Source organism: Lithobates pipiens, unplaced genomic scaffold (genome assembly GCF_037356315.1).
Source record: "Lithobates pipiens isolate NorthernLeopardFrog02 unplaced genomic scaffold, aLitPip1_a1.2 Scaffold_27, whole genome shotgun sequence".
Lineage (NCBI taxonomy): Eukaryota > Metazoa > Chordata > Amphibia > Anura > Ranidae > Lithobates > Lithobates pipiens.
Window position 1 is genome coordinate 178,243,888 of NW_027507788.1, and position 72,089 is coordinate 178,315,976.

The 72,089-nt window shown below is 46.5% G+C and overlaps 1 protein-coding gene across 1 annotated transcript; it reads right to left on the minus strand.

Annotated features, from left to right (window-relative positions):
• Positions 1-14,231: 14,231 nt before the first annotated feature.
• Positions 14,232-37,926, minus strand: LOC143933276 (nicotinamide N-methyltransferase-like). The gene is made up of 3 exons (XM_077456161.1): positions 37,776-37,926; positions 32,590-32,797; positions 14,232-14,724 (listed from the first exon to the last, which is right to left on the minus strand). Exons 1-3 carry the CDS (start codon positions 37,924-37,926, stop codon positions 14,301-14,303), a joined length of 783 nt encoding a protein of 260 aa, XP_077312287.1. The 3' UTR covers positions 14,232-14,300.
• Positions 37,927-72,089: the final 34,163 nt, after the last annotated feature.

Below are 72,089 nucleotides of genomic sequence, written 5' to 3' on the forward strand. Positions count from 1 at the left end.
TGAAAGCACAATTACAGAAGAGCCATATAGCTATATATGTGGATAATGGTGTATACTGCGCTCAGGTCACACAGACAACACCCACAAACTCCTGCAGCTGACTGAAAGCTCAATTACAGAAGAGCAATATAGCTATATATGTGGATAATGGTGTATACTGTGCTCAGGTCACACAGACAACACCCACAAACTCCTGCAGCTGACTGAAAGCTCAATTACAGAAGAGCAATATAGCTATATAGGTGGATAATGGTGTATACTGCGCTCAGGGCACACATACAACACCCACTAGATCCTGCAGCTGGCTGAAAGCTCAATTACAGAAGAGCAATATAGCTATATAGTGACAAAATTTAGGGTTTTAGGGACTTTAACGAAGCCATGTCCTGGTAAGGTCATGTAATTCCATCCCTAGGGACTTTAAGTGAAACCATGACCTGGTAAGGTCATGCGTTTCCATCCCAATTCATTAAAAAAGAGGAGAACGGGGGGGGGGGGGGGGGACTTTATATGAAGTAAAAGGTAGCTGTAAAGTTAATTGGTGAATATATAGGAATTTAATTGATTGTGACAGTAATACATACATAAAATGCAGGTACAAAGATATAACATTGATATCAAAAGATCAATATTTAAGCTTCTTAATAACATCAATTACTCATAGTAGATTAACAATCACATTCCAAAGTTCACCAGAAGAAGATTGAATAAAATGTTTAACACGATAAAACCTGCAGGACCTATTGCCTCCCTGGGTCAAAAAATGGAGATAATACAGTAGTAATTTGAGACATACAATAAATGATGGTAGAAACACGGCCGTTTGTATCTCTACGCGTTTCATGGTTTTTGAACCACTCATCAGGAGCAAGGCACGTGATGAATCTATTATAAAATAATTATGAATAAATAATCAGATAAAAATAATAGACGACATGAACAAGGAAAGGGTGAGTAAGCCTTATCCCAGGTACATGTCTACTTACTCAAATACACAGATTGGTAATAGGATAGCCGGGGGCGACGCAAACCGTCCAGGGGCACCCCCAACCGGGAGCTGTGGCAGGCAGCCCCGGAAAGACAACCCACACAAGCATCACCCAGGGCGGGCATGGAACTACTGAGGCACTCCTGTGAGGGGAAGGATAGGAGGTATGAAGTAAATGAAGATGTAAAGTGAGCAATGAGAGTCCAAGGGAAAAGGTGAAAAGAAGGAACAATGGGCAGTAAGCCCGTGCTAGTAAGGGGTGAGCGAAGTGAAACAGTAAGAGTACCCCAAAGCATAAATGAAAAGTGACAATGTAATCAAAAAACCATGCATAAAAAGGATGGATAAAGAAATTATTACCCATGGAAGACCGTACAGTAATGGATAAGTGAAACATGTAAAAAGAGTGAAGGGTGCACCATTACCTGTATTCAGAAGGGTATTTGAGAGAAGAGACAGGAGGAAACCCTGACTGTGTGTAAACCCTGACTGTGTGTAAACCCGTGTGCAGAGAACCTCGAATGCCAGACACCGCCCGGAAAGCACCTGCATGCGCGTCACCAGGGACAAGCCACCAACGTCACGACGCATGGCAAAAAACAGGGAGAAGGGTCAGCAGCCGGGCTAGCTATGTCACCAGCTGAATGGCTCCACATCCCTCAGTCCGCCCGTGAGTGTGGACTCCACGTGCAAGGACTGACGTTGCATGTTCAGCGTGGGACCGTGACATCGACACGCAATGCGGAACCTCCACCCCCCAGGTATAAGATGACACGGGGGGTGGGGGGAGGTCCGCAGAGCGCGTCGCAACTCCCGGAAATAAGAACAGAACCGGGCGGCGCGGCAGCCCGATCATACCATACACAAACGGTGTCAACGGACCAAGATTACATGTCCACAAAGGACTTGATTGTGTACAAATGATTATGTAAATTATAATATAGGTTATGAAAATTTAAGAGGTTACTTTAAATAAAATAATATAATATAAATAATATAATTAGATAGAGACAGGGGAGGCTAAACCGAAGGTCAATAGATTGCAAGAATGTATTAGAAATAAGCAAATAAAGCGTAACCAAGTACTTCCATCCCTAATTCGTTTAGTGACAAAATTGAGAGTTTTTAGGGACTTTAATGAAGCCATGTCCTGGTAAGGTGGATAATATAGTATATAGCTATATAGGTGGATAATGGTGTATACTGCGCTCAGGGCACACAGACAACACCCACAAACTCCTGCAGCTGGCTGAAAGCTCAATTACAGAAGAGCAATATAGCTATATAGGTGGATAATGTTGTATACTGCGCTCAGGGCACACAGACAACAACCACAAACTCCTGCAGATAGCTGAAAGCTCAATTACAGAAGAGCAAGAATGCTAAATCGGTGGACTGCGTTGAAGGTACACAGAAAACACCCACTAACTCCTACAGACGCCAACACACTACACAAGGCCGCCGCCCTGGTTGGCCTTATATAGTGTGGGGCATGTACTACACAGCCTGAGCTGTGATTGGCCACAGGCATCCTGTGATTGGCCAAGCATGCGGGGTCACAGTGCATGCGTGGCCAATCATGAGCCAGCAATGCACTGCGATGGCGCAGTGCATTGTGGGCCGTGAGCGCCACACGAATTTGGCGCGAACGGCCCACAGAGTTCTGGCTTCGCCGAACGGGCGAACAGCCGGTCTTCGAGTCGAACATGCGTTCGACTCGAACACCAAGCTCATCCCTATTCCTCAGAGCGTCCACATCGGCCGTTAACCCAATGTAGTCAGACACCTGACGGTCTAGGCGTTCCCTGATGCTGGATCCGGATTAGACCTGTCGATGGGTCGGCTGAAAGAATGACCTCATATCAGAAGTCACCAACACATCTTCAAACCGGCCTCTTCTTGCAGGCGCTGTTGGATTGGTACCCGCAACTCCTTCTCTGGGAGTGGGAATTGCTCCTCTGCCAGTGCACGCAAAAGCAAAATGCAGCATTTCCCGAAGCAAGGCCTGGAAGTGCTCCATTCTGCCAGCCCTCTGTGACGGTGGTAACATTTCCGCCATTTTGTGTGTGTACCGGGGGTCTAAGTACATTGCCACCCAGTACTGGTCCTTGACCCTTATGCTTTTTATACGGGGGTCCCTGTTAAAACACTGGAGCATGAAGGACCCCATTTGCACTAAACTGGAAGCGGTGTGGGGGCCTGGCTCCTGCTCATCATCCAGGATAATGTCGTCCTCCTTGTTCTCCTCTCCCCATCCACGCACAACAACAGGGATCCCAGAAAGGTTTAAAGCATGCTCTTCTTGCTCCTCCTCATTCGCCCATCCTCCATGCTCTTCAGACTCCTGTTGTTGACTTGTCTCAGATAGAGTAGCCCCCCTGGGAATTCATCCAGCATTGCGACTTCCTCATCTTCCCACTCCTGCTCCTCCACGGCTTGATCAATGACACGACGCAATGCGCACTCCATAAAGAAGGCATAAGGCACCATGTCACTGATGGCGCCATGGCTGCGACTGACCAGTTTGGTGATCTCATCAAATGGCCGCAGAAGTCTGCATGCGTCGCGCATGAGCAGCCACTGGCGCGGTGAAAAAAACCTAGCTCCCCAGAACCTGTTCTGCAGCAGAGTTCATACAGGTAGATGTTAACTGCACGTTTCTGCTGGAGCAGCCTATCAAGCATATAGAAGGTTGAGTTCCATCGCGTCAGGCAATCGCAAATAAGACGTCTGACCGGCAGATTGTGTCGCCGCTGAATGTCAGCAAGGCAAGCCATGGCCATGTAAGATCTTCTGAAATGGGCCGAGATTTTCCTTGCCTGCCGCAAGATGTCCTGGACCCCAGGGTATTTGACAATGAATCGCTGCACGACCAAGTTTAAGACATGTGCCATGCATGGCACGTGCGTAATTTTGCCCTGTTTCAATGCGCTAAGCAGATTGGTACCGTTGTCACACACCACTTTACCGACTGTCAAATTGTGTTAGCCACTGATCTGCCTGTGAAAGCAAAGCTGAAAGGAGTGCAGGGCCAGTGTGGCTCTTGGCTTCCAGGCAAAACAGACACAGCACAGCATGGCAACGTCTCACCTGGCATGTCGAATAGGTTCTGGTGAGCTTGGGCGGCGCAGCGGAAGAGACGCTAGCAGTGGAAAAGGAGGAGACAGCCGAGGAGGAGAGGGAGGAGGATGAAGTAGGAGGAGGAGAAGAAGAGCCAGGCCTGCATGCAATCCGTGGCGGTAAAACCAAATCTACACGGGTGCCATGGGTTACATGCTTGACGGCCGTCAGAAGGTTCACCCAGTGGGCCGTAAAAGGGATATACCTTCCCTGCTCGTGTTTGCTAGACCACGTGTCTGTGGTCAGATGTATCTTGGCACCGACACTCTTTGCCAGAGATACATTCACTTGCCACTGAACATGGCCATATAGCTCTGGGATGCCCTTCTGTGAGAAATACTTCCTTCCTGGGACCTTCCATTGATGTGTTCCAATGGCCACAAATTTTCGAAAGGCCTCCGAGTCCACCCGTTTATATGGCAGTAGTTGGCGGGCTATCAGTTCTGACAAACCAGCCGTCAACCGTTGGGCAAGAGGGCTATCCGGCGTCATCATTTTTTTACGCTCAAACATTTGGCCTAGGGAAGCCTGCCTTTTTGCAGAAAAAGGTGAGCTTGGAGTGATGGAAGGTGGAGTGGAGGGCAATTGTGAGGAGAGAGGAGAAGGAGAAGTAGAAGACGAGGCTGGACGGTGAGAGCCTGGAGTGTGGCTTTGTGTGTTCCGTTGCTCCCACTGGGCTTGGTGATGGCAGCTCATGTGCCTTCTTAAGGTGGTCGTCCCTAGGTGAGTTTTGGGCTTACTGTGACTTATGAGTTGACTGCAAAGATTGCACATGGCAACACTATTGTCAGCAGCGGACACGTTAAAAAAGCCCACACTGCGGAGCCATGTGACCGTCGTCCTGGGAGCCCCAGATGTGACCGTACATGGTTGATTCCTCGCTCCTGATACATTAGCAGTCTGCTTTGTCCCTCCTGTGCAATCTAAGTTCTTCCTGCTTCTCCTCCCTATCTGCTCGTCCATATCTCCCTCTGAACTCCCCTCCTCTTCCTCTCTTGTGGGCAACCAGGTGACATCACTAGACACATTATCATCTACGTCACCTTCCCCACCACTATAATTAGAGATCTCGGAGTAGGCAGCAACAGCGGGGACCAACCTCCTCCTTGGGCTGATCTGGGTACTGTCCTCAGACTGCTGAGTGGCGGTTATTGCTACCTCCTTTTCATGATCCAATGCCAAGAGTGGCTGCACATCGGAAATGTCTTGATATGGATCGGAAAATAATTCCTGTGATTCAAGCGGAAGGTATATGGTGGTGGTGTTGGTGGTAGTGTCTTTGGGGGTGCACACAGCTAAAAGTGAAAAAGAGGGTGCAGATCGAGAGGATGAGTAAGGTGCAGAAGAGTAAGGCTGAGTGAGCCACTCAACCAAGTCTGGTGCGTCCTTTGACGTAATCGCACGCACCTTCTGCAATTTGCCACTTTGGATCAAGCCTGTTGCTCCTGCCCTACCCCTACCACCCCTGCGGAAGGGCCTGCCTCTTCCTCTGCCTGTCATTTTTTAAATGACCCTGTGACAAAAGTCTCTAGAGAAGTGCAGTATGTATGTGGAAGAAGGTATATAACACCCCGCTTCAATCTGTCATTTTTGGGGGCCACTGGTCTATCACACCAGTTATAATACTTTTTTTTTATTGCGTTTGTCAGTCTTTGTAGTATAGCTGCAGAACCGCTCAGCAGTCACAATGCTGCACAGTGGAAATGCACTATACTATGCTTTCTACATGTGCAAGTATTTTATACGTGTATTACACACCTATATACTGCACACCAAATAGTACACCTATACCAGTCCTTAAAAGGACCTTTGTGGACCTAGTAGCTAGTGATTTGCAGACTGTCCCTCAGTCCCTACACTGATAAAAGACTGCTGCAGAATAGGGCAGCAGTCAGCAGCAGTGCACTAGCACCCTCTATATTGTACACCTATACCAGTCCTTAAAAGGACCTTTGTGGACCTAGTAGCTAGTGATTTGCAGACTGTCCCTCAGTCCCTCCACTGATAAAAGACATCTGCAGAAACGAGCAATAATCTGCAGCACAGCAATGCACCAGCACCCTATATACTGTACACCTATACCAGTCCTTAAAAGGACCTTTGTGGACCTAATAGTAATAGCTAGCTAGTGATTAAACTGACTGTCCCTGCTCCACACAGCGTCCTGTCCCTACACTGACAAAAGACAGCTGCAATCACCAGCACAGCAGTGCACTGAACCCCATATACTGTACTACACCTATACCAATCCTTAAAAGGACTTTTGTGGACCTAATAGATAGCGATTTGTATCACTACAGTCTGTCCCTGCTCCACACAGCAACCTCTCCCTACACTGACATAAGACAAAATGTAAAATGGCCGCTAGATCAGGTCTATTTATAAGGTAGGGGGAATGTCCAATTGTCCATGTGCTGAAATGTCTCAATTGGCTGTCCTGTTCCCCCATGATGGAACACGCAAAATTCGTTGCGAACTGAACGCCGGGCGAACCGCGAGGCCATCCCTAATTATTATTGTTATTATTCACAATTTATAAATCGCCAACAGTTTACGCAGCATTTTACAATGTAGCGGGGGACAACACAATTACAGTACAGTTCAATAAAGAATGGACAGGAGGGCCCTGCTCTTAGCCCTTGTACACACGGTCGGACATTCCGACAACAAAATCTGTTGGATTTTGTCCAACGTATTTTGTCCGAAACTTGTGTTGCATACACACGGTCGGACAAAGTTTTCGGAAAATCCGATCGTACGTAACGTGATGATGTTATTTTGTTACGACAGGACTACGTTCAGGCTAGTAGCCAATAGCTTTGGTCTAGGAATTTGATCTGAGCATGCGTGGCACTTTGTCCAATCGGAAATCTCTACACACAATCGGACAAAGTCTGATCGGATCATGTTGTCCGAAAATTTTATAGCCCAGCTCTAAAACTTTGTCGGTCGGATATTCAGACGGAAACAGTCAGATGGAGCCCACACACAGTCGGATTATCCGATAACAAGGTCCGATCTGACATTTTCAGTCGGAATGTCCGACCGTGTGTACAAGGGCTTAGAGTTTACATTCTAAAGGGAGAAGGTGGTGGTATGAAAGGTAATAAATGCAGGGAATGATTTAATGGGGGGCTCAGGGACAGTTGTTAGATGAGTGGGGTAGGCGTCCCTGAATAAATGAGTTTTCAGGGATCTCCTTAAGGTGGAGGTTAGGGGCTGATTTGATATACCGGGGCAGGGAATTCCAGAGGATGGGTGAGGCTTGGAGAAGTCTTGAAGGTGAGCATGAGAGGCAGTAACAAGGGAGATAGAGAGGTCCTGGGAGGAGTGGAGGGGATGATTTGGGCGATATCTGCAGATGAGGTTGGTGATGTAGCTGGGGGCGATGTTGTGGATGGCCTTGTATGTTATAGTTAGCAATTGGAATTTTATACTGTGGGGTTAGGGAAAGCCAGTGAAGGGATTGGCAGAGAGTGGTGTGCCATCCATACCGATATGTCATTCAGTAAGTTTGAGATCCGTGAGGAGATCGAGGGGGTAAGTTGAGGAGTGGAGAGATAGATCTGGGTGTCATCGGCATAGAGGTGGTATTGGAAGCCATGAGAGGTTATCAACTGGCCCAGGGAAGAGGTATAGAGCAAGAATAGGAGGGGCCCAAGGACAGAGCCTTGGGGTACCCCAACAGAGTGAGTAAGAGAAGCAGAGGAGATGGAGTTGTAAGTGACACTGAAAGTGTGCTGAGATAGGTAGGAGAACCAGGATAAAGCAGAATCACAGAGCCCAAGGGAGTGGAGTTTGCTGAAGAGGAGCAGATGGTCAACTGTGTCGAAGGTAGCAGAGAGGTCTAAGAGTATGAGTATGGAGTAATGTCCATTGGTTTTATCAGTTAGTAGGTAATTCGTGAGTTTTAGTAGGGCAGCTTCAGTGGAATGTTGTGGACAGAAGCTGCACTATAGGGGGTCAAGAAGTTCTTTGATCATTTGTTTTTCCAATTCTATTGGTCTAAGACCCAGTATTGGCACACAGGTATAGATACGACTAGTAGGGATGAGCCAAACACGGTTTTCCCCAGAACATACAGAATAGGCAAAACATTCGACAGAACACACCTCTAAAGTCTATAGGACACGAACATGAATAATCAAAAGTGCTAATTTTATTGTCATAAAAAGTGTTTGGGGACCCGGGTCCTGCACCAAGGGATGTGTATCAATGCAAATTTTTTTTTTAAAACTGTCTTTTTTTCAGAAGCAGTGATTTTTTTAATGCTTAAAATTGAAACAATAAAAATGAAATATTCCTTTAAATATTGTGCTTGTAGTATGCCTGTAAAGTGGCACATTTTTGCCATGTTTAAAACAGTACAACAGCAAAATGACATTTCTAAAGGAAAAATTGTAATTTAAAACTGATCGCGGCTGTAATGAATTGTCGGGTCTCAGCAATATGGATAAAACTCATTGAAAAAAAGAGCATGGGATCCCCCCTTTGGGTCTGGTATGAATATTAAGGGGAACCCTGAACCACAATTTAAAAAAAATTGCTTGGGGGTCCCCCTAAAATCCATACCAGGCCCCCTCAGGTCCGATATAGAAATTAAGTGGAACCCTGCCCTCAACATGAGCCCCCCAAAACACCTTGTCCCCATGTTGATGGGAACAAGGGCCTCATCCCCACAACCCTTGCCCGATGGTTGTGGAGGTCCGCGGGGGCTTATCAGAATCAGGAAGCCACCTTTAACAAAGGAACCCCCAGATCCTGGCCTCCCCCCATGTGAAATGGTAATGGGGTACAAATGTACCCCTACCATTTCACCAAAAAAGTGACAAAATGTTAAAAACTACAAGACACAGCATGGGGACAAGACACAGCTTGGGGACCAAAAACGAAAAAAAAAAAAATCCGTAACCGACCCTCCTCCATGGGAGGCTCCCGCTGTCTGACGCTTCTTCGCTTGTGACAGTTCTTAAAAAAATGAGGGCAGGGCCACCCGGTGATGTAAAGGGGTGACCCCGCCCTCTCTGATGCCACTGGGAAGCCATAAGGAAGTGCCCCACCCTCAGTTAGATGTGTCAGACGGTGGGAGCCTCCAATGGAGGCAGGTTGGTTACGGATTTTTTTTCTTTTTCGGTTTGTTGTGGCGTGAAGAAGAAGATGAAAGGACATTTTTTTATTTTTTAATAAAGGACTTGTCCCCAAGCTGTGTCTTGTCATTTTTAACATTTTGACATGTTTTTGTGAAATGGTAGGGGTATATTTGTACCCCATTACCATTTCACACGGGGAGAGGCCAGGATCTGAGGGTTCCCTTGTTAAAAGGGGCTTCCAGATTCCGATAAGCCTGCAGACCCCCACAACCACTGGGAAAGGGTTGTGGGGATGAGGCCCTTGTGCCCATCAACATGGGGACAAGGTGCTTTGAGGGACTACCCCAAATCACCCTCCCCATGTTGAGGGCATGTGGCCTGATACGGGCAGGAGGGGGGGGCGCTCTCTTGTCCCCCCTCTTTTCCTGTGGCCTGCCAGGTTGCATGTTTGGATGAGGGTCTGGTATGGATTTTGGGAGGACCCCTACGCCTTTTTTTTAAAAAAATTGGCGCAGGGTTCCCCTTAAAATCAATACCAGACCTGAATGACCTGGTATGGATTTTAGGGGGACCCCACACAATTTTTTTTTACATTTTGGTTCGGGTTCCCCTTAATATTCAAACCAGACACAAAGGGCCTGGTAATGGACTGGGGGATCCCATCTTTTTTTCCAATGAGTTTTATCTATATTGCCGAGACCCGACAATTCATTACAGCTGCGATCAGTTTTAAATGACAATTTTTAATTTTGCTGTGCTACTGTTCTAAACATGTGAAAAATGTGCCACTTTACAGGCATACTATAGACACCCCCAGGAACGATACTTAAAGGAATATTTCATTTTTATTATTTCAATTTAAGCATTAAAAAAAATCCCTGCTCCCGAAAAAACAGCCATTTAAAAAAAATAATAATAATTGATACATGTCCCCTGGGGCAGGACCCCAAACACTTTTTATGACAATAACTTTCACATAAGCCTTTAAAATGAACACTTTTGATTTTTCATGTTAGTGTCCCATAGACTTTAAAGGTGTTCAGGCGGCTTTCAAATTGCGAACACCGCATATTGTTTGGTGTTTGCAGAACATCCGAACAACCAAAGTTCAGCCCAAACTTATGCTCAGGCCGAACTGTTCGACCCATTCCTAATGACTAGGCCTGGCCTATTGCATCTTGTAATCACCCTAATTTCTGTTCCTTTACATAGTTATGCAGTTTATAATGTTGATAAAATACATCCAGTTAAACCTATGTAGTGTGATCTATATTCTCTGACAATCCTAGTAGCCTTATATATTCTGTCTTGTGAAGACATCTAAATATTATTTGCAGTATAGTTCTTTACTACATGGCTCCATTTATGTGGCCTCAAATATCCTGGTCAGCACATCTTGTAATTGGCTGCTATGCAGCTTCTGCCTGAAGACCTGCAGATGTCCTTTTGCAGGTACTTTGCAAAAGTAATATATGTTAGTACTGTCCCTGTTACTGGTTTAAAAAAAACAAAAACACTAACCTAAAGCTTTAGCCAACTATAATAATAACAAATGATTAGTTATTACTATGTATATAAACACATTATAGAATCGAAAAAGTATAACTAAAGAAAATCACCTTTTGTGATAATGTAAACATTTACCTTTAAGTTTCTATGTTGTGTATATCTAATTAATATTTAAAGTAATTTATTTGGCATGCTATTTACAAAATGTAGTTTATTTATTATATATACAATGTGATATTGGAGTTGGAGATATTCAGCCAAGTGCCTTAGTAAAAGCAAACAGTCCTTTTTACGGTCACAAACAGGCCAACAGAAAAAAACAGCTAGTCCTCCGGAACCAAAAAATGTCGATCAGTTGTTGTTACAAAACATAAACGCTCGGCTCACTGCCAGTCACACTTTTACTTTAACAGGGTGATTGAAATCTCCTGGATGTCTAATGCCGCGTACACACGATCGAATTGTATGATGACTTAGTCCGTCATACAATCCAGCGGACAATCCGGCGGACTTTCTACTGAACGGACTTGGCCACACACGGATACACAAACAGTCCGATGAAAGCTTGCGCGATGACGTACAGCACGTACAAAGGGACTAGAAATAGGAAGTCCAAGACACAGCAAAGCACCCTTTGGGCTCCTTCTGCTGACTTTGCATTAGTGGAAGTTTGGTTAGAGACGATTCGCGCTTTTCAGACTTCAGCTTAATTCGTCCGTTTTTTTTTTTAAATTTATTCTCGAATTGGAATATTAATCATAAGATGAGGATGAATAAAGACATTTGTGATAACTCTGTGTGAATATAAGCAGCAAAGCAACTTCACTTTTCTCGCATTATGAAGAAGAAAAGAATGTGCTATATTAAAAGATCACAAAATTAGCAGCATGATGAATATGCTAGCTTCAATACGAACACTAGTTTTACAAGACAGAACGCTTCCGCCCTGTAAATCCTTTCTGGGCATGCGCCATTCTTAGTCCGTCGGACTAGCATACTGACGAACGTATTGTCCGCTGAAACCAAAGTATGACGGGAAGATTGGTGTGCAAACTGGCCTTCTTAGTACTCCGGACTTCATGCTGAAAAAGTCCGCTGAAGCCCACACACGAGCGGATTGTCCGGTGAAATGCGCTTCAACGGACTAAGTACGTCATACAATTCGATCGTGTGTACTCGGCATAAGGGGTCCCAAAGAGAAGGTCATCAGAGTTCAGCAACCTTGTCTCAGCCACGCACTAGCCCACATTATTCATTTCGTTGTGTTCTTCTCTCCTTCACCTCACAGACTGGCACTGAATGTTTCCTCCTCCTTTCCTCCTTTTCTAGGTAAAAGTCCCTGTAATGAGAGATGGAAGTTCTTTGTCACCCAAATATCTCTATGAAACTCCAAATTTCGGGTCCCAAGTGAGGACTTATCCATCCAGATGGGACCATAAGTCAGTCCTCTTCTCTCTCTTGGGTTCAGATTCACTGATCACAGTTTGGGGTAAAAGGCCAATCACAGTGGTCCTTTACCACATGATCAGCTGTGTCCAATGACAGCTGATCACAGATGTAAACACAAGCTGGTTATCTGTGTTTCTTTCCTCACACTGACAACGCTAGGAGAGAAGAAGGAAGCCAAAAAAATAGCTTGTGTTAAAGGGGCAACACTGTTAATAAGGGCACTGATTATCAATGCAGTCCCAGCAGTGCCCACGAGTGCTGCCAATCAGTGCCCATCAGTGCCACCTATCAGTATTGCCTACCAGTGCCCATCAGATATTTTTGGGCCCCTTACACAGCTTTAGGACTGGGCCCCCAGCTCCACCTCGAGCCTAAACACCAATATTCCCCAGGGCTTGCCTATGGGCCACCCTATCAAATCCACACACCAGCCACCTCACCTGTATGCACTCAGCCCCCCCTCAATCCTGTATATATGTCAGCCCCCCCACACACCGGTATGTTTGTCAGTCCCTCTTACACCTGTATATATGTCAGCCCCACACACACACCTGTATCTATGTCAGCCCCCCCACACACACACCTGTATATATGTCAGCCCCACACACACACCTGTATCTTTGTCAGCCCCCCCCACACACACCTGTATATATGTCAGCCCCCCACACACACCTGTATATATGCCAGCCCCCCACACACACACCTGTATATATGTCAGCCCCACATACACAAATGTATACGCACGCAAGCCTCTGAACCCTCCCTGTACATAAACAGCCCCTCCCTTTCCTTCACAGCCTCTACTTTTATCTTTCTAACTGGTCCCAGCTCATTTTCACAATGCTGGCATGTTGCTGAGAAGCATATTACAGGCAAATCATTGTCACACAAGGGGTGCACATGCACATAGTAGCCAGAGGTGGCAGTAAAGAGAGAACAGCAGAAACTGTGAGATTGTTTCTGTACTGCACAGCATGGCTCCCCTTCACCCATCCTGCCTTTTTCTAGCCCGGGCGGGCCCCTCCGGCCTTGGGCCTCGGGGGCCCCTTACAGTTGTAATGGCTGTACCCTCATGATGGCAGCTCTGTCCATCAGTGTCACCTATCAGTGCCACCTATCAGTGCTGCCTATCACTGAAATCTATCTGTGCCCCCGTCAGAGCCCACCAGTGCCACCTATTAGTGCCCATCAGTGTCACCTATCAGGGTAGCCTCATCAGTGCCCACCAGTGCTACCTATTAGTGCCCATCAGTGCCACATATCAGTGCAAATCAATGCCATCTATCAGTTCCCATCAGTGCCACCTCAACAGTCCCCATGAGTGCAGCCTAATAATGCCCATCAGTGAAGGAGAAAAATTATGTTTGCCAAATTATAAAACAAACTATGAAAAAAAATATTTTTGAAAATTGTTCTGTCTTTTTAGTTTGTTTAGAAAAAAATTAAAAACCCAGTGGTGATTAGATACCACCAAAAGACTATTTGTGTGAAAAAAAAATGATAAAAATGTCATATGGGTAAAGTGTAGCGTGACCGCACTGAATTGTCATTCAAATTGTCATTCATAGTGTGACAGCACTGAAAGCTGAAAATTGGCCTGGGCAGGAAGGAGGTTAAAGTGCCCAGTAAGCAAGTGGTTAAAGGGACCACAATCCAAATAGTGGGGAAATATAGCTGTCAGCCAGGACCCATCCCTGCCGTCCTGTACAACACTTATCAATTTGATCTGTTCTATATTTTTTCCCCTCAAACTTTTAATAATGTTTAGGTATTGAACCTGATAATGTTAATTTTTGGTTTTCTAATATATTGTCCACACACTGTATCTGATATTGTATTTTTATATAACCTTTATCCATATTCTGATGAAAGACATACAATAAATGTCTGGAAATGAGTTGGTTATCAATAAATAGATAAAAAGATATATTGTATACATAAAAGGTTTAAAATATTGCTCCAAGACAAGTCAACACACATTTATATTCTGAATGATCTTTATTAAGATAGTGATATTTGTTAACACAATGTAACACAGATTAATGCAAAATAACATTGCTTTCTTTAGCGCTGCTGCTGTGATTTTTGACTGCCATTAGTAGGTCATTACATAATTATATTTGACTCTATTTGGCTCCAATCATCTACTCCCCTTTGCGTCCTACAATGAATAGCATAGCTTTATAATCAATGAGATCACTGACATTGCGTCTCCTCTGCACTGCATAGTAATCAGTGGCTAAACCCACCTTAGCAAAGGCATTTTTCACAAACTCCTCATTAAATTTAAAACAATGGAACCGTTCTGCTCCAGCAAACCAGTAAGTTGTATCTATTACTGCAATAAGTATCAGTTGGCCTCCGGGTTTTAGCAGCTTTATGATCTTCTCCAGATTCTTCATGTATTCATCTTCATTTTTACTGATAACTTCCAGTATCCACGCACTGATAATACAATCAGCAAGTGGTAGTAGCACCGGGAAAGTTATGTTTTCCTGTTCAAAATCACATTTCAAAATCTGCATGATGGATGACCTTAGGCGCATTTCTTTCTCCTGAAGTTGATCTCTGAAACAAATAAAAAACATAATATGGACATTACAGGAAATATTTCAATATACAGTGATATGGTGTGATAAGCAACTCTGCCAAAATTCAGTTAGACTGTAATTTGACAAGTTAAAATAAAATTGTCATACTAGTGTAGACTACCCCTGTAGGAGTTGCTAATAGCCGGGTTCCCTACTACTGCACAGCCAGTCACACAGCATTTCCTTCTTGTATCCAGACACAGTGATCAGACCTTTGGCTTGCTTTTTTGTTGGTTTTATTAGGGAATGATAACTTGCATGGGGTAAGGACAGGGCCGTCTTAATAGCATCATGGGCCCCTGGGCAAAGTAATGCACTGGGGCCCCTACAAGCTTGTCTCAATTTACACACCTACTTATAAAAAATAAAGTATAAAGAGTTGATAGAATTAAACATATGTTCATTAGTACTTTAAATAAAATCGATTTTACAAAAAGGAAAACATTCCATAAACCACAGACTAATCAACACAAAGGGCACAGTACAATGGGGAATGCAGAAGGGCACAGTACAGGAGGGGACAGGAGGGCACAGTATAGGTTCTGAGATGCTTCCCGGGATATGGTTTTGTTGGGACAGTTTCGTAAAAAGCATGATTGTCCCAGCAAATCCGGGACAGTTGGCAAGTATGATGTAATGCAAGATTATTGTGGGGCTCCATGCACCTGGGGCCCCTGGGCAGTGCCCAGGAGTGCCCTTGTATTAAGATGGCCCTGGGTAAGGGATTATGGGATACCCAACTTGAAAATGTCCAACAATTAAAACCAGGGACATATACACAGTCTTGTGTATATATATATATATATATATATATATATTAGTTGAAGCCCTATAGCCGATACGGATATGGATAACATTTAGAGTTAACATAAGACTTACCACATGTAATTGTGCCCTGGTTTGATGCACGGTATACCAAAATAAGGGGGCATACCCTAGATTGGAAATGGATATTCTGTGAAGAGAAACTAATATTTTAGAAATCCACTGAAAAAGGAATGGGAGGGTGGGTATAGCGCACAGGAAACCACAGGTGACAACAGGTGAGTGGGCTGGTTAAATACCCCCTGGGTTCCTCCCATAAATTCAGGCCACCATACTGGCTTTCCTACTTATGGTTAAAGCCCTATGGCCGATACGGATATGGATAACATTTAGAGTTAACATAAGACTTACCACATGAAATGGACCTGAAAGGGTGCCCTGGTCTGATGGACGGTATACCAAAATAAGGGGGCAAAAACATTTAGGTAGGGGAATAGTATTTTATTAGCTTTTAGTTGTTTATTGAGCTAGTTTGGTAAATGCCTACGAGATCTCTACTTGAGGATTGGGGATGTAGCGGGTGAAGCAGGCAGACTTCCACCTACCCAGTCTCTTAATGACATGGTCTGGGATCCCATGGCGGGATGTCGCCGAGGCCCCTCCAATGCGGAAGGAATGGCCGGAGTACTGGCTGGGGTCAAGGTGAAGTTTACGGAGAAGAATCCTTATGTGTTTCACAAACTGACAGGCACTCAAAGTTTTGACTGGAAAAGGTAGAAGGGGACTGGAGTCCGGCTGTTCGGGCAGGAGTGACAGTAGATGATTGAGTATGGTAACTGGACACCAGCTATTATTAGTTATGTAAAGGTGGATATCTACCCCAGAGCCTGACTGCTGGATTTTAGAAACTGTAAGGTGGAGGATGAAATGGTCTTGGTATCGGAGCAAGTGACGTCTACATAGCACTTGGCCTGCGTGGTTGCTACAGGGGAACTCACCAGGTCGCAAGAACCCATAGTAGGCCAAGCATATGGCCCGGATTGTGTGGGATGCGAATAAGGAAGGTTTTGCGGGGTCGCGTAGCGCCAAGAAATGTTGGATGCCAGCTATGTATAGCTGAATAGTGTTATAGGATCAGGTCAACTCAGTATGGCAATACGAGATGAAGGCCAGTACGTGCTTGACATCTGTTGTTTTCTTGGAGCAGTGTACCAGGAACTTGTTGCATGCACTCCAAGCTGTCTGGTAGGCTTTGAGTGTGTTGTGGGACAGTGAGTAGTTGATGAGCTTGGTCGCTCCATGTAGATGTTGTACTAATCTAGGGTCAGCTGAGACCAAGCAGGGATAGGGGCTGAAACTGGATCGGCTCCGGGCACCTGTTTGAAGAAGGAGGTGTAGTTAAAGCGTGACAGAGCGTCTGCTGCGAGGTTGCACTAGTCTGGAACAAATGAACAGTGGTTATTAAACTGATTTTGTAAACACAGTTGTACCAGCCTGCGCAGGAAGGACATGAGCGAGAGGGATTTGGACCTGCCTTAGTTAATAATACCTGCCATGGCCTGATTGTCAGTGGTGAAGGCCACAGTTCGTCCTGTCCAACAATGACCGCAGAGCTGTGCGGCTGCCACTATCGGATAGAGCTTTAAAGAGAGAGCTATGGGACTGTGGTAATCCAGTGCTATGCATCCGTGTGGCTATTTTTCCAAGAAATTGTCACCTGCAGAGGGAAATTATGAGATTGGTGACAAAGAGCTGTTGGCGATCATTTTAGCCCTGAAAGAATGGAGACATCTCCTTGAAGGTACCACTGTGCCGTTTCTCATTCTTACTGACCATAAGAATCTTGTATTCTTGTCTGAGGCTAAGTGCCTCTTTCCCAGAAGGGCGCGATGGGCTCTTTTCTTGTTGAGTTTTAATTACATTGTCTCCTTCTTACCCAGTACTAAGAATGTAGGGGCCGATGCCTTGTCACTACAGTTCTCCTCCACTTCCAAGTTGGAGTTGGTTCTGGTTCCTGTGATTCCTCCTGATCGTATTCTGGCTACGGTTCGCACCACTTTTACTTCTCCTTTTGGTGATAAAATTCTTGCTGCTCAGGGCCATGCTCCTCCTGAGAAACCTTGTGACCGCTGCTTTGTCCCAGAGCATCTCCATACTGCCGTGCTCCAGAATTACCATTCTCCCAAGGCAGCTGGCAATCCTGGGAAGAATCAACTTGTTTGGGCTATTTCCCAACAATTCTGGTAGCCTAGTCTATGGGCTGTAATTGCCTTCATAGCTGCCTGTTCCATGTGTGCTCAGAGTAAGACTCATTGACACCTTCCAGTGGGCCTCCTACAACCCATAGCCAATGGAAAGAGGCCCTGGACCCACCTGTCTATGGATTTCATTATGGAGTTACCCAACTCCCAAGGCAACACTGTTATCCTGATGGTGGTTGACCGGTTCTCTAAGATGTGTCCACTTAAGATGATTCCACTTAAGAAGTGGCCCACTTCTAAGGAACTGGCTTCCATTTTTGCTCAGGAGATCTTTTGCTTACATGGGTTATCCAAGGTGATTGTCTCGGACAGGGGTAGTCAGTTTGTCTCCCGGCTCTGGCGAGCCTTTTGTGCACAGTTGGGAATTCAGCTTGCCTTCTCCTCTGCGTATCACTCGCAGTCTAATGGGGCCACAGAACGAGCCAATCAGTCCTTGGAGCAATTCCTACATTGCTATATTTATGACCATCATAACAACTGGTCAGACCTATTACCGTGGGCAAAGTTTGCTCACAACAGTGCCTTGAATTCTGCTTCCTGATTGTCCCCGCTTATGGCGAATTATGGTTTCCAACCTTCCATGTTGCCTGACTCATTTGTTCCACAGAGTATTCCTGCATTAGAGGAGCATCTTCGTGGTCTTCGTTCCACTTAGGAACAAGTTCAAGAGGCTTTGCAACATGCTAACGATAGGTACAGACTCCATGCTGACTGCAGACACCTGCCTACACCTTCCTACCAGGTTGGGGACAGAGTCTGGCTGTCATCTCGCAACCTGTTCCTTCTTTGAAGTTCACACCTTGGTTTATTACGCCATGGACCTTCCTCCTAGTATGTGCATCTCAAATGTGTTTCATGTCTCCTCATGTCTCCTTTGGTCTGCAACCGCTTTACCACCTTGATGACACATTCTCACCCTATACAGGTGGAGAATCATGAGGAGTATGAAGTACAATCCATTGTTGACTCCGTAGGTTCCGTGGGCGCATACAGTACCTGGTGCATTGGAAGGGGTAGGGCCGGAGGAATGCTCTTCGGTCTCATCCTTGGACGTGCATGCCCTTTTCCTCCTCCGTGATTTGCAAAGACATTTTGCCCTCAAACCCGGTGGTCCTCTGAGGGGACGGGGTCGTTAAGAAGGGGGTACTGTCAGGGCTGGGCTCAGCCCTTCCTTCTCTGAGCTGGCTGCTCAGCTGGCTAATTGCCAACTCCCATTTCTCTCCACAGTTACCCAGCTGTTGTTGATTCTGCCCGTCAGTCCTGCCTACTTAAAGCCATCCAGCTCACTTGATCTGTGCCTTCGCCTTGGTCACATCACTAGAAAACATCTCCTGCGTTCCTTTTTAAAGACTAGCTTTGCTGACATCCCCCCTGGCTCCTTATCCTGCTTGCTGTTCCTCTACTTGGATCCCTGACTTCTGCCCTGGCTGATTACCCAATCTGGTTACTGAACTCTGGCTTGGCTGATTACCCAATCTGGTTACTGAACTCTGGCTTGGCTGACTACCCGATCCGGTTACTGAACTCTGGCTATGCTTTGACTGCGCTTACTCTATTTACCTTTTTATTTTTATTAATAAACAAGTGTGATTTTACTGTACTTCTGTCTCGGTCTGGTTCATGGTTTCTGACACCTGTGCAGCTAGATCTCACTGCAGACCATTCCTGTTGTTCTGTTTCTAATATTCTACAGGCAGGCAGTTCATTCAGTTAGCTGCAGTATATTCGGGACTGTATCCTGTGCAGCTAGATCTTGCTGCAGACCATTCCTGTTGTTCTGTTCCTAATATACTACAGGCAGGCAGTTCCTTCAGTTAACTGCAGTATATTCAGTATACTGTATGCGGTTTAGCCAGATCTCACTGCAGATCGTTCCTGTTGTTCTGTTCCTAATATACTACAGGCAAGCAGTTCATTCAGTTAGCTTCAGTATATTCAGTACTGTATCCTGTACAGCTAGATCTTGCTGCAGACTGCTCCTGTTGTTCTGTTCCTAATATACTACAGGCAGGCAGTTCATTCAGTTAGCTACAGTATATATTTAGTACTGTATCCTGTGCAGCTAGATTTTGCTGTAGACCATTCCTGTTGTTCTGTTCCTAATATACTACAGGCAGGCAGTTGATTCGCTTAGCTGCAGTATATATTGAGTACTGTATCCAGTGAAGCTAGATCTCACTGCAGACTGTCCTGTTCTGTTCCTAATCTACTTAAGGCAGGCATTCGATTCATTTAGCTGCAGTATATTCAGTACTGTATCCTGTGCAGCTAGATCTCACTGAAGACTGTTCCCGTTGTTCTCTTCCTTATATACTACAGGCAGGCAGTTGATTCAGTTAGCTGCAGTATATTAAGTATATATATATATATATATATATATATATATATATATATACATATACATACATCCCAGCTTTGTGCAGCTACATCTCATTGCAGGCCATTCCTGGTGTACCTATTCAAATACATTACAAATACATCAAATACAGTATGTCTGGAAGGCCAAAAAGGAGAGGCAGATGCTCACAGGCCACGAAAAGAGGGCAAGCAGGCTCTGTGTCTACAGCCAACATTGCTGATCGTGGATATGGTGCATCCTCAGCATTGGGCCGCGTGGCACACTTGTCTTTTTTTTCGGCAGCTGGCCGTGTAGAGCCACAACATGCAGAAGAGTTGGTAGAGTGGAGGACCAAGCTGTCCTCATCCTCCTCATCCTCTGTCACCCAGGCTCAGTGTACTTTGACTGCCAATGCCATCGGCCCCTTCTTCCCTAGCCCCACCAACATGCCCTGAGGAGTCCCACAAACTGTTCGACCATAGTGTTGGGTATATGCTGCAGGAGGATGTGCAGCAGTTTGAAGGCTTTGGTGATGGTACCCAGATTGAGGAAGGCAGTAACGTGAGCCCAGAGAGAGGGGTGCCCAAGAAGGTCAACAAACTGGCAGTCATGTTCCTCCTTCTGCAGCATACTGCAAGGTTTGCTCCAGTGACGAGGAGGGAGGGGATGATGAGGTAATTGACTCTATGTGGGTGACTGATAGGAGAGAGGAGGAGGAGGAGGCACATCTCCAATGAGGCAGGATGCCCTCCAGGGGCCAGCTTAGGGACAGTCAACCGACTGCATCATACCACAGAGCTCCGCATTTGCAGGGCGCTGCTGACTCCAAAATTTTTCCAAAAGTTCTTTGGTGTGGGCCTTTTTTGAGACATGTGCAGCAGATCACACCATTGCCGTTTGCAACATATGTCTGAAGCGTATCAATCGTGGCCAAAACAGCAGCCGCTTGGTCACCACATGCTTGACCAGACATATGTCGATCTCCCATGCAGTCCATTGGCAAGCGTACTTAAAAGACCCACACCAAAGAACAAGGCGGACCTCTCCTTCCTCCTCATCAGCTGGGATCTCCAATCCCACTATACCTTCAGTTCTCTTAGAAACCTGCACTGAGAGGAATGAAGGTGTAGAATTAGGTGTGCCAAGTACCTGCGGGCAATTTGCTATTGCTACGATTGTAGCAGGCAAATTTCCCTACCCCAGTTGCTAAACCAGCCAAAGAAATTTGGTCCCAGCCATCCACATGCCCAGCGGATGAATGGTAGCTTGGCTAAATTGCTAGCACACCAACTGCTGCCCTTTCAGCTGGTAGACTCTGCCCCCTTTCGCGAATTTGTGGAATGTGTGGTAACTCAGTCGCAGGTTCCCAAACGCCACTTTTTTTCAAGGAAAGCAATTCCGGCTCTCTACCGGCATGTGGAAGGCAATGTCTTGGCCTCACAGGACACAGTGGTCAGTGGTAAGGTGCATATTATTGCTGACACATGGTCCAGCAGGCATGGACAGGGACGTTACCTATCTTTCACAGCACACTGGGTGACCCTGCTGGCAGCTGGGAAGGATGCAGGACAGGGTGCAGTATTGTTGGAGCTTGTTCTGCCACCACACCTCCAAAATGTTACAAGTGGTGATTCTGATACACTTCTCTCCTCCACCCCCTCCTCTTCTTCTTCTTCCATGGCCTGTTCCTCTATTTGTCCTCAGAACAAGCGGTGCTTCGTAAGCAGGCTGGCTGGCCTCCAAAAGTAATACAACCTGCATGTCTCATCTGTGACATGCCCACCAGATGGAACTCAACCCTGGCCATGCTGCAGCGGCTGCACGCGCAACAGAGGGCCATCAATGAGTACCTGTGCGACTATGGCACCAGTACAGGGTGTCAGAAACCATGAACCAGACTGAGACAGAAGTACAATTAAATCACACTTGTTTATTAATAAAAAATAAAAAGGTAAATAGAGTAAGCGTAGTCAAAGCATAGCCAGAGTCCAGTAGCCAGATCGAGTAGTCAGCTAGTCCAGAGTTCAATAACCAGATCGGGTAACAAGCCAGGCCAGAAGTCAGGGATCCAAGTGGAGCAACAGCAAGCAGGATAAGGAGCCAGAAGGGATGTCAGCAAGCCAGTCTTTAAACAGAACTGCAGGAGATGGTTTCTTGTGATGTGACCAAGGCGAAGGCAGAGATGACGTGAGCTGGACAGCTTTAAGTAGGCAGGTCAGATGAGCAGGATCAGGGACAGCTGGGTAACTGTGGAGAGAGATGAGAGCTGGCAATAAGCCGACAGCTGAGCAGCTAGCCCAGAGAAGGAAGGGCTAAACCAGCCCTGACACAGGGTCGGGGGGGCTTGGCTTTTTTTCACCACGCTAGTGGCTCATGATCAAGGATGCTTGCACTGTCCTGACACCATTTGAGGAGGCCACGAGGATGGTGAGAAGTGATAGTGCATGCTTCAGTGATACTGTCCCTCTTGTCTACCTGTTGGAGCACATGCTGTGTGGAATAATGGACAGGGCACTTGAGCCAGAACAGAGGGAGGAAGAGGAGGACTTCCTTACCTCTCAAGGCCCCCTTTATCCAGACAGTGTTCCTGCGGGCCCGGCGATCACACAAGAAGAGGAGGAGGAGGAAGAGGATTGACAGCATGGAGGTGGAGCCTAGCACTCAGCAGCAGTCTTCAAGAGGTCATTTACAGTCCCCAGAAACCCATGGACTTGTACGTGGCTGGGAGGAGCTGGCTGCAGATCAGGTCGTCCTTAGGGACCCAGAGGACTCAAATGCCTCAGCAAACCTACGTTTGGTACCTAGAGTATCTGTAAGGGGTTGCAGTGTTGTGGCACCAGCACCAGTGCCTAAAGCCCAATTTTTCTGCCCCTCTTTAACAGAGGCGTGTAATTACACTTTTTGCTGTAATATTTTGCAGCAGGGCTTGTTCCTGCGCTCGACTAGAGTATCCGTGAGGGGTTGCAGTGTTGTGGCACCAGCACCAGTGCATAAAACCCAATTTTTCTGCCTCTGTTCAACAAGGGGCATGTAATTACAATGTTTTCTGTAATATTTTGCAGCAGGGATTGTTCCTGCACTCAACTAGAGTATCTGTGAGGAGCTGCAGTGTTGTGGCACCAGCACCAGTGCCTAAAGCCCAATTTTTCTGTCCCTGTTCAACAGGGGAGTGTAATTATAATTTTTGTTGTAATATTTTGCAACAGGGCTTGTTCTTGCGCTCAACTAGAGTATCTGTGAGGGGTTGCAGTGTTGTGGCAGCAGCACCAGTGTCCGAAGCCCAATTTTTCTGCCTCTGTTCAACAGAGATGTGTAATTACAATTCTTGATCTAATATTTCACAGCAGGGACCGTTCCTGTACCCACCAAGAGTAACTGTGAGGGCTTACAGTGTTGTGGCAACACCACCACACCACCACCAAAAGCCCAATTTTTCTGACCCTGGTCAACAGGGGCATGTAATTGCAATTCTTGATATAATATTTCACAGCAAGGCCCGTTCCAGCGCCCACCAAGAGTAACTGTGAGGTCTTACAGTGTTGGGGTACCACCCACACCTAAGGCCCAAATTACTGCAGAGTATATAGGGCAGGCCCCTACTTTCAAACATCTGACTTACAAACGACTCCTGCTTATAACCGGAGGGAGACAACAGGAAGTGAAAGGAAATCTACCCCTCTCAAATTTTCTCCTGTAAGATTTATTATGGGAAAAAGGCATCTCCTCCACCAAAAAACCCACATTTTCAAAATCCAATTGTCATTGGGACAGAAAGTGAGGTGAAATCTTCTGAATAGAGGCACAGGCAGCAAAACAAATGTTACAAGGGTGATGATAACCCTTCCCTATGTTTTTCAAAAAGCTTAAAAATAGATTTTTTTGGCTGGAGCTACACTTACAAAATGTACCTGTTCCAAATTACAAATAGATTAAACTTAAGAACAAACCCATAGTCCCTGTCTTTCTTGGGACCACCTGTATACTTCTGTTCATAGTATATAGGGCCTGGGGGCCCCATGCCTTTTCTTAATTTGGGTGCAGGGTTTCCCTTAATATCCATACAAGACCCAAAGGGCCTGGCAATGGGCTAGGGGGTTACCCATGCCGTTTTTCTCAATAGTTTTCATCCATATTGCCGGGACCCTGACATTAATTACAGCCACAAGCAGTTTTAAATGACTTTTATTCCTTTAGAAATGTAATTTTGTGCAGGGACTGTTCTAAACATGGGAAACACGTACCATTTTACAGGCATATTATAGACACCCCCCAGGTACGATATTTAAAGGAATATTTCACTTTTATTTTTTCACTTTAAGCATCATTAAAATCACTGCTCCTGAAAAAATAGCCGTTTTAAAAACTTTTTGTTTGCATTGATGCATGTCCCCTGGAGCAGGCCTCCAAACCCTTTTTAGGACAATAACTTGCATATTAGCCTTTAAAATTCGCACTTTTGATTTCTCACGTTCGAGTCCCATAGACTTTAACAGTGTTTGAAAGTTTACGCTAATTTTCAGCCCCGTTCTCATGTTCTGGATGGAAATCTAACTGGGGGGGAGGGGGTGTTCCGTTCATCCCTAATACCATGCAGCACTTGAAAGACCCACATCAAAGAAAAAGGTGGACTTCTCCTTGCTCCTCATCTGGGATCTCCAACCCTACTATACCTCCAGTTCTTTCAAATACCTGCACTGAGAGGAATGAAGGTATAACAATAGGTATCCAAAGTACTTGCAGCCAATCTGCTAGCAGTACACCACCATCTGATTTTAGCAGGCAGATTTCCCTACCTCAGTTCCTGAACCGAAAAAAGAAATTTGGTCCCAGCCATCCAAATGCTCAGCATCTAAATCCTAGCTAGGCCAAATTGCTAGCACTCTAACTGCTGCCTTTTCAGCTGGTAGACTGTGCCCCCTTTCGTGAATTTGTGGAATGTGCTGTACCTCAGTGGCAGGTTCCAAAATGCCATTTCTTTTTCATGGAAGGCCATTCCAGCTCTCTATCGGCATGTGGAAGGCAATGTTTTGGCCTTGCTGGAAAGGGTGGTCAGCAGTAAGGCTCATATTACCACTGACTCATGGTCCAGCAGGCATGGACAGGGACGTTACCTTTCCTTCATGGCGCACTGGGTAACTCTGCTGGCAGCTGGGAAGGATGCAGGACAGGGTTCAGTGTTGTTGGTGCTTGTTCCATCACCATGCCTCCAAAATGCTAGTGGTGAATCTGCCACAGCTCTCTCCTCCACCCCCTCCTATTCTTCTTCCTCTATGACCTCTCCTACAGATTTGTCCTATGAACCAGCGGTGCTCTGTAAGCGTTCAAGGGGCTACGCAAGCAGTCATGCTAAAAGATGCCATGCTGTGCTTGAATTGGTCTGCCTAGGGGACAGGAGCCACACTGGGGCAGAAATTCTGTCAGCTCTGCAGGGGCAAGCTCAGAAGTGGGTGATACTATGCCAGCTTCAGTCAGGAATTGTTGTATGTGACAATGGTACCAAACTTACCCTGCATGGCCTCCCTGATTCTGCAAAGCCTACAAAAGCACCCTAGGATTTGTGGTATCAAGGAGAGGAGGAGGCGGTGGCCCGGTCTTCTGTCGCCGCCGCCACCTTCCGTTCTTCTTCTTCTTCTTCTCCAGGAGATGTTGACTCGACGAACTCTCCGGCCGCAATGCCAGGGATGCGCTGCGCTGCCACTTATATAGGGACAAGGGGCGGTGTCACATGGGTTTATGTCACATGGGTTGGTGTCACATGGTGACCCCGCCCCCTTACGATGACACAGTCCTGGAGGATGCTGGGACTGTCACCATGTGACATCAACCCATGTGACCAACCCATGTGACATAAACCCATGTGACACCGCCCCTTGTCCCTATATAAGTGGCAGCGCAGCGCTTCCCTGGCATTGCGGCCGGAGAGATCGTCGAGTCAACATCTCATGGAGAAGAAGAAGAAGAAGAAGAAGAAGAAGAACGGAAGGCGGCGGCGGCGACAGAAGACCGGGCCACCGCCTGTAAAAGAGCTATAAAAAGGCGCGGTGGCCCGGCAGAAGAACCGAAGAGAGGGACAAGACCCCCAAAGTCGGAAGAAGAGGCCGGCGGCGAGGAAGAAAGCCGGACTCCTCCGCTAGCAAAATAGCTACAAGAAGATAGCGGAGGAGTCCGGCGAGAAGACCCCCGAAGACAGAAGACCCCCGGAGCTGTGCAATAAAGTATTTTATCTCGTGTGTTGTGTTTTTTTTGTACTTTTATTTTACAGGTGAATGGGTAGGGGTACATTGTACCCCATACTCATTCACATAGGGTGGGGGGCCGGTATCCGAGGGCCCCCTTATTAAAGGGGGCTCCCGGATTCCGATAAGCCCCCCGCCCGCAGACCCCAACAACCAACGGCCAGGGTTGTCGGGAAGAGGCCCTTGTCCTCATCAACATGGGGACAAGGTGCTTTGGGGTGGGGGGGCCGCGCCATGTTGAGGGCACGCGGCCTGGTACGGCTCAGGAGGGGGGGGGGGCGCTCGCTCGCCCCCCCTTTCCTGGCCGGCTGGGTAGCTTGCTCGGACAAGGGTCTGTTGTGGACTTGGGGGGGACCCCCACGCCGATTTTTTTCAGCGTTGGGGTTCCCCTTTAAGTCCATACCAGGCGGCGGGACCAGCGACGTCTCCTTCGCGGGCCCCGCCTACCTGGAGACCCGCTCAAAATGAGCGGACTTTTCTCGGTGCGGGAAAATTCCGTTCATTTCAAAAGTACGGCGGACTGGCATACACACGGCCGGATTGTCCGCCAAAATGCAAGTCCGGCGGGAAGATTGGAGTGCAACACGGCATTCTAAGTCCGCCGTACTTTCGGGTCAAAAAAGTATGCCGGAGGCTACACACGGGGGGATTGTTTGGCGGACTTGAGTTTGCCGGACTTTTCCACCGGATTGTTTGATCGTGTGTACGCGGCATAAGGGTGCAAATGTTTGATTTCACTCCTCACTACCTATCACAGTTTCGAAGGCCATAAAATGCCAAAATAACACAAACCCCCCCAAATGACCCCATTTTGAAAAGAAGACACCCCAAGGAAGTTGTGGAGAGGCATGTTGAGCCCATTGAATATTTTTTTTATAAGTGATTGAATAATGACACAAAAAAAAAGTTTACAAAAAGTTGTCCCTAAATGATATATTGCTCACACATGCCATAGTTATATGTGGAATTGCACCCCAAAATATATTCTGCTGCTTCTCCTGAGTACGAGGATACCACATATGTGGGACTTTTGGGAGTCTAGCTGCATACGGTACCCTGAAAACCAATCACTGCCTTCAGGGTTTCTAATGCCGCGTACACACGATCAAACAATCCGGTGGAAAAGTCCGGCAAACTCAAGTCCGCCAAAAAATCCCCCCGTGTGTAGCCTCCGGCATACTTTTTTGACCCGAAAGTACGGTGGACTTAGAATGCCGTGTTGCACTCCAATCTTCCCGCCGGACTCGCATTTCGGCAGACAATCCGGCCGTGTGTGTGCCAGTCCGCCGTACTTTTGAAATGAGCGGACTTTTCCTGCCCGGAGAAAAGTCTGCTCATTTTGAGCGGGTCTCCAGGTAGGCGGGGCCCGCGAAGGAGACGTCGCTGGCCCTGCCGCCTGGTATGGAATTAAAGGGGAACCCCAACGCCGAAAAAAATCGGCGTGGGGGTCCCCCCCAAGTCCACAACAGACCCTTGTCCAAGCACGCTACCCGGCCAGCCAGGAAAGGGGGGCGAGCGAGCGCCCCCCCCCCTCCTGAGCCGTACCAGGCCGCGTGCCCTCAACATGGGGGGTGCCTTGGGGAAGGGGGGGCCGCGCGGCCCCCCACCCCAAAGCACCTTGTCCCCATGTTGATGAGGACAAGGGCCTCTTCCCGACAACCCTGGCCGTTGGTTGTCGGGGTCTGCGGGCGGGGGGCTTATCGGAATCCGGGACCCCTGAAGACGGAAGACCCCCGGAGCTGTGAAATAAAGTATTTTATCTCGTGTGTTGTGTTTTTTTTGTACTTTTATTTTACAGGTGAATGGGTAGGGGTACATTGTACCCCATACTCATTCACATAGGGTGGGGGGCCGGTATCCGGGGGCCCCCTTATTAAAGGGGGCTCCCGGATTCCGATAAGCCCCCCGCCCGCAGACCCCGACAACCAACGGCCAGGGTTGTCGGGAAGAGGCCCTTGTCCTCATCAACATGGGGACAAGGTGCTTTGGGGTGGGGGGCTGCGCGGACCCCCTTCCCCAAGGCACCCCCATGTTGAGGGCACGTGGCCTGGTACAGCTCAGGAGGGGGGGCGCTCGCTCGCCCCCCCTTTCCTGGCCGGCCAGGTAGCGTGCTCGGACAAGGATCTGTTGTGGACTTGGGGGGGACCCCACGCCGGTTTTTTTTTCGGCGTTGGGGTTCCCCTTTAAATCCATACCAGGCGGCGGGGCCAGCGACGTCTCCTTCACGGGCCCCGCCTACCTGGAGACTTTTCTCCGCGTGTGTGGGCGAGTCCGTTCATTTCAAAGTAGGGCGGATAGTACGGCGGACTTAGTACGCCGTATTAGTCCGCTCAAAAAGTGCCGTGTGTGGGCAAGTAGCCCGTTCGGAAAGTCCGACGGACAGTCTGGCGGGAAGTCCGCAAGACTAAGTACGTCAGACATACCGCTACGTGTGTACGCGGCTTAAGGATGCAAATTTTTGATTTCACTCCTCACTACCTATCACAGTTTCGAAGGCCATAATATGCCAAAATAGCCCAAAACCCCCCCAAATGACCCCATTTTGGAAAGTAGACACCCCAAGCTATTTACTGAGAGGCATGTTGAGTCCAAGAAATATTTTATATTTTGCCACAAGTTGCAGGAATTTTACAATTTTTTTTTTTTTGCACAAAGTTGTCACTAAATGATATATTGCTCACACATGCTATGGGCATAAGTCAAATTACACCCCAAAATAAATTCTGTTGCTTCTCCCGAGTACGGGGATACCACATGTGGGGGACTTTTTGGGAGCCTAGCCACGTACGGGGCCCCCGAAAACCAAGCACTGCCTTCCGGATTTAAATATAAAATGCTACCAAAAAAAACTGTTAGCAATCGCAGGGATCAGGCCTGACTCTGCGATCGCTGCAGTTATGTGTTTAGTGTTTTGTAAGTGACAGTGATCGATCGATACTGCACTTGGGTGGGCTGGGCGGAGGGGCAAAACGCAGGTGCTAGCAGGTATCTGGGCTGATCCCGCTAACAATGCGTTTTTTTGGAACCCTAAACTGCTGGGGACGCTAGTATAGATCTGATCAGATCAGATATTGATCTGTTCAGATTCTATACCACTACGGGAGGTTTATGCTTTGCGTGTGGGTGTTAGCGGTACTGACACTAACCTAGCGCTGCCTGGGGCGACGCAGACCCTGACCCTAAAACCTAATTGATATCACCCGCCGGGTGATCAGGGGGTTAAACATTTATTGGGTAATAAATGGTGGGTGCCCTGATGCTATAAAAAGAAAACTAACCAGAGTCACCCGTAACACTTATACGGTGATCACTGGTGAAAGGGTTAACTAGGGGCAATCAGGGGGTTCAAATTTTTATTAGGTAGTATATGGGGGTCCCTGGCGCTATATATAAAAACCTGACGGGGAACCTAAATAACTAACTGGCTAACCAGCGTCACCAGTGACACTTGTACTGTGATCGCTGGTGAAAGGGTTAACTAGGGGCAATCAGGGGGTTAAAACCATTATTGAGTAGTATATGGGGGTACCTAGCGCTATAAAAACCTGGCGGTGAACCTAAAAAAATAACTAGCTACCTAGCGACACTAGTGACACTAATGCAGCGATCAGAAAAATGATCGCTTAGTGACACTGGCAAAAGGGGGTGAAAGGGCTAACTAGGGGCAATCAGGGGGTTAAAACCATTATTGGGTAGTATATCGGGGTACCTAGCGCTATAAAAACCTGGCGGTGAACCTAAAAAAATAACTAGCTACCTAGCGACACCAGTGACACTAATGCAGCGATCAGAAAAACGATCGCTTAGTGAGACTGGCAAAAGGGGGTGAAAGGGTTAACTCTAGGGGCAATCAGGGGGTTAAACCTTTATTGGGGGGTGGTAGGGGGCTACCCTGGACCTAACACTAACTGCCCTAACAGTTTTTACTTTTGCAACTGACACTGAATGCAGTGATCAGTAAATAAATGATCACTGCAATCAGTGACACTGTGACTGGGGGGGGGCGGGGGCGATCGGGGGGATGGGGGGGGATCGGGGGGGGGGGGGTTTGTGTGCCTGTGTGTACCTACATGTCAGTGTAGTGTTGGTGCACACTTAATTTCTGTCTTCTCCTCGTAGTCCGATCAAAAAGACCGCCCGAGGAGAATGACATCACTTCCTCCTTCCTGTGTATACAATACACAGTGGGAGGAAGCTTCTCATTGGCCAGGAGCGATCGAGAGGGGGTGGCCAGAAACCAACGGCCATCCCCTCATCTCGGATCGCTCCTGCAGCGAACCGGACCGCCATATCCAGCTGGAAGACAGGCACGTACATGTACGTGCTTGTGCCTGCCTGTGCCATTGTAATGACGTACAATGGCAATACGGCGGTCCTTAAGTGGTTAATTTAGACATATTCCTAATAGACTCTCCACAATGTACAATCAAGGGAAAATGGCACACCAACTAGAGCTATTTTCCCTCAGTTGTACTTTGTGGAGTGTCTATTTTAGAATATGTCTAAATTAAGGTGATTTTATCAGATGTGCAGCTGACCAGACCCTTTACCTCTACTGTGAAGCCTGTAATGGATGGGGCCAGCACCTGGTAGTGTGCGGTGAAGGTGGTACAGGTGGAGACCGACCTTGAGTGGTCGACTATGTGGCAGATGAGGTTTAATGTTGAGAAATGTAAAATTATGCACTTGGGGGCTAAGAATATGCATGCATCACACATACTAGGGGGAGTACAACTGGGGGATCCATAGTGGAGAAGGATCTGGGGGTTCTGGTAGATCATAAGCTCACTAATAGCATGAAATGCCAAGCTGCGGTTTCCAAAGCGAGCAAAGTCCTTTCCTGTATTAAGAGAGGTATGGACTCCAGAGAGAGAGAGAGATATCATTTTGCCCCTGTACAAATCATTAGTAAGACCTCATCTGGAATATGCAGTTCAGTTTTGGGCACCAGTTCTCAAAAAGGATATCATGGAACTGGAGAAAGTGCAGAGAAGGTCAGCCAAATTGATAAGAGGCATGGAGGAACTCAGCTATGAGATTAGAGGAACTGAATTTATTTCACTTTTGATAAGAAGAGATTAAGGGGGGATATGATCAACATGTACAAATATACCGTATTTTCCCGAAAATCGGGGGTCGTCTTATACGCCGGATCAGCCCCTCCGATGCCTGCTGAGGGTTCGGTATATACCGCTGAGCCAATCCCAGTGAGCGATGTATTCAAATGAATACAGAGCCTGCTCTGAGTGGAGTAACAACCTCTGCCAATCCGAGCAGGCTACTCTGTAGCCTGCTCGGATTGGCTTTGAGAGTCAGAGAGGCGCGGGCTGATGATGATACAGCCTCTGCCAATCCAAGCAGGCTTTGTATTCATTAATAGAATACATCGCTCATCGTGATTTGTTCCAGCAAAAGCAGGAAGAAGGATATGGCGCCAGCTCCTGCTCCAGCAAGGACAAAATTTCAAGCGTCGGAAGCCTTGGAAGGGGGTCGTCTTATACGGTAAGTACAAGAAAAAAATGCTTAAACAACAGTAAGATTAGGGGGTCGTCTTATATGCCCGGTCGTCTTATACACCGGAATATACGGTATAAGGGGTCCATATAGTGAACCTGGTGTCGAGTTATTCACTTTACAGTCAACAAAGAGGACAAGGGGCACTCTTTACGTCTAGAGGAAAAGAGATTTCATCTCCAAATAGGGAAAGGTTTCTTCACAGTAAGAGCTGTGAAAATGTGGAATAGACTCCCTGCAGAGGTGGTTCTGGCCAGCTCAGTGGATTGCTTTAAGAAGGGCCTGGATTATTTCCTAAGTGTAGATAATATAACTTGGTACTGACATTTATAAGTAAAGTTGATCCGGGGAAAATCCGATTGCCTCTCGGGGGATCAGGAAGGAATTTTTTACCTTGCTTTAGCAAATTGGATCATGCTCTGCTGGGGTTTTTTGCCATCCTCTGGATCAACTGTGGTTATAGAATTGGGTATATGGAATTGTATGATATTATTATTATTATTTTTTTTTTTTTTTTGTGGTTGAACTGGATCGACATGTGTCTTTTTTCAACCTGACTAACTATGTAACTTGAACTTTTCAAATGCAATATTTCAAAGTTGCCTGATTAAAAACATGAAAAAAGTTTGTATTCTAAATAACTTAATAAAAGAAATATACTCAAAAACAATAGAAGTCGCCTTCAGAGAAATAATCTGCAACCTAAAAGTCATTAGGAGACAAGTCACCTCGTTCCTTCTAACTCAGCTGCGGCTGATGATGTATGCAACCAATCATATGCTCCGGTACGGTCATGTAGCCATCTGTTCAGTTCCATAATACATCTCTCTTGGAATTTTAAGACAACTATTTCTTTGAAGCAATTGGAGGCGGAATAAAGATGGTGAATGAAGGAACCAAGGCTGATGTCAATCAAAAATGTACCCTCAACTCGATCTGGAGGAATATTAGAGATTTAGATTTTATCTGACACAAGTCCAATTTCACTGCCAAAAATTAAGGGATTTCACACTTTCATAACATTTGGCATTTAATGACAGTGGTAGATGAAAATAGCTTTAAAAAATGATTCCCAACCAATATATAATATGGCTCTGGGATTTTCTGCTAGGCTGAGCCTTATATGTCACATTATACTCCATATATGAAAGCACCAGATGAGCAAGGAGTTGAGAGAGAGAGAGAGAGAGAGAGAGAGAGAGAGAGGGGGGGGGGGGGGGGGTAAGGAGAGTATAAAGGAGTCAGAAGGCCATTTGCAGAGAAACAGTCACTTTGACTGTTCTGATCATTTAGGCTCCATTCACACTTGTAAAACGTCAAAATTATGTAATTTTCACTGCGACTTTACAGTGTGACTTGATGCAACTTTGATGCCACGTTGGACAAGTGCAACTTTGTTGCAAATTTGGCTTTGACCATGTGACTGCGTGACTGCTCTACAAAGTCACACACACATGTATATGATTCAGGTGCAACTTTAATGTGACTTTTGAGGGTTTACATTGAAGTCTATGGCCCTCATGTTGCATGAAAATCTGACCAAAGTAGTACAAGAACTACTTTAAAGTCACTGTGACTTTAAGACCTCATGCACACAGTGCGTTAAAAAAACCAAGCTGCAAAGCCAGTACCAACACCAGAAAAAATGCGCTTTTAGAATTGTTTTGCATTGGCGTTAATGGTGTTAATGCACACAAAGTTCCTCTTTACATCAGTGTTTGCAGGATTCCCCTTACATGCTGCATTAGTATTTAGCAGTGTTTCTCTGCCCTGTTCTAGTTTCCACTTCCCATTCCAACTACTACAGCATAAAAACGCTTGATGCAGCTTAGTGCTGTATACAGCGTTAACTCGCATTTAGCCACGTCAGGCATTTTTACAGCTGCAACACTGCTGCCTAATGCCACGTACACACGAGCAGATTGTATGGCGTACTTAGTCCGTCATACAATCCGACGGACAATCCGTCGTAGTTTCCACTGAACGGGCTTGACCACACACGGATACACAAACAGTCCGTCGAAAGCTTGCGTGATGACGTGTACAGCACGTACGACGGGACTAGAAATAGGAAGTCCAAGACACAGCAAAGCACCCTTCAGCCGTGTAAATCCTTTCTGGGCATGCGCCATTCTTAGTCCGTCGAACTAGCATACTGACGACCGTATTGTTCGCTGAAACCAAAGTACGACGGACAGAATTTCGAAAAAAAACAAAATTCTTAGTACTCCGGACTGCACGCTGAAAAAGTCCGCTGAAGCCCACACGCGAGCGGATTGTCCGCTGAAATGTGTTTCGACGGACTAAGTACGCCATACAATCCGCTCGTGTGTACGCGGCATAAGAATGCGCTGGACCTGGGGTTTTTTGCAGCTTGAAAAAGCCTATGCCACTAATAGCACCTAAAAGCCTATGTGGAGACATAGGATAATATGGAGAGAAGTTTTAAATCTGTGACTTTGGGGTCCAAAGTTGCATGACAAGTTGTACAAGTGTAAACTAGGCTTAAAGATAGAAAACAAATATGATAATGTTTGTGAATTGGCCTTTTCCAAGCAAATAAATAAAAAGTGATAATATAATGACTTAGCCCTTGTACACACGGTCGAAGATTCCGACGGAATGTGTCCTATCGGACCGTTTTGTCGGATATTCCGACTGTGTGTGGCCTCCATCGGAACTGTTTCAGTCGGACCAACTTTTCCAACTTGCCGGTAAAATTTTCAGACAAAATGCTACTCCGACGGACAAAGTGCCACACATGCTCAGATCAAATTCCTAGACCAAAGCTATTGGCTACTAGCCTGAACGTAGTCCCGTCGTAACGAAATAACGTCATCACGTTATGTACAATCGGATTTTCCGACAACTTTGTCCGACCGTGTGTATGCAACAGTTTCAGACAACAGATTTGGTTGTCAGAATGTCCGACCTTGTGTACAAGGGCTAAGAGTGACATATTCACCATATAAAACAGTCATAAGAAATAAATGATCATTTGTTATCGTCTCATCATAATGTGGTACCAGTTTATGATTCTGTTTTACAATAATCTTCTTTGGATCAGTATGCCACTGTTGACCTCTCCACCTCAAGTTGGATTTCTCCATCCCTTCATTGTTCCAATGGATGGAGTAAATGGACAGAGGCTTAGAGGGTTATTTACGAAAGGCAAATCCCCTTTGCCTTGCAAGTGCACTTTAAAAGTGCAGTCGCTTGAATGCCGCGTACACACGATCAAACAATCCGGTGGAAAGTCCGCCGGACAATCCCCCCGTGTGTAGCCTCCGGCAGACTTTTTTTACCCAAAAGTACGGCAGACTTAGAAAGTAGTTTTGCACTCCAATCTTTCGGACTCGCATTTCGGCGGACAATTCGGCCGTGCGTGTGCCAGTCTGCCGTACTTTTGAAATGAACGGACTTTTCCCGCCCGGAGAAAAGTCCGCTCATTTTGAGCGCGTCTCCAGGTAGCCGGGGCCAGTGAAGAAGGCGTCACTGACCCCGTCACCTGGTATGAACTTAAAGGGGAACCCCAAAGCCGAAAAAATCCCCCCAGGTCCACATCAGACCCTTGTCCGAGCACGCTACCCGGCCAGCCAGGAAAGGGGGGACGAGCGAGCACGGCCACCCACCCCAAAGCACCTTGTCCCCATGTTGATGGGGACAAGGGCCTCTTCCCAACAACCCTGGCCGTTGGTTGTCGGGGTCTACGGGCGTGGGGCTTATCGGAATCTGGGAGCCCCTTCAATAAGGGGCCCCCGGATACCGGCCCCCCACCCTATGTGAATGAGTATGGGGTACAATGTACCCCTACCCATTCACCTGTAAAAAAAAGTTAAAAAAAACACAACACACAAGGGTTAAAATCGTTTATTGCACAGCTCCGGGGGTCTTCCGTCTTCGGGGGTCTTCTCGCCGGACCCTCCGATATCTTCTGCTAGCTCTTTTGCTAGCGGAGGAGCCCGGCGTTCTTCTTCGCCGCCGCCCTCTTCTTCCGACATCGGGGGTCTTGTCCCCCTCTTCGGTTCTTCTTGCCGGGCCACCGCACCTTCTGCACTTTCCTTAAGTGAATAACCCCTTTAACCTCCCTGGCGGTATGATTATTTCTGATTTTAGGTGCTGAAAGCGATACAATTATTTTGCATGGAAATTTTGGTTTTATATTGTAGGCCTGCAATTCTTAGGAATAACTCTCTTAAATCTGTTCAAGCAAGAGTCTAGTAGACATCCTAGGTATGATAAAGTTTATAATATAATAAATAATGATAAAAATAATAATAAAAATTATTCAATAATGTAATCAAATCCAAAAACACTGAAATTTGCTCATTTGCAGAATTGTCGCTGTGTTTGATGACGGATCTCCCCAGAAATCGCTATCGCTCAATTCTGCAAGTGATTATAATTTATTATCGCTGTTTTCTAGTTGGTCTAAAATCACTTTTGACATAAAGGGACACTTTTTGGTTGCTATGGACAATCTCCAAATTCCATGCAGAAAAAAACTGTATTTATAATATAAAACTACATGCAGGTCACTGGACAGACCACTAGGGACAAAGGGGATGTGTATTTTTTTTTGTATACAGTACTGTAATCTGTAAGATTACAGTACTGTATGTGTTTTGTGTATTTTTACTTTTTTTGAATTTGGCGCCGATCTCCACTCCCGTGCACCGTAGCGTGGCAGGAAACTGAGCTCGGCGGCACTCGAAACTGTGTGAATCGAGCGGAGGACAGCTCGCACACAGTGGGAGGACATCGCTGGATCCAGGGGACAAGGTAAGTAACCTCTCCCTGTATCCTCCCTGTATCCAGCGATGTGATCCCGAGTCTGGCTCGGGGTTACCGCTCGTGGTACTGAAATTGCAGCGCGAGCCAGACTCGGGATTACTGCTAGGGAGGTTAATCTTGAAGTTGCTGTTTGCCTCCCATGGAAGTGGCACCCAAGATAGCTTTTCAAAAAAAATGTTTTTTTTAAAACCCACTGCAGAAGTTTATAAAATTATTTCTAGAACCCAACCTTGATTGGTACTGGTCTAAACCCTTATCCTGGACTTGCTTACTCCAGGAACATTAATTACCCTAAAGTAGACTTCATTTAACCAATTATACTAAATCAGAGAGTGATTGGTTGCTCCAGAGGAAACCCAATTGTTTGTGTTGAATTTTGTTATTTATTTGGAAAATTCAATTTAATCTCATGTATACCCGTGATATAAAATATCAACCAAATCAATTTCAATTGCGGGTTGTAACACAACAAAATGTGGAAGAGCCCATAGTGAGTTGAATTTTTTTTTATAGAAACAGCTTGATTTTTTTGCAAGAAATAAAGCATTCCCCCTCTACCAGAAATTGGAAGCTGTGAGGACAGGGCTATGGGTACTCCCATGTATGTTAGTGATACTCATAATGCTCGTACACACGATAGGATTTTCAGCTGGAAATTGTGTGATGACAGACTGCTGGCCTAAAATCTGACCGTTAGTACACTCCATCAGACAACTGTTGTCCAACTTTCCTCCAGCAAATGTTGGATGGCAGGCTAATACATTTTCGATGGACAACGGTCTGTTGTCAGATTTTCGTATTGTCTGTATACAAGTCCATCACGCAAAAGTCCAAAATACAAACAATCATGCTCGGAATCAATGCTCACCAAATACGACATTAGCAGAAGGTGCCCAAAGAGTGGTGCTCAAGATCTGAAATTCCACATAGTACGTTAATGCATTCGTGTTTGTTGGCCGAAAATGTGTCCCGTTACTTGCAAGACAAGTTCCTGGCACACACCCTTCAGACAAAAGTCTGACACCCTGTTTTGTCAATAATTCTACTGTGTGTACAAGGCTTTAGATTTATTAACATTAGTCTTTTTTTGTTAAAAAATATCAATGTACGCTGTACATACCTGTGCTGAACTGATAATAAAACATCGCCATTGGAAATTTTAAAGCATCATCTGCAAAGACCATGTCCTCCTTATTAGAGAAATACGTATCAAGATAACTTCTGGAATCCATTCCATGTACAAGATAGAATTTATGTGTTGTGGAATCCATGGTCCTGCAATGCTGAACTTCACCTCTTTGATTTCTGCTTTCATGTTTGACTTCTATTTATATTCCTTTGAAATCAGGTGGTTACATTTTATTGTAACATAATCATAAATATATTTATAAAGCAGTCATGTGGATAGTGCTGACTGAGGTGTGATTGCCATCTGAGTTTGCAAAGGTTTAATCACCTTAAGACCGGTTTTAAAAAGACCAAACAAAAAATAAGTTTTAAAAGTTAAAAAGTTTAAAAAAGTTTTAAAAAGACCAGTTTTTTTTACATTTGTTGTTTTCAAAAATCTGTATTTTTTACTAGAAAACTACTTATTATACAGTGGGGAAAATAATTATTTTATTACCTGTAGATTTTGTAAGTTTGCCCACTTGCAAAGAATTGAAGGGTCTCTAATTTTTTATCATAGGTGTATCTTTGTAATGATAGAAACAGAATATCAATCAAAAATCCAGAAAAAACGCATAAAACAAATGCTATAAATTGAGTTGCAGTTCAGTGAGTAAAATAAGTATTTGATCCCCATGCAAATTACAACTTAGTACTTGGTGGAGAAAACCTTGTTGGCAAGCACAGAGGTAAGACGTTTCCTGTAGTTGGTTACCAGGATTCAGTGTTGCCAACCCCCCAAATTGCAATTTACTGGCAGTATGCCAATATTTACAAACAGTACCAATTCTGTACTTGCAAAATTCATCAAGTTTACTGACACAGCCACATTTTTTACTGACACTGCAAATGTACCTAAAATTACACTTTTCTGTGCTAAACAGTGCAAACATCAATATGTACACTATAAACATGTAGCTAGTGCTATTAGTAATGTCTTTAAGTTAAACAAAAGTCAAAAACATAGAGTTCCTCCTTCCGTCAGAGTTTTCAGGATTCCCCCTTACAGTGCTATAGTCTCTTCTCCATAGTCCACACTGACTCCTCCCGTAATCCCCATATCGGTGGCATTCTAACTTTCAATGCCTCTCCAGGCTCCCCCTCAGAGACTGCAGATATGATACAAGACATGAGATGGTCAGAGATTGCTGACATGATACAGGAGGTGGTCAGAGGCTGCAGACATGATACAGGAGGTGGTCAGAGGCTGCAGACAAGGTACAGAGGTGGTCAGAGGCTGCAGACATGGTACAGAGGTGGTCAGAGGATGCGGACAGAATACAGAGGAGGTGGTCAGAGGATGTGGACATGGTACAGAGGTGGTCAGAAGATGCAGACATGGTACATAGGTGGTCAGAGAGGAAAATGCACTCATTTTAAGGTTTTACTGATGAAATCCAGTATCCATGCATTAACAATGCAGTCAGCAAGTGGTAACACCTCCGGAGAGATTATGTTTTCCTGTTCAGAATCACATTTAAAACCCTGCTTGAGAAACGAATTTAGGTGCATTTCTTTCTCCTGAATTTCCTCTCTGAATAAAATATTAAATGGGCATTACAAGGAAAGTTTCCAATATTCTGCAAGTGAACAACGGAAATTTTGGTTCTGCAATGAATTTATCAGCAACATCTACAAGTAATATTCACACAGAAGGCTTTTTATGCATAATGCATGCAGAATGCATTAAGATAACAAAAACCTTCTGAATTTACAATTCCTTTAAGGGCCGCACACACGGGACTGCATGTCAGATGGCATAGACCTATTCAATAGAAATTTGCTGACAATCGGCCCTTCTGTTGAAGGGGCATGACCGAAAAAGGTCTGCTGATCACCACCCCAATGGCTGAGAGTGCCGATCAGTGAGTTCTGGCAAGGGCCCCTGCAGTGGTGGGACAAGGTATTCCAGTGCCCAGGACAAAGATGCCAAAATGCACCCCCCCCCCCACCGGTTGCAGAGCACAGGGGTTGTATCTAGTAGAAGCTTTTGCAGCACACAAAAACATATGTGATGGTTGCAGAGTGCACCAGTATTACTATTTACATTTGTGGTTGGTCGGTCATCATAATGATCACAAAGCACACAGACAATTAAATTGCTTTGATGTTGGCTTGGTTCGCTGTCAATAATGAGTAACCTGGCTGCCCAGGGGTGATTTCTGAAGATTGCAAATGGTGCTCTAGAACTATGATCTGCGGGCTGCAGCGCTGATTGAGTAATTCCTCCATCCACCTTGTTTTGAGTGGATGCAGGAATCTGTTCAGCTTGCTGGAATAAAATAACATGTACTAGGGTGGCACTGATATCGGTATTGTTGCTAATACTAAGCATTTGCAAGAGCACTTGTACTTGTGCAAATGCTCCAATATCTAGCGATTTGATTCCATACAAAATAAATGGGCTCAAAATCGCACTGTAAAGAATCACATGTGATTTGAACAGGAAGGTGGTGAGATTCCTGTCTGAATCACACCGCTCCTGTGTGAACCCAGGCTTGCCATAATGACTTCACTCTGGGTCCACACAGGAGTGGTGATTCAGACAGGAATCGCACCACATTCCTGTTCAAATCACATGTGATTCTTTACAGTGCGATTTTAGCCCACTCATTTTGTATGGGCTGAAACTGCATTGCAAAGGTATTGGCAACTAGTATCAGCGAATACTTGAGCTATTGTTGGTACAAAACAGGTATTGGTGCAACCCTAGTGTGTAAACAGCTTTAGACAATGTGTCAGGGTGTTTAATGAACACAAAGACAAAGCTCCTGGGCAAACAAATCTGCGTGAGAATAAAGACAACAGGGGAAACATTTGTCACTGTTAGTACTTATGCACAAGAACACTATACTGTAGGTATAGCATACAATATACAATCTGATTATACAATCTCTGCACAATCTCCTTCAGATTTATGAAAAACTTTGTAAAATAAGGACAACTTAAACAATTAATTTAAGGAGTACTAATCAAGCAGGCCTTTGTAGTACATAGTTTGTGGTAGATTCAAAAGATATTGTACAATCAGATTGTATAACATATGGTAAGCTGGAGGCTAGCCATAGATGGACCGTTTTTATTTTTTTATCAGTCAGCCTCTGATCGAAAAGAATTGAATGGATCCCCCCAATCCACACAACTAAGGTGAATGAGGGAATCCTTTCTGCTGAGACATCTGTGTCAGTGCTGCAAATCTGATGCCGCATACACACGAGCGGAATTCTCGTCGGAAAAAAGCTCTGATGGTTTTCCTGTCGGAATTCCGACGGAATTCGGCTCAAACTGTCTTGTCTACACATGGTAACACTAAATTCTGACCGCCAAGAACGCGGTGATGTACAACGGGACTAAAAAAAGGAAGTTCAATACCTAGTAGCCAATAGCTTCCATCTCGTAGTTGAATCTGAGCATGTTTGAGTTTTTGTACGTCGGAATTGCATACACACGATCGGAATTTCAGATAGAAAGTTTTTCCATTTGGAAAATTGAGAACATGCTATCAAATTTTTGCTAGCGGGAATTCGGCCAGCTAAATTCCGGTGGAGCCAACACATGGTTGCGTTTTCCGATGAAAAGCTCTCATCGGTCTTTTGCTGGCTGAAATTCCGATCGTGCATAAGGAAATATTTCTGCTGGTTTGAGAGATGTTGATCTCTCTTTAGCAAGAATGACTATAGAAGGATTGAAACTTGTCTGGTCCTTGCTGGACCAGTTTGAATTTCCATCCATCCATGGCCAGATTTAGTAGCTCCAGTTTTCTTATGCCTGGGGAGCTCATTAAGCCTCCATGTACATGGGATTGTAGGTCACACACTTTATGACTAAAATATTAATAAAAAACACAACACAAAGATTTGGTATTAAAACAGCTGAGGCACCTTTATTGGTATTGAAATCTAATAATCTTTATTCAAATAACAATAAATAATAAAGTTATACTTAAAATAAAAATAAAAAACTCTAAAAATGTTTGCTCAGTCATAGAACTCGAGCTCTAAATGAATAAATTTATAAAAACAAAGTCCCCCTTGATTCAAGGGTGACAAAACCACATACTGGTGCCTGCGACTTAAGGGTGGGAGGGAAGGGGAAGCTCAGCCAAGCCAACCCAGGACAACTGTGAGCGGGACCTGTCACATTGGGGGTTTTTATAGACCCCCACACATGCGAAAAAATGTGTTTCCTGCACAAAAGCCTCTTGACAAGCCCACACTTTTTTTTTGTTTTATTATTTTATTTTTTTTCAATTAAAATCTTTATTTACAAACGTGGCGGCCACAAACCCATGTGGTGGGCTCTTAATTTGTGCCCACCTGTCATGGGATTGTAGGTTGCACACTTAATGACTAAAATATTAATAAAATACACAACACAAAGATTTGGTATTAAAGCAGCCGTGGCACCTTTTTGGTATTGAAATCTAATAAGCTTTATTCAAATAACAATAAATAATAAAGTTATACTTAAAATCTAAAAACAAACTCTAAAAATGTTTGCTCAGTCATAGAACTCGAGCTCTAATAAATACATTTTGAATGGATTTATAAAAACAAAGTCCCCACCAGCCATGCTTGTTGAAAACAAGCATGTCTACCCCAGCACCACGGCCCTTTCAATTATATTCTGAAGGCCTAAGTTAAAGATGTCTAGACTGACATCAGACAGATGAATACCATCCTGTCGATAAAGACCATGGAAGCATCCTTCCAAGTCAACGTGACGAAAAGAGAACAACACAATTTATAGCATGAAGTTTTCAATGGAATGATTAACTCTTCTTTAAATTTTTTCAAGCGATATGCATTCAGAAGAATATAACCAATAACCGATAATACGAGCATGTGGAAAATAGAGTTTTAAAAAGGTGTAAATCTTGTTAAAAACATAAAATCTAAAGTCTTCATCTTACCAACATCATTACCTCCAGGATGAAAAATTAGAATAGAAGCATGAGGCCAAGAATGAAATAAAGTAGATATATAGCAGCTTCAGTAGCAGCTCCAATACAAAAAGAATGTGGTGAAAATTTGAAATGTGAAAAGCCCACTTGACCAAGACAGCGTTAAAAACTGCTGAAAATTGAAATTTGGTCATAGGTGAAGAATCCTGATGAACCAAAAAAAAAATTACCCCCACAAAGAGGTCTACAAGAAAGATATTTATGTAATATAAATGTTGGGTAATTACGGAGTCACCACTAGGGATGAGCTTCGTGTTCGAGTCGAACGTACGTTCGACTCGAACATTGGCTGTTCGTCCGTTCGGCGAAATCCGAACATTTTGGTCCGTTTGCGTCAAATTCGCGTGGCGCTCACGGCCCACAATGCACTGCGATGGCGCAGTGCATTGCTGGCTCATGATTGGCCAAGCATGCACTGTGACCCCGCATGCTTGGCCAATCGCAGCGCCAGCAGCGAGGAGAGCCATGATTGGCCACAGGCAGGATGCCTGTGGCCAATCATAGCTCAGGCTGTGTAGTGCACGCCCCACACTATATAAGGCCCCCATCGCGGCGGCCTTGTGTAGTGTGTTGGCGTCTGAAGCAGTGGGTGTTCTGTGTACCTTCAACACAGTACACACCGATCGTTTTCGGCCGATTTTCTATCTTGCTGTTGTGTAGTGGTTATTGTCTGCATGCCCTGACCGCAGTATACGCTATATTCACCTCACCTATATAGCTAGTGATCTATCTTTAATAATAGAGCTTGCAGTCAGTGCGTGCTGTCTGCATGCTCTGTACCCAGTACATACCGCTATATCCACCTACATAGCTGTTCTCTATTTGAGCCCACTTGCCATCTGCAGGAGTTATTGGAAGTTGTGTGTGCCTCCAGCACAGCACAGTATACATCTGTATATACCCCTTTATCTCTGGTGTTCTCTGGTTATTGTCTGCGTGCCCTGACCGCAGTATACACCGCTATATTCACCTCACCTATATAGCTAGTGATCTATCTTTAATAATAGAGCTTGCAGTCAGTAGTGTTAGGAGATAGTGCGTGCTGTCTGCGTGCTCTGTACCCAGTACATACCGCTATATCCACCTACATAGCTGTTCTCTATTTGAGCCCACTTGCCATCTGCAGGAGTTATTGGAAGTTGTGTGTGCCTCCAGCACAGCACAGTATACATCTGTATATACCCCTTTATCTCTGGTGTTCTATAATAAAGGCATCTGCAGGAGTTAGTGGGTGTTGTATGCCTCCAGCACAATATAAACTACCCAACTGCTGTTTTACCCAACTCCCTTCAGGCCATTACCATGTCTGGAAGGCCAGCAAGGAGAGGCAGACAGGCGCGAGCCGATAAAAGAGGGCAAGCAGGCTCTGTGTCTAGAGACAACAGTGCTGGTCGTGGACGCGGTGCATTGTCATCAGCACGTGGCCATGGGACATGCTTGTCCTTCTTTTCGGCAGCTGGACATGTTAAACCGCAACATACCTGGTCTGGAATCAGGAATATTTGGGAAATTAAGAGAGAGGGGATGCTTTCAGGCATCACATTTCCTGAAATTTAAAAAATGGCTAACAATAGAAATGTTAATGGAAGTAGGAGGACAATATGAACTACCCCTATGGCAGGCGTTACAGGTTAAGCACTTTTTGGATACTCTGGGCCCATCTGAGGATTTTGAGCGACCCCTTACTAAGTTTGAGGAGTATTGTGAGAGGAAGGAGCCCCTTTCTCATATTATTTCTAAAATATATGTTTTTTGTTTCTAATATTTTTATTGGGATAATATAAGTATGCATATAACCAAATACAGAATATAACTCAAGCATGAGGCAAAGCCATATACATCTTCAATACAGTGGATTAATAATCAATCAAAATGTAAAAGAACATCAGACGAATATACATAACAGTTTATAGATAAGTAGACAGATGCAATTTTGAACTCAACCATATAGGAGAGTTATATAGATATTAATTCAAAACACGTCTTATCTAAAGGTGTTGTAGGGGGGTTGGTCCCCGATCACTCACCCTTTTGGGGCGCAATCTGTGAGTGGGGGGGAGCAACCAGCGAAGTTACAGTCCAAAAGAAAAGAAAAGAAAAAAAAAGGAACTCAACAAGGATAAGGAGGGGTATCGGTGGCGGCCGCAGAGTAGGTGACGATCTGTCTGAAGCCTATAAGGCAAGAGAGGACAACAAGTAGCAACTGTAGTGTGTAAGTTTCGCCGTTCTGAAGCCGAGATCAGGTTAAAAGGGGAGAAAGTATGGGTGGAACAATAAAGTGGTAAAAGTCGCTATTCTAACAGGGGTAAAGAAGTTTTCAGGAGTAGGTCACCTCCTAACAAGGTATGGGAATTAAAGGAATAACTAGTTGATTAGCAGGACTAAAGGGTAAGAACAGACCTAAGTCTTAAATGTGGAGATACAATGTTTTTTCTTGAAAGTTCAAAAGTACCATATTATATTAGGGGGGACGGGACATAGGAGTAGTAGATTGAGTGGAGGAGCGGAAATGAAGCCAACAGGCCCAGGTAGCCGAAAATTTGGAGTGTCTATCTTGGGCTTGGTGGATAAGCCTCTCCATTTCCGCAGTCCTATCAACTTGGTGGTACCATTCGTCTAGAGTGGGAGGCGTGGAAGATTTCCAATGTCTGGGAATGCATAACGTGGCTGAGTTTATCAGATGTAGGGATAATGATTTGTGATAAGTGCGTTGTGCTATGGGTGTGTGATGCAGTAAATATTGTGCTGGAGAAAAGGTCAGCGGGTGCGTCGTTATTTGTACTATTTTGTCATGGATCTCTGTCCAAAACGGTTGAAGTAGGGGACAATCCCACCATATGTGTAGAAAAGATCCAAAATCGGCCCCACATCTCCAGCATGTGGGTTGGACATCAGGGAACAATTTGTGTATTTTATCTGGGGTGCGGTACCACCGTGAACAAAGTTTATATCTGTTTTCTTGTACCGAAACATTAACGGAGCCTTTATGGGTGTGGGTGTAAATCCTAGACCAGTCTCCATCAGACAAGCTGACGGGGAGGTCGGCCTCCCATCTCAGTTGAGATGGAGAGTGGGCAGTTGTTTCAGAATTTAAAAGAGGTACTATGTTGGATATCAGATGTTTTTGCGGCGTATCACTGTTGCATAATGTCTCAAATGGGGTAAGTTGTTTAGACCATTGGGAGGGCGGGTTGTGCGAATTGAAAAAGTGCCGGAGTTGTAAAAACTTGAAAAAGGGTATTCGGAGTTCAGGAAATTTCCCAACTAGGGCTGAGTGTGATAGTAGGTTGCCGTGTTCGAAAAATTGATGAGCACGGTATTGAGTTAGCGGTTTTTGTAGATCATGTCTGGTAATGTCAGGGGGAAAATCTGGATTGTTTGAAATGGGGGTCATGGGACCGCATGATGGCGTAAGGTTAAGGGAACGTTGTGTTTGACGCAGCGCTAATAGGGAAGAGTTAATCAGGGGATGAGTCTTGCAAGAGTCAGGAATGGCATGTGTGGACAGCCACGGGAGGTTCACCAGAGGTAAGTGGGTCATATCTTGTTCTAATTGGATCCATGCCTTTTCTCTATGGTGGATATGCCAGTCAACAATCCTGGTAAGCAATGAGGCATTGCTATAAGTATGGAGGTCGGGCATACCTAGGCCCCCTCTGGATTTGGGGAGAACAAGTTTGGCCCAGCTTATTCTTGGGGACCTGTGGGACCATATAAAGTCTCTACAGATTTTTTTGTAAGTCTGGAAGAAGATTTTCGGGAGAGTGATGGGAATAGCTTGAAATAAATATAGCAGTTTAGGAAGTACGGTCATTTTGACAATGGCTATTCTCCCAAACCAAGAGAAAGAATTCTTATGCCAATTTAGTAAGTCATCTTTTATTTTCAGAAGTGTTGGGCTAAAGTTGTGGTCGTATAAAGTCAGTAGATTAGTGGGGATGTGAATACCTAGGTACAACAAAGCATCGCGCTCCCATTGGAAGGGGAAGTTGAGTTTGCATTGGAGTATTATCGGCTCAGGTGTGGTTATGTTCAAGGCCCTGGATTTATCAAAGTTAATTTTCAGATTGGAAATATTGTGAAATAGAGTCAAGTCGTTAAGTAAATTGGGGATGGTCGTAACGGGGTCTGATAGAAAAAGTAATATGTCATCTGCGTAAGCAGCCAGTTTATAAGTGTTGTGTTTGATCTCAATTCCTTTAATGTTTGTGTTACCTCGTAGCATTCGGAGGAGGGGTTCTAACGTCAAAATAAAAATAAGTGGAGAAAGGGGGCAACCTTGACGGGTACCATTAGCGATGGAGAAGGCGTTCGACAGGCGGCCGTTTACTCTTATTTTGGCCGTAGGGGTGGAATACAAGAGCATGATCATTTGAAGCAAGCGTGGTGGGAAGCCCAAGTGTGTCAGGACAGCAGCCATATAGTCCCATGCCACCCTGTCGAACGCCTTCTCCGCGTCCAATGAGAGAAAGAACCCTTCTGTTTTTGTAGAGGTTAGCCAATGGTGGATGTTTAATGCCTTTGTGGTGTTATCTCTGGCTTCACGGCCAGGCACAAAGCCCACTTGATCGGTTGCAATTAAAGTCGTGAGTAAGGGAGATATGCGGTTCGCTATAATTTTGGCGTATAATTTGGTGTGCACGTTCAATAATGAGATGGGGCGATAATTGGGAATTAGAGAGGTGTCTTTGCCGGGCTTTGGTATAAGAGTGACGTGAGCTTCCAATATATCTATAATAGACCTGTTGGATGTGGGGAGATCATTAAAAGTTTCCATGAAGTGGGGCATGAGCACGTCTGAAAAGGCCTTGTAATACGCAGCTGACAAGCCATCAGGGCCAGGGCTTTTACCTGCCTTGAGTTGCTTAAGGGCTAGTAAGGTTTCAGTGGATGTAAGTGGGGCATCTAGTAAGGAAAGAGCCTCAGGGTCTAAGGGGGGTGGGGAGTAGGTATCAAGGAAAGTCTGGATGAGTGACTGTCTATTGGGATCGGTAGGTAGCGGGGAATGTGGAGGCAAATTGTATAGTGCTTGAAAATATTCCGCAAAATGTTGTGCTATTATATCCGAGTCAATAATTGAGTCTCCGGTTGGCGTAGAAATTTTATGAATGGTGTGTTGCATTTTCTTTTTCTGGAGAGCTCGTGCAAGCATTTTACCGGCTTTATTGCCATATTCATAAAAAAGCTTTTGTGTCAGAATAAATTTGTGCTTAATGGTTTTCTGTAATTCTTCCAACAATTTTTGTCTAGTTTGAATGAGTTCAGGCAAGTGCTTATCTGCAAGTGTACGTTTGTGAGCTTGCTCCAGAAAATGAATACGTTTATATAAGGAGTCCACATGAGCTTTACGTAATTTCGTGTGGTTCGCTTTGAGGGAGATAAACAACCCTCGAACAACACATTTATGTGCTGCCCATATGGATCCCTTAGAGATGTCGGCCGACCTGTTATCTATAAAATAGTTTTGAAGACATTCCGTGACAGAAGCTTTATTGGCGATATCGGTTAATAAGGAGTCATCCAGTCGCCAAACAGGAGATCGGGAGGGTGTTTGTGTCAAATGGAGGACCATCGTAATCGGATTGTGATCGGATATTAACGCAGGTTCAATTGTGGCCTTTTGCAGGCTGGGAAAATCATCTTTTGAGAGAAAGAAATGGTCTAATCGTGAATACTTCTGATGAGGGAAGGAGTAGTACGTATAGTCCCGCACAGACGGGTGTAGTGTACGCCATGTGTCATGGAGAGCTAGCAGCCGCAATTGGGATTTAATGTCTTTAAGTGCCCTGTATGTGAGGCTAGAGGAGTCATTAGATGTGTCAATTGATGGGGACAGAGGAACATTAAAATCCCCTCCAAGGACCAAGAGTCCCTGGTGGAAGGCTATCAGTTGGGACATGGTTTCCCGGAAAAATGGCACTTGTTGGGTGTTCGGGGCATATAGGTTGGCGATCGTGATCGGTCGATTATGGATATGACCCTTAAGAAAAAGAAAACGACCTTTCGGGTCTCGTTGAACCTCAGAGATAGTGATGGGGCAATGCCGTGAAATGAGGATCGAGACCCCTTTAGATTTAGCCTCATCATTCATCGCATGGTAGGCTATTGGGTAATGATAGTTATGTAGTTTCGGAACGGTATCTGTCCGGAAGTGGGTTTCCTGTATCAGGGCAATATGGGCTCTCGATTTGTGTATGGTATGCAACAAATGGGATCTCTTTTCGGGAATATTCAAACCACGAGCGTTGATTGAGTAAAATTTAGTAGCGTTAATCAAATCATCTCAGGGTTGAGGACGGGGTGTAGTAGGGGCGGAAGAAGCCATGACTGGTATTAAGTGAGGTGGAGGTGACCCGAGGGGGTACAGGGGATAGGGAGGAGGGCGGGTTACAGTAGCTCTAAGACAATATAAGGCTTTCAAGAAACAGGGCTGATGGGGGAAGGGGAGAAAGGGTATTTACCACGTTCTCTAGTGGTGTGGAAATTCGTGAGATGTGGAGTGGGTATATACCACCCCTCTTCGGGGTCGACAAGGGCGAAGCCCGATGAGGGCGTGAGGGTTAGTGAAGAGAAGTATCTAGGTGAAAGTGAGTGTGCGGCTATTCAGGACAATGTATACGTGCCTGTATTTGAAAGGTGTATGTTTAAACAAAACAGTATTAGCCTGGGGAAGAGAGTAGATAGCGGTAATCATAACAGTTAAACATAAGGAGTGAACAATCTTAGCACAGAAAGAAAGAGCCTCAAGGAACTTGACTCCCGGACTAGGTAAAATAACTATAATTATATCAGAGCAGAACCAACTACTATCAACTATCTAACATTGCTGTGTCATGGCCTGCGGATATGCACAGAGATATAGGTAGCCTACAAGGTCTAGTATGAAATAATACTAAATAACGTGTAGTGCTCTAGAGCACGTTAACATCTTCAGCAGATGAGGAATAGATAGCATTCGTTGTACGAGGCATACTTATCCGCCGGGATGAAGGATACACATGTGTGAGCCAGCATCCGGCTCGAAACATTCCTATTAAAAGCTTGTCTTTCGTTGAAAGTCCAGGAACATATATATCGTATAGACGAAATAATGTGCCAAATGCAGTTCAACATAAGCTTCGTCTTTATATATGAGTGAGTCAAGACCAATTACTGTGTAATGAAAGGAGCGAGCGACTGCTGTAGGGTACGTGATCCGGATGAAATCTCAGCAGACACCATGGGAAGGTCGTAAGGGTCGGTTGCATTCAAGAGACGTGGAAAGCCAAGTTGGAAAAACTGCGTACTGCTGAGTTGCGTGGTGACGTCCGGATGCAAGAGGTATAATTCGTTCGTGGGTATTGCAAAGAGGCTAAGTCCGCCCGGATGATAGGATGAAGCTCTATAGAGAGATTGTGAAATTTCGTATCCCGAGCTCACGTTCGTCCGGCAGTGGTGGAACTAGCGACACAACGCTAAAGAAACCTGGTCTCGGAGGTAGTCCGCTAGAGATAGATGCCAACAACGGTGGAAGCCAAACGTGACTTCTCAATTTAGGGGAGGATAAGTCCGATTCGGAGGTCAAGTGCCGCTCAGTCCGTCCGAACGATGTGAAAACATGACCGGAGGGAGGACTCGGATGCAAGTCAGGTATGAACGAACAATCAAGTTAACTAGAAATCGAGCGGAAAGTCATTACCAACAACTCTTAAGTATACGTAACATATTGTGGAATGTAGACCGCATTAAAAACTTTGTGGAACATGTGAACGGATGATAGTGGAGTCAAACTCGAGTGTAACAGCTTGTTTCCAGCAGTTAAACTAACCTTACAGATTACTTGAATGCGTGGGATCTAGTAGTCCCTCCGAGCCCTCCGTGAGTGTGGCGAGGACGACGGGCTGTAATCCCTTCGGATGGTGTCCGGAGGGCGTTGTCCCCTGTATCCAGACGGGGATCTCCGTCTGCGATGAGGAGCATCATGAGTATCCATGGGTTCCATGTGGTATGCGATCGGTTTGTAGGCCATGGGGCGGAAGTTAGCATACCAGTTTGGGACTTCCATTAGGGGCACGTTTAATGTGGCACAAAAGTTGGGGAGATCTTCGGGAACCTTAAGGTAGGCCGTGCGCCCTTGATGAGAAGCAGCGAGGCAAAAAGGAAATTTCCATTTGTACAGAATACCACGGGTTTTCAGTGTTTCAAGCAGGGGGCGCAAATCCCTGCGATGCTGAAGCGTGATGCCCGAAAGATCTTGAAAAATCTGTATAGGAGCAGACTCATAGGATAGCTGGGGTTTGGACCTGGCTGCTTTCAAAATATCTTCCTTAAGACGATAGTTAACAAGGCAGCAGACGATATCCCTCGGCGGGTCCGCATCGCGGCCCTTAGGGCGCAGCGCGCGATGGATCCTTTCAAACTCCACAGCAGTTTGCAGGGGTCTATCCAATACATCGTTGAAAATGGACGAGATCGCTGAGGAGATGTGGTCACCATCAACAGATTCCGGGAGGCCTCTGATTCTTAGGTTGCGCCGTCTGCCCCTGTTGTCCAAATCCTCCATGTGCCTCTGCATGTCCCTGAGTTGTAATGTATGTCCATCGAGCTTCCTGGTAGTTTTGCGGATGGAAAGATCATGTTGGGCAGTGGTTTTCTCAACCGTGTGGACTCGGTCAGTCAGGGCCCTGATGTCTACTCGTAGCTCGGCAATGGCTGCTGACAAGGTGTCCTTTATGTCAGTGGCGATTGTTCGAAGATCCAGCATGCTGATGTTTTGCTGGGAAGGTAGTGTGTTCTGTATGCGGTGGCCGTCACTACTGTTCGCAGGGTTACTGATCGGGAGGGTTTCCGTCAGTAGGATTTCGGCATGAGGCGAGGATCTGAGGTCTGCGGCCTGTGATGTGTTATGGCGGGAAGGCGCCATGTTCCCCCGCTGAGAACGAAACATCTCCGGGATGTTTCCTTGCGATTGTCCTGTGGAATGTCCCCTTGGGGAGTGGGAGCGAGATGCCGAGGACGTGCGGGAAGCTGTGCCCATCTCTGGGTTCGGTAAGGATGCGATAGTACCTGCCAATTTAGTGTTTCATGTCCTGAGGTGCCGGAGCTCACAGATTACACGTCCGCCATCGAGCTCCGCCAAGCCACGCCCCCCCTAAAATATATGTTTTACTAGTCTCTCCTTCGGAGGATATTGATATAAGGAGTTTTGATAAATGGGAAAGAGATCTTGGAAAAACTGTTACCCCGGCCCAACGTAAGAAAATAATACATTTGACTTTTAAATCATCCAGATGTGTTAAGATACAGGAATTAAATTATAAAGTATTAATGCGTTGGTATTATATTCCATCACGAATGCACGCGTTCGATTCAGAGTTATCGGATAGGTGCTGGAGGTGCGGCAAGGAGAGAGGCACTATTGTCCATATTTTCTGGCAATGCCCAGTGATTAGACAGTTTTGGGAAGAGGTTCGGAAAATTTCTCAGATGTTTACTGAATATCATCTTGAGGAAGATCCGGCCTTTTTTCTACTACAAAGTACATATATTCCACTAGAGAGATATAAAAACTCAATGTTGTGCCACTTGGTGAATGCAGCTAAAAGCTGCATCACCACATGTTGGAAAGAAACAAGCTCTCCACGAACCTCCCAATGGTTAAATAAAGTTAGGAAAATTGGGATCTTAGAGAGTCTGATCCCGATTCCTCCCGAGGAAAGGGAGGCTATAGTGCAAGTCTGGGCTCCATGGGAAATATTTTTACAGTCAGAGGAAGGGAAGAGGTTGATTGGAGAGGAAACTGAGGATTAAATTAAATGGTTGAGTGATGTAAACCCTACCTATTGGAAGGGTGATGTCGGATTCCTCCTTTTCCTCCCCCTCCTCCCAATCCTCTTTCTGTTTTATTTTTTTTTTTATTTATTTATTTTTTCTCCCCCCCCCCCCCCTTTTTTTTTTTTTTTCTTTTCTAAGGAGAGGGATGGGAATCGTTGAGGGGAATTGATGCGGTATTGAGATCATACGAATACTGTGTTGTTTTGTTTATAAAAATGGCAAGATACGGTTATGAGAAAGTGTTTCTTATGTATAACGGTTGTTGATAACCTATATATTGTTTTGTTCTTGCGAAGAAATAAAGAATAAAAAAAAATAAAAAATAAAAACGCAACATGCCAACGACTTGGTAGAGCGGATGACCAAGCCCTCTTCATCCTCCTCATCCTCTCTCACCCAGTCTCAGGGTAGTAGCAAAGCAGCTGCCAACGCATCGTCTTCCCTCCTCTCAATGTCATCATCAGTGACTCCTTCCCTAGACCCACCACGTCCTCCTGAGGAGTCTCCTGAACTCTTTGAGCACAGTGTTGGGTACATGCTCCAGGAGGATGCCCAGTGTTTTGTGGGCTCTGATGATGACACTCAGCTAGAGGAAGGCAGTAGCGTGAGCGCAGAGAGAGGGGATGCTCAAGAAGGACAGCAATCTGGCAGTCATGTTCCACAAGCTGCAGCATACTGCCAGGTTTGCTACAGCGATGAAGAGGGAGGGGATGATGAGGGCACTGACTCCACGTGGGTGCCTGGAAGGAGGGAGGAGGAGGAGGAGGCACATGTCCAACGAGGCAGGATGCCCTCCGGGGGCCAGCTTAGGGGCAGCACACTGACTGAATCACACCGCAGAGCTCCGCCTGTGCAGAGCGCTGCCTCTGCGCGTTATTCTAAAAGTTCTTTGGTGTGGGCCTTTTTTGAGACGAGTGCATCAGATCGCACCGCTGCTATTTGCAACATATGTCTCAAGCGTATCTCACGTGGCCAAAACATCAGCCGCTTGGGCACCACATGCTTGACCAGACATATGTTGACCTGCCATGCAGCTCGTTGGCAAGCGTACCTCAAAGACCCACACCAAAGAACAAAGCGGACCTCTCCTTGCTCCTCATCAGCTGGCATCTCCAACCCCACTAGACCTTCAGTCCTCTCTGAAACCTGCTCTGAGAGGAATGAAGGTGTAGAATTAGGTGTGTCACAGCCAAGTGCTTCCGGGAACTCTGCTAGCGGTACACCCACGTCCGATTATAGCAGGCAAATGTCCCTGCCCCAGCTGCTGGACCGGCGGAAGAAGTTCACTCCCAGCCATCCACATGCCCAGCGGTAGAATGCTAGCTTGGCTAAATTGCTAGCACTTCAACTGCTGCCTTTTCAGTTGGTAGACTCAGCCCCCTTCCGTGAGTTTGTACAATGTGCGGTTCCTCAGTGGCAGGTCCCCAAACGCCACTTTTTCTCACGGAAGGCGATTCCGGCTCTCTACCGGCATGTGGAAGGCAATGTCCTTGCCTCGCTGGACAGGGCGGTCAGCGGTAAGGTGCATATTACCGCTGACTCATGGTCCAGCAGGCATGGACAGGGACGTTACCTGTCTTTCACGGCCCATTGGGTCACTCTTCTGGCAGCTGGGAAGGATGCAGGACAAGGTGCAGTAGTGTTGGAGGTTGTTCCGCCACCACGCCTCCAAAATGCTACTATTGGTTGTGACACACCTCTCTCCTCCACCCCCTCCTCTTCTTCTTCCTCCATGGCCTCTTCCAGTGCTCTGTCCTCAGAACCAGCGGTGCTCCGTAGGCGTTCCAGGGGCTACGCAAGTACGCAGGCAAAACGATGCCATGCCGTGCTTGCGCTGGTTTGTTTGGGGGACAGGAGCCACACTGGGGCGGATGTTTTGTCAGCTCTGCAGGGGCAGGCCGAGAGGTGGTTGACGCCACGCCAGCTTAAGCCAGGAATGGTGGTTTGCGACAATGGCACCAACCTCCTCTCCGCCCTCCGACAAGGACAACTGACCCATGTGCCCTGTGTAGCTCACGTCCTTAACCTGGTGGTGCAGCGGTTCTTGGGCAGGTACCCCGGCTTACAGGATGTCCTGAAGCAGGCCAGGAAAGTCTGTGTGCATTTCCGCCGATCATTTAATGCCTGTGCTCGGCTGGCTGAGCTCCAAAAGGAGTTGAACCTGCCCAAGAACCGCCTTATATGTGACATGCCCACCAGATGGAACTCAACATTGGCCATGCTGCAGCGGCTGCACACGCAGCAGAGGGCCATCAATGAGTACCTGTGCGACTACGGCACCAGGACAGGGTCAGGGGAGCTTGTTTTTTTCTCACCACGCCAGTGGGGCATGATCAGGGATGCATGCACTGTCCTGTCACCGTTTGAGGAGGCCACAAGGATGGTGAGCAGTGACAGTGCATGCATCAGTGACACTGTACCTCTTGTCCACCTCTTGGAGCATACGCTGCGTGGAATAATGGACAGGGCACTTGAGGCAGAACAGAGGCAGGAAGAAGAGGACTTCCTTGCCTCTCAAGGCCCCCTTTATCCAGACAGTGTTCCTGCTGTGCCACCCATCACACAGGAAGAGGATGAGGAGGAGGAAGAGGAGGAGGAGGATGATTGTGTCAGCATGGAGGTGGAGGCTGGTACTCAGCATCAGCATCAGCAGCAGCAGCAGCAGTCTTGTAGGGATGATTTACAGTCCCAAGAAACACGTGGACTTGTACGTGGCTGGGAGGAGGTAGCTGCGGATCATGTTGTCCTTAGTGACCCAGAGGACTCCGGACCGAATGCCTCAGCTAACCTACGCTGCATGGCCTCCCTGATCCTGCAAAGCCTGCGGAAGGATCCTCGTATTCTTCGGATCAAGGAGAGGGACCATTACTGGCTGGCCACTCTCCTTGATGGTTGCCGACCTTATCTTGCCATCACAGAGGGAGCAGAGGATGAGACATCTCCGGGAGGCCTTGCAGAAAGGTCTGTGCAACGCGTTCCCAGAGACTGGGAGGTTACAAACTCCTGGTCCTGGACAACGTGTTGCTGAGGCATCGGTCAGAAGGAGCGGTGGAGAAGGTGGCCGTCTGACTGATGCTTTCAGACAATTTTTTAGTCCGCAGCCCCAAGGTATGATCGGTTCCAGCACCCATCGCCAGCGTCTGATTTACATGGTGCAGGAATACCTAGGGGCAAGGTCAGACTTGGACACCTTTCCCACCGAAAATCCTCTGGCTTACTGGGTCTTGAGGATGGATCACTGGCCAGAGCTTGCACAGTATGCAATTGAGCTACTGGCCTGTCCTGCATCCAGCGTTCTTTCGGAACGCACCTTCAGTGCTGCTGGTGGCTTTGTTACCGATCACAGGGTGCGCCTGTCCACCGAATCAGTTGATCGACTGACCTTCATCAAGATGAATCAGTCTTGGATCACCCACAGCTACCAAGCACCTGAAGCTGATGTAACCGAATAATTTTTTTTTAAATACCACATCCCTTCAAGACTGCCTATGCTGATGCTGAGTGACTGTCCTGTTATGTTGATTGTCTATCCTCTTCCTCCTCCGCTGATATGTTGGAAGAACATTTCTGGTTCTGGTTGATGCCATCAGCCCAATTTTTCTGCCCCTGTTTAACAGGGGCGTTTAAGTACAATTTTTGATGCAATGCTTTGCAGCAGGGCTAATTCCTGCAATCAAACAAGAGTATATGGGAGAGGTTGCAGTGTGGTGGCACCAGCACCAGTGCCTAAGGCCCAATTTTTCTGCCCCTGTTTAACAGGGGCGTTTAATTACAATTTTTGATGCAATGCTTTGCAGCAGGGCTAATTCCTGCATTAAAACTAGAGTATATGGCAGAGGTTGCAGTGTGGTGGCACCAGCACCAGTGCCTAAGGCCCAATTTTTCTGCCCCTGTTTAACAGGGGCGTTTAAGTACAATTTTTGATGCAATGCTTTGCAGCAGGGCTAATTCCTGCAATAAAACTAGAGTATATTGCAGAGGTTGCAGTGTGGTGGCACCAGCACCAGTGCCTAAGGCCCAATTTTTCTGCCCCTGTTTAACAGGGTCGTTTAAGTACAATTTTTGATGCAATGCTTTGCAGCAGGGCTAATTCCTGCAATAAAACTAGAGTATATGGCAGAGGTTGCAGTGTGGTGGCACCAGCACCAGTGCCTAAGGCCCAATTTTTCTGCCCCTGTTTAACAGGGGCGTTTAATTACAATTTTTGATGCAATGCTTTGCAGCAGGGCTAATTCCTGCATTAAAACTAGAGTATATGGCAGAGGTTGCAGTGTGGTGGCACCAGCACCAGTGCCTAAGGCCCAATTTTTCTGCCCCTGTTTAACAGGGGCGTTTAAGTACAATTTTTGATGCAATGCTTTGCAGCAGGGCTAATTCCTGCAATAAAACTAGAGTATATGGCAGAGGTTGCAGTGTGGTGGCACCAGCACCAGTGCCTAAGGCCCAATTTTTCTGCCCCTGTTTAACAGGGGCGTTTAAGTACAATTTTTGATGCAATGCTTTGCAGCAGGGCTAATTCCTGCAATAAAACTAGAGTATATGGCAGAGGTTGCAGTGTGGTGGCACCAGCACCAGTGCCTAAGGCCCAATTTTTCTGCCCCTGTTTAACAGGGGCGTTTAAGTACAATTTTTGATGCAATGCTTTGCAGCAGGGCTAATTCCTGCAATAAAACTAGAGTATATGGAAGAGGTTGCAGTGTGGTGGCACCAGCAGCAGTGCCTAAGGCCAAATTTTTCTGCCCCTGTTTAACAGGGACATGTAATTACAATTCTTGATATAATATTTCACAGGAGGGCCCCTTCCTGTGCCCACCCAGAGTAACGGTGAGGACTTATAGTGTTGTGGCACCAGCACCACAACCACCAAAGGTCAATTTTTCTACCACTGTTCAACAATGGCATGTAATTACAATTCTTGATATAATCGTTCACAGCAGGGCGCTCGAGCGCCCACCAAGAGTCACTTTGAGGGCTTACAATGTTGTGGCAAAACCAACACCTTGTTCCGCCATTTCTGCAGAGCATATAGGGCAGGCCCCTACTTTCAAACATCCAATTTACAAACATCTCCTACTTGCAAACGGAAGGAGACAACAGCAAGTGAGATGAAAAAAGATGGACGACAAAACAAATTATACAGGGGTGATAACCCTTCCCTATGTTTTCCAAAAAGCTTAAAAATAGTTTTTTTGACTGGAGCTACACTTTAAAAATGTACCCTGTCTTGTTTGCACCGCCTGTATACTGCTGTTCTGAGTATATAGGGCCTGGGGGCCACACGCATTTCCTTTTTTTAATATGGGTACGGGGTTCCCCTTAACCACTTGCCGACCGCCGCACGACGATGTACGTCGACAGAATGGCACGGGCAGGCATAAGGGCTTACATGTACGTCCTTGCCTGCCCGCGGGTCGGGGGCCCGATCGGGCCCCCGCCCGGTGCCTGCGGTGGTCGGTATTCGTTCGGGAGCGATCCCGGACGAGGGGACGGCCATTCATTCATGGCCACCCCCTCGCGATCGCTCCCGACGAATGAAAATGTCCGGTGACATCACTTCCTCTCCTGTAATGTAAACACAGGAGAGGAAGTGATGTATTCTCTCCTCCGTGTCGGTATTTTTCGTTCCGGCACCGAGGAGAGAGCATCGGTGAGTTGCACAAGCACTACACTACACAGTAGAACATGCCAGGCACACTCACACCCCCCCTTTACCCCCCGATCACCCCCCAATTACCCCTGCCCCCCCAGTCACAGTGACACCAATTGCTTATTTTTTTTTTTTTTTGCATTGGTGTCATTTGTGTCTGTAATAACTGTTAGGGTAGTTAGGGTTAGCCCCCTTTAGTTCTAATGTGCCCCCCTAACCCCCCCAATAAAGGTTTAACCCCGTGATCACCCCCCCTCGCCAGTGTCACTAAGGCTGGGTTCACATTGCAGCGGTTTATGAGAACGAATGTGATTCGCACCGCACTGCAGTGCAAATCACATCCAATCTCTGTGCGATTCGAGTTCAGCCATACAGATAGTATGGCTGAATTTGTGTCGCACCCGCCGCACACGCCGCAAACTCGCACGGGACCCTTTTTTTGGCCCGCAGCAGAATCGGATCGCATGGGTGTTCACACCATGCGATCCGAGTTTGCAGATCGCACTGCGATATGCGAACTGATCTGGGGGTGTCATTAACATTTCACTGACACTCCCAGCAGTTCGCATAGGGCAGTGTGAACTGCCGCCGGGAGGCATGCGATGCGGGAACCCGCCGCGGATTCATGGCGTTCCCGCATCGCTCCAGTGTGAACCCAGCCTAATAAGCGATCATTTTTCTGATCGCTGTATTAGTGTCACAGGTGACGCTAGTTAGGCAGGTAGGTATTTAGGTTCGCCGCAGCTTTTTATAGCGCCAGGGACCCCCATATACTACCGCATAAAGCCCCCTGATTTCCCCCTAGTTAACCCTTTCACCGGTGATCACCATATAACTGTTACAGATGACGCTGGTTGGTTAGTTATTTTTTTATAGTTTCAGGGCACCCGCCATTTATTACCTAATAAAGGTTTAACCCCCTGATCACCCGGCGGGTGTCATTTGTGACTGTAATAACTGTTAGGTCAGTTAGGGTTAGCCCCCTTTAGTTCTAAGGTACCCCCCTAACCCCCCAATAAAGGTTTAACCCCGTGATCACCCCCGTCGCCAGTGTCACTAAGGCTGGGTTCACATTGCAGCGGTTTATGAGAACGAATGTGATTCGCACCGCACTGCAGTGCAAATCACATCCGATCTCTGTGCGATTCGAGTTCAGCCATACAGATAGTATGGCTGAATTCGTGTCGCACCCGCCGCAAACTCGCACGGGACCCTTTTTTTGGTCCGCAGCAGAATCGGATCGCATGGGTGTTCACACCATGCGATCCGAGTTTGCAGATCGCACTGCGATATGCGAACTGATCTGGGGGTGTCACTAACATTTCACTGACACTCCCAGCAGTTCGCATAGGGCAGTGTGAACTGCCGCCGGGAGGCATGTGATGCGGGAACCCGCCGCGCATTCGTGGCGTTCCCACATCGCTCCAGTGTGAACCCAGCCTAATAAGCGATCGTTTTTCTGATCACTGTATTAGTGTCACAGGTGACGCTAGTTAGGCAGGTAGGTATTTAGGTTCGCCGCAGCTTTTTATAGCGCCAGGGACCCCCATATACTACCGCATAAAGCCCCCTGATTGCCCCCTAGTTAACCCTTTCACCAGTGATCACCATATAACTGTTACCAGTGACGCTGGTTGGTTAGTTATTTTTTTTATAGTTTCAGGGCACCCGCCATTTATTACCTAGTCTCACTAGTGTACCCCTAAATTTAGGGGTGTCTACTTTCCAAAATGGGGTCATTTGGGGGGGTTTGTGCCATCTTGGCATTTTATGGCCTTCAAAACTGTAACGCCCTTAGAAAGCCTGAAGGCGGTGCTTGATTTTCGGGGCCCTGTACGCGGCTAGGCTCCCAAAAAGTCCCACATATGGGGTATCCCCGTACTCAGGAGAAGCAGCAGAATTTATTTTGGGGTGTCATTTCACATATGCCCATGGCATGCGTGAGCAATATATCATTTAGTGACAACTTTGTGAGAAAAAAAAAAAAAAATTATTTTTTGTCATTATTCAATCGCTTGAGGCAAAAAAATAAAATATTTAATGGGCTCAACATGCCACTTATATCAATTTCCTTAGGGTGTCTACTTTCCAAAATGGGGTCATTTGGGGGGGTTTTGTACTGCCCTGCCATTTTAGCACCTCAAGAAATGAGATAGGCAGTCGTAAACTAAAAGCTGCGTAAATTCCAGAAAACGTACCTTAGTTTGTAGATGTGACAACTTTTGCGCAAACCAATAAATATACAATTATTGACTTTTTTTTACCAAAGACATGTGGCTGAATACATTTTGGCCTAAATGTATGACTAAAATTGAGTTTATTGGATTTTTCTAATAACAAAAAGTAGAAAATATCATTTTTTTTCAAAATTTGCGGTCTTTTTACGTTTATATCGCAAAAAATAAAAATCGCAGAGGCAATCAAATACCATCAAAAGAAAGCTCTATTTGTGGGAAGAAAAGGACGCAAATTTTGTTTGGGTACAACATTGCATGACCGCACAATTACCAGTTAAAGCAGCGCAGTGCCAAATTGTAAAAAGACCTCTGGTCATTTACCAGCAAAATGGTCCGGTCTGAAGGTGGTTAATATGCGCACAAGACCTAAAGGGGCTGGTAATGGGCAGGGAGGGCTACCCATGCCATTTTTCTCACGTGGCACTTCACAGGCATACTACAGACACCCCCCAGGCACCATATTTAAAGGAATATTTCACTTTTTTTTTCACTTTAATCGTCATTAAAATCAGTGCTCCCGCCAAAACGGCCATTTTTAAAAACATTTTAGGCATTGACCCATGTCCCCTGGGCCAGGAGCCAAGTCCCCAAACCCTTTTTAGGACAGTATCTTGCATATTTGCCGTTAAAATTAGCACTTTTCATTTCGAACGTTCGAGTCCCATAGACTTCAATGGAGTTCTAACGCTCGTTCGAATTTGGGGTCTGTTCGAAAGTTCTGGTGCGAACCGAACCGGGGGGTGTTCGGCTCATCCCTAGTCACCACAACCATTTACATTGAACCAATGGCCTTTACCAATTTGATCCGTTTTAGATCGTCTAATATAAACCTGGACTCTATCCTCCAGAACGGAAACCTCAGATAATTGTAGCCCAGATGAACTTTGTTTATTGCTAGGCAACATTTCAGATATACAAAGAGATGCAAAGAAAATGAAAACAAATGCTGTATGAAATAACAACGCTTCGTATTCTGAAATGCAAACAACTGAAGTGACTAAACAAAGCTTGGATAAAATATCCAATTTAATGGGTCTACGTTCGTCAGGTGCAAACCTTACCTTTTTAAACCTTTGAGAGTTTGTTTGACGGAAAAAAAAACAATTGCACACTGGCAAATTAAACATTTTTAGAAAAAAGGAAACTCCAACCAGTATTTTATTAATATGATTATAAGAAAAATTCAACTACGTAAGTGAACAAAGGAAGGCTAAAATTGCATGTTCAGTAGGAGAAAAGGCAGAGTTCTGTATTGAAAGCCAGCCATTTATCCCATGCGACTGAGTAGTCAGTCCATGTTTTAGGTGCAATTGAATTCTTAATTGCCGATAAAACTGGAGCTAAATCAGGCTCCAAAGATGACTTGGACAGAGGTATCCAACCATATCAGCTTCTGGTAAAAGCTGTCTGAAACGAGTCATCTGGAAGCGAGATAAGGCATCTGCAATAATATTTTGCTTACCTGGCACGTATTTCGCTTTAATCCAAATATTCAATTTTAAACACTGAAGGACTAAATAACGTAAAAGCTTAATAACAAAAATAGATTTTTTTATTTTTTTTTATTAAAGTTTCCAAGAAAGCTTACATAAAGCAAGACATTGAATAAAACAGAACAAAACTGACAAAACTAAAGTGCCATACACTGTGTAAGAAAAGCAATCATATCGTTAACATTGCGTGTAAGTTAGAAAACCATCAAATGGTGATTCTGTGGACAGAATAGAGCCTGGATATATAGGACAACTGTTCCTCTGGCCCACAGCCACCCCATCTGGGAACAAGCAGTGGCCGGGGGGGAGAAACAAGATTGTAACATGCTATTCCACATATCAGGTTGCTTTACCAGCTGAGGTCTACTTTTCTGGTATCCTATGATGGTGTTATTTAGACAGAAAATAAAGGGCAAGAGATGTATAGGAATAAGTGAAAGGAATCTAATTTGGTAGTATTCCCGCATTAAACTGAGCTCCTTACCAGTCAATTCATGCCCACCATTGGTATGGTGGATGCGCCATAAAGAAGTGGTTAGAACAGCATGAGCAACTATGTAATCTATTGCATTTTTATGGGGTAGACTTATTAATGACTTTATTGTACCAGATGGACCAAAGAGACCACTCTGTTTGTTTTGATCTTAGGCAGCCTTTGCTGGATGCAAATATACATTCATAGATGCTATGTAATTGGGTGGTAGCTATGACTTCTGAGCAGGAAGGGCTCTGTTTGGAGCACCAGCTGTCAATGCGGTGCGATCTCTTTTTCTTGGCCCTAGAACTTTGTTGGATAAATTTCCCCCGCATATAAGCTTTATGGGCTGCCCATAGCGTTGCCGGGTGAGAGACTGAGCCCTTGGTGGTTATAAAGAACTGTTCTAGATGGTACTTTATAATTGTACTGTAGGGGTCTTTCTGAAGAACATTTGTGTTCATCCTCCAGAGGAAGGTCGGAGATTGGTGGGGTGAGTTTGTTAGGGTAATTCTCACTGGTGAATGGTCTGACCAAGTTATCGGATGGATGTCCGAGGCAGAGATTTTTTGGAGAGTCCATTGGTCGGTTAGGAATAGGTCTATTCTGGAGTATGAGTTGTGACAAGGTGAGAAGAAAGTGAAATCTCGCTCTGATGCATGTTGGCATCTCCAGATATCTTGTAATTGAAATTCTTGTAAGAGAGGGCCCATGGAGAGATTACGGCGCCTAGAGAGGACAGAGGAGTCCAAATCGGAATCCGGAGTTAAGTCAAAGTCACCACACCGGAGGAGAGTGCCTTTTTGAACATTGTCTATTTTTCTTTTGAGCTTCCTCAGAAACTTGATTTGGTGGACGTTGGGCGCATAGACTTTCACAATAGTAAACAAGGCATTGTTCAGAGAGCACACTAAGATAATATAGTGCCCATTGTCATCCAGTACTTGGTGGTGCAGTTCAAAGGTTAAGGACGAATTAACCGTCGTTAGCACCCCTCTTTTCTTCGAATTCGTGCTTGCTGTAAAGATATGCGGGAATTGGCTATTGGAGCATTTCAGAGGGGCAATAGTTGTGAAGTGTGTCTCCTGTACGCATAAGATGTCACAGTGAGATTCTTTAGCCAATTTCCAAAGAGAAGACCGTTTTACCGGATGATTGAGACCTTTTGCGTTGATGGATAGAAATTTGATAGACATTTTGGTTGTCTATGCTGTGAAGGCCCCAGAGAAAGCTAGGTACTTGGTTGGTAGAGGTAGATTAGTATAATCCTCTGTAGGAGTTGTAGTGCAGAGAACTATTCTCAGTGGAAGTTGTACACTAGATTAGACCAATAATTATAGGCAGCAGTGATGACACAAACTAAAAACAAAACCAAAAATAGGTAAAAAGAAAAAAGAGAAAAAAAGAGTCAATCAACGCCAGATTAAGCGTAACGTAACTGTTAAGTACCTGGTGTTGAAGCCCGACTTGTAGAAGGAGACCTCTCTTACAACGCTGGTTCAGGAGCCACTGGAATGGAAACAGCGGTCTCGAGAGCACAGTGGGTAGGAGTGCCTGCTGGAATAGGGCCGCTGGGACTGATAGCGGAGAAGAGATCCCTCAGGATGGCTGGACGGCTGGAAGTTGATAGAAGAGCTGAGAAATGCAAGCAGCAGCTACAGGAGCCAATGAAAGGAACCACAGGCACAGCAGAACACTGAACAGGCAGCAGGTTGGGGCAGGGTCAGACGGTCCGGGTCAGTAGGCGAGCAGACAGGTGATAGCAGCAGGCAAGGAAGCGTTGGTAAAACTGGCAGACGTCAGCAACGGAATCACAGGCAGAAGTGGTAGCAAGGTCAGGCGGGCCGGGTCGGGTTTGGAGAAAGCAGAGAAGTCAGACGAGGCCGGGTCGGTAACAATAGCAGATGATCAGGTTCAGGTTCAGGTAGTCAGATACACAGGAGCTGAGATAAAACAGTGCCGCACCAGCGCACTAGGAGAACCTTTAAGTGTTCAGTGGCGGCAAACAGCGCTATTGTGCACACGCACGCGCCCAACGCATGTGCCTAACACCCGCGCTCTCGCCCGTGCACCACTCGCGAATGGGTACACGACCGCGCACGCGCCGGAAGCACGCACCGACGCCTGCCAGTGTGAACACGCTGAGGCTCAGTTTGAGAAGAAGCATGCATGCGCATGCGTGCACGCAGCTGTGCCTGTCCATCGCTGGTAAGTCCCTGACATTGCCCCCTCCCAAGGGGCAGCCTCCAGATGCCCAGCAAGTCCCTCTTTTCTGGATGGGCAGATAAGTAGGCACAAATTAACCGCCTGGCATGGATATGCCTGTCAGGTTCCCAGGAATTGTTTTCCGGACCAAACCCCTTCCACTTAATCAAAAACTGAATACGTCCCTGTCTTCTTCTGCAATCAAGGATGGCTTCCACCTCATACTCCTCGTTTCCATCCACTAAGATGGGTTCTGGAGGTCTAGTTCCTCTATCAGGGAAAGGATCAGGGACGGCAGGTTTCAGCAGTGACACATGAAACACAGGGTGAATCCTAAGCGACTCGGGCAGGGCTAATTCATAGAAAACTTCATTGATTTTCCTCTTTACCTGAAATGGTCCCATAAATTTAGGTGCAAGTTTCCTGGAAGGACAAGCCAATTTAATGTTATCGGTAGAAAGCCATACCTGGTCACCAAGCTGTAGGGTCAGTTACCCTCTTCTTTTCCGGTCAAAGGCTCTCTTGCTGCCTGCCTGGGCTTTAGCCACTGCCTCCTGAAACACCCGGTTATTATGGCTGAGGAACTCCACTGTCTCCTGGACCGCCGGAACCGAGGTTTCTGAAAGAAAGTCAGGCAGAAAAGTTAAATGAAAGCCATAATTGGCGAAGAAAGGGGACTGACCGGTGGCTGAATGACAAGCATTATTGTAGGCAAATTCTGCTAAGGGCAGCAGAGACACCCAATCATTCTGTACAAAAGATGTGAAACACCTAATGTACTGTTCAAGAGTCTGGTTGGTCCTTTCCGTTTGTCCGTTGGTTTGGGGATGATAGGCCGAGGACAGGGCCAGCTCAATTTTCAGGATCTCACACAGGGCCCTCCAGAAACGTGAGGTGAACTGAACTCCTCTGTCGGAAACTATATTTGCTGGAATTCCATGTAACCTCACAATTTCTTTAATGAATCTCCACAGTAGATGGGGCCCCTTTTAGGGGTAAAAAATGGGCCATTTTGGACAGCCGGTCTACAACCACAAAGATAGCCGAGCACCCCTCAGAGCATGGAAGCTCGACTATAAAGTCCATGGTAATCATTCTCCAGGGTCTGTCGGGCACAGGTAAGGATTTCAGCAGTTCCCAAGCCCGATTTCGTGGCGTCTTGTTCTGGATACAAACAGGACAGGAGCTGACGTACTTCTCACAAAAGTCCTTCAAGTTGGGCCACCAGAACGTGCGTCGTACGAGCTCAAGGGTCTTATGGACCCCAAAGTGGCCTGCCAGTGGATGATCGTGAAGAAGGGACAACACTTTGACTCGAACATTCTTGGGAGCAAAGATTTGACTTCCCCTCCAGAACAAGCCATCCCTGGACGTTAAAGTGATCCCGGGGGGTTTTGAGGAGTCAGAGGACGCTTCTTTGATCAAAGAGAGAAGATCTGTCTGTAAGAGTAAAAAATTTACGGCAGGCAGGATGGTATCAGGAACAGATGAGTCCTTTGGATTGTCATACATGCGTGACAGCGCATCCGGTTTCACATTCTTCGATCTGGGCCGGTATGTTATATGGAAGGAGAAGCGTGAGAAGAACAGGGCCCAGCGAGCTTTTTGGCAGACCTTAGGTACTCTAAGTTCTTATGATCGGTATATATTAGTACCGGATGAGCAGCGCCCTCCAACAGATACCTCCACTCCTCCAAGGCAGCTTTAATAGCGAGCAGTTCTCAGTCGCCAACATCATAATTCCTCTCTGCAGAAGAGAGTTTCCTAGAGAAGAACCCCACAGGGTGCATTAGGTCCTTGTTACCTCGACGCTGAGAGATGACTGCTCCTACGGCCACTTCAGAAGCGTCTACTTCGAGAATGAAGGGTAAGGACGGGTCCGGATGACTGAGGATTGGGGCCGACGTGAAAAGTCTTTTAAGCTCTTCAAAGGCACTCTGGGCCTCCTGAGTCCAGCAGAAACAAGAGCTTTGTTTGGTTAGTTGCGTGATGGGCGCAATTATAGCTGAAAAGCCTCTTAAGAATTTCCTATAGAAGTTTGCAAAGCGGATGAAGCGTTGTACGCCCTTCTTATCCAGAGGCGCCAGCCAGTCCAACACAGCAGACACTTTTTGGGGAATCCATCTTAATGCCCGTTGGGGAGATCACTAGCCCCAAAAATGTAGATGCTCCGTAATTCGAATTTGCATTTCTCAGTCTTTGCGTAAAGTCTGTGCTGACGAAGACGGCTTAGGACCTTGCGGACATGCTCCCGATGCTGATCGAGTGATCCGGAAAATATTAAGAGGTCGTCCAGGTAGACAATCACGAATACATCAAGAAAGTCTCTGAATACATCGTTAATGAGATGTTGGAAAGTGGCCGGAGCGTTGCAGAGCCCGAAGGGCATTACCAAGTATTCATAATGCTCGAATCGGGTCCGGAAGGCTGTCTTCCATTCATGCCCGACCTGAATGCGGACTAGATTGTACGCCCCTCTTAGGTCAAGCTTAGTAAATATGACAGCAGACCTCAGTCTCTGGAAGAGTTTGGGTATCAAAGGTAAGGGGTAGCGGTTCTTAACCGTAATCTTGTTTAGCTCTCTATAGTCCACACATGGTCGGAGGGTCTGATCTTTTTTGGTGACAAAGAAAATTCCGGCTCCCACTGGGGAAGTTGAAGGGCGAATTAACCCCTTTTCCAGGTTCTCATCTAAGTAGATCTTAAGTGCTTCCTGCTCCTTTTCTGACAGAGAAAAAGATGCGTCCGAAAGGAATCTCGGCCCCAGGGAGTAGTTCAATTGGACAATCGTAGGGGCGATGAGGAGGTAGAGAGTCTGCTCCTTTCTTACTGAAGACATCTATAAACTTGTGATAATGCTTGGGTACAGTCTGGAGTAGATTCTGGTCAGAGTCTAGACATAAAAGGGTGGCAGGAGACTTGGTGGAGTCTGTTAGGCAATGCTTCAGACAATAGGGAGAAGGAAACTTGACTTCTCTAGTAATCCAATTGATGTGAGGGTTATGGGCTTGGAGCCAGGGTATGCCCAGGATGATCGGAAACATCGGAGAGGAGATTACATCAAGGGCCAGGAATTCTTTATGCTGAGAGGAGATGATGACAGGCAGGGGAAGAGTCTCTTGAGTTACCTTCCCAGAACTGATGCTAGATCCATCAGCCAGGAAAACTGAAAGTCCATGAATCTTGTCTTGTAACGGGATGCCCTGTTGGCCAGCAAAGATGGAATCAATAAAGCAGCTGCACGCCCCAGAGTCAGTGATAGCGTTGACTGTCACCGTCCTTCCTTGGAGCTGTAGCAAAAGAGGAACAGCAAGGTGGGTTTAGTTGGCAGACAATGCAGAGAGGCTGGTAGAAGCAGAAAATAGGCACTTACTTGTCTTGACAGGGCAGTTATAGACATAGTGACCTGTACCACCACAGTAGAGGCAGAGATTCTGCTGCCGGCGACGTGCACGTTCTTCTGGGGGTAAAGCAGGGCGCATTAGTCCCAATTGCATGGGCTCAGAGGTGTCAGGAGCCGAGCAGGCCGGATAAGAGCTGGGCGGAGGTAAGTAGTGGGAAGCAGGCATTGGGGCCTTCGCTGTCATCCAAACCGGGCGGGTTTGCTGAGCAGAGCACTCTGATCGTCGCTCCCGGAGACGACGGTCAATCTGGATTGCCAAGGAGATCAAGGCCTCCAGGGTTTCTGGTATGCTGACTCGAGCAAGTTCATCCTTAAGCCCTTCGGATAACCCTATGCGTAACTGATGCCTCAAAGCCGCATCATTCCACTGAGTGTCTGCGCCCCAGTGTCTAAAGTCCATGACATAGTCCTCGACCTGTCTCCGGCCCTGCTGGAGTGCAAACAAGGCAGATTCAGCTGTGGCAGTTCTTTGGGGGTCCTCATAAAGCTGAGCCATGGCTTCAAAGAAGGATTGCAGAGAGTGAGTCAGGACTGAGTCTCCTTCAAGTAATCAGTGGGCCCAGGTCTGCGGTTCTCCTTGTAAAAGGGAGATCACAAATCCTACTTCAGTGGCTTCCAGGGAGAAAGTCCGTGGTTGTAGGGCAAAATAGAGCTGACAGGCGTTCCGAAATGCCCGAAATTTGGTTCGATCCACAGAGAACCTCTCTGGAATGGGCACCCTTGGCTCAGGTGAAAGCATGACAACAGATGGGGAGGCAACAGACTGTACTGGTGTGGAGGATGGAGCAGAAGCTGCGTGACCATCATCAGTAAGGTTCTGGACCTGTCCTTCAAGTCTGGTGTAGCCATCCTGCAGCGACTTTACAGCTTGGGTAAGGGCCGCCAGATGTGTGCAGATCTCTTTCATGGGAGAGGTCTCTCCTGCGGGCTCAGTCATGGCTGTTTCGTACTGTTAAGTACCTGGTGTTGAAGCCCGACTTGTAGAAGGAGACCTCTCTTACAACTCTGGTTCAGGAGCCACTGGAATGGGAACAGCGGTCTCGAGAGCACAGTGGGTAGGAGTGCCTTCTGGAATAGGGCCGCTGGGACTGATAGCGGAGAAGAGATCCCTCAGGATGGCTGGACGGCTGGAAGTTGATAGAAGAGCTGAGAAATGCAAGCAGCAGCTACAGGAGCCGATGAGAGGAACCACAGGCACAGCAGAACACTGAACAGGCAGCAGGTTGGGGCAGGGTCAGACGGTCCGGGTCAATAGGCGAGCAGACAGGTGATAGCAGCAAGCAAGGAAGCGTCGGTAAAACTGGCAGAGGTCGGCAACGGAATCACAGGCAGAAGTGGTAGCAAGGTCAGGCGGGCCGGGTCGGGTTTGGAGAAAGCAGAGCAGTCAGACGAAGCCGGGTCGGTAACAATAGCAGATGATCAGGTTCAGGTTCAGGTAGTCAGATACACAGGAGCTGAGACGAAACAGTGCCGCACCAGCGCACTAGGAGAACCTTTAAGCGTTCAGTGGCAGCAAACAGCGCTATCGCGCACACGCGCGCGCCCAACGCGCGCACCCAACGCACGCGCCTAATGCCCGAGCGCACGCCCGCGCACCACTCGCGAACATGCATGCGCCAGAAGCACGCGCCGACGCCTGCCAGTGTGAACACGCTGAGGCTCAGTTTGGGAAGAAGCACGCGTGCGCATGCGTGCACGCAGCTGTGCCTATCCATCACTGGTAAGTCCCTGACTAGTGATGGACGAACTTCCGACGGGACGTTTCGCCAACGCGGACTGCAAACGCGGCCATAACGTTCGCGGCGGGCACCATTGACTTCAATGGGAGGCGAACTTTGCAAACCTACAGGTCAAATTTGCAGCCACAAAATAATTACTAGCTGTGCAAACATAGTCCCACCACATGGCCAATGACATAACACATGTATGAGGTGAATCTGGGATCGACAACTACAAGCATTCTTTTTTTATATGTGAAATTGTTGTGACAATTCAGGACTGTGGAGCGCATGAAGGCAATGGAGGAGAGGGAAGGTCAGGGTAGGCAAAGAAGAGGGTGCAGGAGATGATCACCAGCAGCGTGACATACAGCAATGACACCTGCACCGTGATAGAGTGATCTGACACCAGCACCGTGATAGAGAGCACTGACATCAGCAGCGTGACATACAGCAATGACACCTGCACCGTGATAGAGTGATCTGACACCAGCACAGTGATAGAGAGCACTGACATCAGCAGTGTGACATAAAGCACTGACACCAGCACCATGATATACAGCACTGACACCAGCACCGTGATAGAGAGCACTGACATCAGCAGCGTGACATACAGCAATGACACCTGTACCGTGATAGAGTGATCTGACACCAGCACCGTGATAGAGAGCACTGACATCAGCAGCGTGACATAAAGCACTGACACCAGCACCATGATATACAGCACTGACACCAGCACCGTGATAGAGAGCACTGACATCAGCAGCGTGACATACAGCAATGACACCTGCACCGTGATAGAGTGATCTGACACCAGCACCGTGATAGAGAGCACTGACATCAGCAGCGTGACATAAAGCACTGACACCAGCACCGTGATATACAGCACTGACATCAGCAGCGTGACATACAGCAATGACACCTGCACCGTGATAGAGTGATCTGACACCAGCACCGTGATAGAGAGCACTGACATCAGCAGCGTGACATAAAGCACTGACACCAGCACCATGATATACAGCACTAACACCAGCACCGTGATAGAGAGCACTGACATCAGCAGCGTGACATAAAGCACTCACACCAGAACCGTGATATACAGCACTGACACCAGCACCGTGATATACAGCACTGACACCTGCACCGTAAGCAGCCCCAGGAGGAAGGGAGCGTAGCACAGGGATGGTGGGACCACCTCATAATGAGCATAGCACAGGGATGGTGGGAGCCCCTCATAATATGCACAGCAGAGGTACAGCCCCAGGAGGAAGTCAGCACAGGGATGGTGGGAGCCCCTCATAATGAGCATAGCACGGGGATGGTGGGAGCCCGTCATAATATGCACAGCAGAGGTACAGCCCCAGGAGGAAGTCAGCACAGGGACGGTGGGAGCCCCTCATAATAAGCAGCCCCAGGAGGATGTCAGCATAGCACAGGGATGGTGGGAGCCCCTCATATTAAGCAGCCCCAGGAGGAAGTCAGCACAGCACAGGGATGGTGGGAGCCCCTCATAATGAGCATAGCACAGGGATGGTGGGAGCCCCTCATAATATGCACAGCAGAGGTACAGCCCCAGGAGGAAGTCAGCACAGCACAGGGATGGTGGGAGCCCCTCATAATAAGCAGCCCCAGTAGAAATATGACACCGCTCAACCTCTTCAAACAGGAGGGTACGGGCATATAGTACGGCCTGCTTTTTTTGGACAAGGAAGTGAGCCAAATGAAGAAAGAAGGTCTGTGTGCTCGATTAAAAAAATGGTTTATAGACATATACATGGTCTACTGGTCACATGTGTTGAATTCCTTCGAGATCCATGCCTCATTCATTTTTAGAAATGTGAGGTAGTTAACACTGTCGTGAGCTAGGCGAGTATGCTTATCGGTCACGATCCCCCCTGCTGCGCTGAACGTCCTTTCTGACAGGACACTGGACGAGGGGCAAGCCAACAGTTTGATTGCAAATTGGGCAAGCTCTGGCCAGAGGTCAAGCCTGCCCACCCAGTAGTCCAGGGGTTCATCACTCCTCAGAGCGTCCACATCGGCCATTAACCCGATGTAGTCGGACACCTGGCGGTCCAGGCGTTCCCTGATGCTGGATCCGGATGACACCTGTCGATGGGTCGGCTGAAAGAATGACGTCATATCAGAAGTCACCAACACATATTCAAACTGGCCTCTTCTTGCAGGCGCTGTTGGATTGGTACCGGCAACTCCTTCTCTGCGAGTGGTAATTGCTCCTCTGCCAGCGCACGCAAAAGCAGAATGCAGCATTTCGCAAAGCAAGGCCTGGAAGTGGTCCATTCTGACAGCCCT

Excerpts from the sequence above, each read along its gene's own strand:
- LOC143933276 (XM_077456161.1), bottom strand. The coding sequence starts at position 37,926 with ATGGATTCCACAACACATAAATTCTATCTTGTACATGGAATGGATTCC. Across the intron at positions 32,798-37,775 it reads TTATTATCAGTTCAGCACAG|ATCGAGTTGAGGGTACATTT; the intron begins GTATGTACAGCG and ends ATATTCCTCCAG. Across the intron at positions 14,725-32,589 it reads GCTGAGTTAGAAGGAACGAG|AGATCAACTTCAGGAGAAAG; the intron begins GTGACTTGTCTC and ends TATTTGTTTCAG.